At 38.7% G+C, this 72089-nt stretch overlaps 2 protein-coding genes, 1 long non-coding RNA gene and 1 pseudogene across 11 annotated transcripts; 3 read left to right on the top strand and 1 right to left on the bottom strand.

Annotated features, from left to right (window-relative positions):
• The first annotated feature begins 33560 nt into the window (after nucleotides 1–33560).
• On the top strand, nucleotides 33561–37959 carry LOC113355952. 9 transcript variants are annotated; one of them, XR_003362676.1, is made up of 10 exons: nucleotides 33561–33823; nucleotides 34148–34494; nucleotides 34760–34856; nucleotides 35656–35704; nucleotides 35832–35921; nucleotides 36009–36147; nucleotides 36292–36340; nucleotides 36664–36824; nucleotides 36923–37039; nucleotides 37467–37959. It is a non-coding gene; the product is annotated as an uncharacterized LOC113355952 (long non-coding RNA). The 9 variants fall into 9 exon arrangements; XR_003362674.1 differs by having other exon boundaries at nucleotides 34629–34856; XR_003362673.1 differs by having other exon boundaries at nucleotides 34355–34856.
• Nucleotides 37960–38832: 873 nt separating this feature from the next.
• Nucleotides 38833–45229, top strand: LOC113355951 (trafficking protein particle complex subunit 5-like). The gene is made up of 8 exons (XM_026598939.1): nucleotides 38833–39141; nucleotides 39270–39358; nucleotides 39462–39525; nucleotides 42563–42640; nucleotides 43884–43960; nucleotides 44060–44126; nucleotides 44218–44325; nucleotides 44520–45229. The coding sequence occupies exons 1-8, from the start codon at nucleotides 39070–39072 to the stop codon at nucleotides 44547–44549; spliced, it is 585 nt and encodes a 194-aa protein (XP_026454724.1). The 5' UTR covers nucleotides 38833–39069; the 3' UTR covers nucleotides 44550–45229.
• Nucleotides 45230–46348: 1119 nt separating this feature from the next.
• LOC113355950 lies at nucleotides 46349–51457 on the top strand (annotated as a pseudogene).
• An 18730-nt stretch (nucleotides 51458–70187) lies between these two features.
• Nucleotides 70188–71401, bottom strand: LOC113355949 (probable CCR4-associated factor 1 homolog 7). Its single transcript, XM_026598938.1, has 2 exons — nucleotides 71206–71401; nucleotides 70188–71087 (listed from the first exon to the last, which is right to left on the bottom strand). The coding sequence occupies exon 2, from the start codon at nucleotides 71067–71069 to the stop codon at nucleotides 70245–70247; it is 825 nt and encodes a 274-aa protein (XP_026454723.1). The 5' UTR covers nucleotides 71070–71087; nucleotides 71206–71401; the 3' UTR covers nucleotides 70188–70244.
• Between the last annotated feature and the right edge of the window lie 688 nt (nucleotides 71402–72089).

The following is a 72089-nucleotide window of genomic DNA, read 5'->3' as shown; positions in this document are numbered from 1 at the left end:
GATTTGTATCTCAGAAGGAAGGGTGGTCGTTGATTGTTGCAACCCTTCGTTTGGCATCCAGCGGCATGGCTTTGTCATGGTTTAGGCACGGCCAAGCTAGGATTTTGGCATAGTCTTAGGCGCGGCCAAATTAGGGTTTTGGCATAGTTTAGGCACGGCCAAAATTAGGGCTTGGTGTTGGGCCAAAAGTTGCCATGCGTTTGGTGCCGAACTTGGACGGCTGAGATTTGTATCTCAAAAGGAAGGGTGGTCGTTGATTGTTTCAACCCTTCATTTGGCAGCAAGCGGCATTGAGGCATGGACGACATGGATTTAGTGCGGAGATGTGGTTGGCATGGCATGCCATTGGCACGATGGTGCAGTTGGCATGGTCGGCATGCCTTTGGCGCGGAGATGTGCCTGGCATGGCATGCCATTAGCACGGTGGTGCGGCTGGCATGGTTGGCATGCCTTTGGCGCAGAGATGTGGCTGGCATGGCATATCATTGGCACGGTGGTTCGGCTGGCATGGTCGGCATGCCTTTTGGGGCGGAGATGTGGCTGGCATGGCATGACATTGACACGATGATGCGGCTGGCATGGTTGGCATGCCTTAGGTGCGGAGATGTGGCTGGCATGGCATGCCATTGGCACGGTGGTGCGGCTGGCATGGTCGGCATGGTCGGCATTCCTTTGGCGCGGAGATGTGGCTGGCATGGCATTCCATTGGCACGGTGGTGCGGCTGGCATGGTCAGCATTCCTTTGAGCGCGGAGATGTGGCTGCCATGGCATGCCATTGGCACGGTGGTGCGGCTGGCATGGTTGGCATGCCCTTGGCGCAGAGATGTGGCTGGAACGGTAGGCCATTGGCACTGTGGTGCGGCTGGCATGGTCGTCATGCCTTTGGCGCGGATATATGGCTGGCATAGCATGCCATTGGCACGTTTGGCTAGCATGCGTGGCTGGCATGTGTAGAGATGATGCCAGTTAGTATCGAGGTCCCTGCCGTGGAGCATGGCATATACATAAAAAAGGTACCCCGGTAACTTTACGCAAACATGTTGAATGTTTCAATAAATGTTCTAGTGGCGACATTATTACTCAATTGTGACGTCACTGTTTGACTAAGGTTTTACGATTTTAACCCTAATCTAAAAACCACCATCAACATTAAGTCCCCTGCTTAGCTCGGAACAGGGGCTTTGTTCGAGGTAAGCATAAGATGGTGAATGACAAGGACAAAATCGAAACGGCAAGTCATGAAGAGATGGTCAGGAAGATCCGTCTAACCTTTTTCGGGAGGTAAGGAGAATTCGTGATTCTTGTGTTGGTGGCTTTTCGTAGATTCTGCTCGTGGTACTGCTAGATAGGTTGTGGAGTTGTATAGGTGGTTGCTGGCTTGGCCTGGAAAGCCGTTGGCATTGGTTGGCTTGGAATGAGAGTCTCAGGTATTGTGCGTTTTGGGATGGAGCCGCAGGCATTGGATCGGCTTGAGATGAAGCCATTAGGATTGTATCGACTTGGGATGGAGCCGTTAGCATTGGATCGGCTTTGGATGGGCGTTGGCTTTGCACGGTGCTGGCTTGGCGTGGCGCGGGATGTTGGCTCTGCGTGACGCGGACTGTTGGCGTCTCTTGCTGGCCCGGTTGCTTCTTTCCATGCGTTTCTCGGGTAGGAAATCCTTTCCTTATTCATATCCCAAAGTATCACGTCCGTATGAAAGGTGTTAGCTCTCCTCTTCATGTTATACTTGCGGTTTCGCTTTCACGTTCCGAGGCTGGAAGTAGAGCAGTAGCGATAACGCAGGTCGGCATGTTCCAAACACGTACTTCCACGTTTTTTTTTATCAAAACCTAATTGACTCGCATAGACAAATATCTTTTCCAGCCGATATCGCGCTTTAATTCATGACTGGTAGAAAGTTTTCCTTTTTCGGATTTCATCGCTCTGCTGAATATAAGAGGAGATCTTGAATCCTTCGTTCGTACAGGTCGTCTTGAAATCACGTCTATCCTCTTTACAGGTATCGTCTCGTGCTTTCTCCTGATTCTCCACTCTGTTTTCTTGTTCATGTAGATTGCTGGTGCAGATAGGGTGAGACCTTATCCTATCTTTTGATTTTGTGATAGATAATGGGATCTTCCAGTGACAACCGTACCTATGACTCTTCTGAGAGAAACTTTGGGATCGACGAAAACTGGTTTTCTTCTCATGACGAGACATTGGGCAGAATTAATTCTCTGTTTCGTGAAGCTGGCGAAATTATTCAGGGCATGCCTTTCACCTATTTATGTGGAGTGCGGATGCATGCTCGGGCTTTCATGACTCTGGTGGACATGGAGGAAAAGCGGGGAGATGGTGAAGCATCCCAGCGCGTTGAGATACCTCAGGGCAACGAAACTTCTTCACAGCCCAACGTTGGGGCTGAACAACTCGCCTCTCGGTTGAAGTGGCGGAAGACTAAGTCTGTGAAACTTCTAGGGGAGAGCCAGCTTAATTTCCCTGCCCGAGATGGTGTCATAATCTTTTCTGATGTGGATGAACCGGGACACCCTCGAAAGCCCGCTGAAAAAGCTTTCGAGGAAGACGCCGTTGTGGTTGACGAAACTGAAGCAGCTTTTGGACTGGACGCCGAAACTGCTGTCAGGGACGTTGGAAAACCTGTGGCGGCATATGCTGAGACGGTTGTCGAAGTGGGTGTTGGACATGAAGCGGAAACTGTTGCTGAGGCGGTTTCTGGGTGGGATGTTGGAGTTGCTGTCACGGAGGCGGCTTCCGAATGGAACGTTTGTTGTCCAAAAGATTGTTGGGGATAGTGCTTGAAAGGGCTCTGACAGAGGCGTTGGCAATCCGGGCGTCTGCTTTCGATGAATAGTTTCCCTTTTTGCCGATTCTCTTTGGCGTGTAGCCGCTTTGATGTTTCACAGACTCATTTTTATCTTCTTTGTATTCATGGCGAAGTTAGGGTTTCGCCAAATAACATCCCTCTTATTTAGCTTCTTTGAATAAAACCTCTTTTTTGAAAAATCCTTCATCTAAATAAGTTGTCTGATATTCCAAATCTTTCCTGCCGTCTGATGATTCCTTGTATATTCTTACCTTCAAATTTTCGAGTAAAGTATTTTTTGCAGGGCTTCGGCTTTTCTGGTCATGATTTGATGGGTAATGGTTTCCTGATGATTCAGGATTTATTTAGTGTTTTTCCTTTAAGATTCAGAAGACTCGTTAGAAAGGAAAGGTATGCTTTTTGAATAGGAATCGAAACCCCCAATTGAGAAAGCAAATGGTGCATTCATCTTGGAGGAAATACAAATATTGAGTGCAAAAAAAACGCTGGAGGAGAAAGTAGCACAGCGCTTTAGGTATTGAAGGGCTTGAGCCATCGTGAGTGAATCGTCACGCCTTCCAATTTATCAGCATTGATGAGTTTGCAGTAACCACCTAAGAGGACGTCTGCCACCAGATATGGCTCATCTTCCCTTTCTTCGGGCGAACCGGTTCGAACAGTCATCCTTACTGTTATGTTCCCGACTTGAAATGAGGTCGCCTTGACTAACACGTCTCCAATTTAAAACGAGTTTGAGTGTTGTGTAACCGTTTGACTCTTGGTCCCATCATCTTTGACTGCAGCTTCCAAATTCTTAGTGAAGCGTTTAAAGGTCCCAACACCCCACTCACATCTCTTAAATGTGTCCGTGTTGATAATCGGATCGAGTCCCCATGACATGTTAAGAGAAGAAGTGACTGGTTGCAAACAAGGTTGTTTGACCATACTTACTTGCGTTTGGGATCTATGAGCGAGCGCGGACGGGCTTTCCTCGGGTGATCGAGTTCCATTGGTAAGTTGTTGATACGGCAGCAGGTTGGACGGCTTGTTGGAAAATATTTCGGGCGTTGACACTGGCAGAGGGGATGCTCCCAATTTGTCTTTGTTGTCGAATACCCAAGAACGCCCCAGGATCATGTCATAACTTGAAAGTTCTTTGACAATGTGGAATTTGCCACGCGTTATAGCATCTCCCATCTTGATTTCGAGGTTAATGTAGTCGTATGCGTTCATCGCTTCTCCTTCTGAATTCTTGACCATGGATGAAGAGTGGGTAGCCTCTTGCTTCAAAATTCCTGCAGATCTCAGAGTCTTGATGATAATGATATTGAAGTCAGAGGCTGCATCGATCAAAGTTTTGTCGAGCCCAGTGCCCCTTAGATAGGTCGTGGTTAGCAGTCCCCAGTTGTGTTTTTCAGCGTTATCCCCTAAAAAAGCCGAGGCTTCTGGCGTATCTTTCATAACCGGAAAAAGTTTTTTGCCCGACACAATACGATTGAGGGCCGTGAAGACGTCTTGACGCTGCGTCTTGGAAAGGTAGAGAATTTCGCACACATGTTGCATCATGAATTGTACAGTTTCGTGTACAGAGTCCCCAGAGATTCCGCAGTTTCTGACTGGAAGGGGATCTTTATGCACTCCCTCATTCCCAGCTGAAGTTCCCCTGCCTCTACCTTCTCCTTGAAGATATGATTTAGTCTGTTACAGTCGCTGGTCAGGTGGTTAACAAACCGGTGATAGCGGCAGTATTTGGGGTGCTCCATCTCTGCCTCGGTCGGTGGGCGTCTGGGGGGTGGTAGTCTGATGACATCATCCTGGACCCATGCCTCTAAGAGTTTGATCACTTCCTCGATCGGGAACGGAAAATCCAGGACGTTTTCTCTAGCTTCATGAAGACGCATGGGAGTCTTAGCGGCGGCCCTCTGTGGCGGAGCCTCCCGTTGTGCTGGTGCCGCGCGCTTAGGTTGTTGATCTGCCACTGGGGCCTTCCTTTTCCCTCATTTTTCCACTACTCTCACAGAGGAGGAACCAGTGTTGTATTGCTTGTTGACGAGACGTCTACTTCCTCGAGTTTCGCGTACGTCCTCGCCTCTAATTGGCCTGGTTATTTCTAACAACGCTGGTGCCGTCGTGGCCGATCTTTTGGAAGCCTCATGGAGTTCGGAGAACGTATGGAACCGCAGGTTCTCTAGTAAGGCGTGATAGATGGGAGCCATACCGTTGATGCAGGAATTCACCAATTGTTGTTCGGTCACGTTTGGTTCGTGGAAGTCTAGCGCTTAAACCCTAAATCTCTTGACAAAATCATTTGTATGTTCGTTATCTTGTTGGAACATCCTTCCGAGATCCGAGAAGGTAACCTGCTCAGACACGAAGAAGTACTTTTTGTAGAAAGCCTTAACCATGTCACCCTAGTTGGGGATGTTGTTTGGTGTGATGTTGTTGTACCACGTGTATGCTTTTCCGGTAAGCGACTTCGAAAACTCCCTCAGACGGAGGACGTGGTTGTATTCGTGTTCGCCTAGGGACTCCAGGAATCGAGAGATATGTTCACGTGCATTCCCGGTGTCGTAGTATAAGGTGAATTGAGGAGAAGCGTATCCTCTTGGAAGAGGAATTCTTTGTATTTCAGACGTATAAGGGGGTTGATGCTGATGCATGTCTACATCATCACTTTTGATTCGATTCTGAAGAAGTTTCTCTAAATCTTCTCGCATGACGAAATTGGATGGTTGATTTCTCTTCAATTGGGTTCTGGCGTGAGTTTCTTCGTCTACAAAGGTATGCCCTGTTGAGGTGCCGGCTCCAGGGGTATTGGAGGTGTTCCTCATCGACTCTGGATGGCGCGGCTCCTGTGGTAGCCGCTCCATTAGGGTCTTGAGAAGGACAATTAATTCTTTCTGAGTCAAAGCCATATCCGTTTGGGCTCTAGAAAGAACCTCCTGTCTTTCTATCAAATCAGCAATGGTGATGTAGGGGTGGCTTCCTCTGGATCCTCCGATTTCTCGTCCTGGTGGTGGAGTAACTGTAGTCCTAGTGATGGTCGGTGGTGTCATACTCGACGAAACATTAGGGGCGGCAGCAGAAGCTCTGGCCCTGGTGACTGGTGGTGTAACACCTGAAGGAGCACTTTCTATGTTACTGGGGTTGGTAGGCGGCGTAGAAGCGTCAGGGGTGGAAGCATCTTTGTCCCTGGTGATTGGCGGTGTAATACCTGAAGGAGCGCTTTCCGTGTTGCTGGGATTAGTAGGTGGCGTGTTAATGCCGCTGGTAGGAGTGTAAGCAACATGGACGGCTTCTGCGCTTGTGTTCTCAGGGTTCGTTGCTGACCCGGATCTAAGTTCTACCATATTGAGTTTGGAACTGAAAGATGAAATTGAAAGCTAGAAGTTGATATTGCAACCGAGAGATTGATCTCCTACTGTGGTCGCCAATTGTTTCTGGGTGAAAACAATTTCTACTGATTTCGGTAATTTCGAGTGTGTGGGTGAGAAACGAGTCTTAACCTTAAACAATGTAATGCAAGGGAGTACTTTGATTCGAGAGATCAATCTCTAAAAATCCGGCCTAAACCAAGAAATGGTCGTTCCATACTTGCTTCGGTCACAAAGTGGAAGAGAAGGGTTGGTCTAGGGATGGAAGCAAAGAGAATGTTGAGACCAGAATAGTTGATTCGGGAAGAGTAGTTGTTTGACGATTTGTATCAGAAAATGGAAAGCTAACAAGTGATTTCTGAGTGTTGTATTCTCCTGACCAAAACTTCTCTTTTGGTGGAAATAGGTGAGACCTATTTATACAAGTCGCAACGAAACGTACCTTGGTCTCGTAAGAAGTGGAAACGGTTGAGTAAATGGAAGAAAGCGGTAACGGGTAATGCCTGGAATTGATGTTTCCATAATGAAGGATACGTTTCATTATTACTCCTTGTATTTACTAACTGCCTCACTCTTATGACACTTTCTTGTAACGGGCGTAGTGTACGCCGCACGTCGTAAACCGCGAGACCAATACCCTGATGAGTATCCCCCATTTTGTGGCATGTTTTGATGTCTCGAGTGTTTTCATGGAAAACGTGTAGCATGTTGCTATTGTTTGGAAATTTAAGATTGAGAGGCTTGCCGGTTCGGTGGTGACTTTCGACGGCCGAGATTTCGCATGTTGAGAGGAATGTTAGCCGTTGATTGTAGTTACCTTCCGTTGGTAGCCAGTGCGTGGCCACGGTGCTGGCATGGCTTGCGCATGCTCTTGACGAGGCTAATTAGGGTTTGGTGCCATGAACAAAGAATTGACATAGTTAAGTATGTGTCGTGGCCAAAGAGTTGGTAGCGTAGCCAAAAGTTGCCACAAGTCATTTGGTGGAAAGTTTGTAGGGCTAAGATCTGCATCTCAGGAGGAAGGATAGCCGTTGATTGTTGCAACCTTCCATATGGCAGCCAACGGCTTGGAGGCATGGCCTGTCATGGCTTTGGGGTGGCCACATTAGGCCTTTGGCACCGTGGCCAAGAGTTGGCACTTTAGCCAAGAGATTGCCACAAGTCGTTTGGTGGCAAGTTTGTACGGCTGAGATCTGCATCTCATGAGTAAGTATAGCCGTCGATTGACGCAACCTTCTGTTTGGCAGCCAACAGCATGGAGGCATGGCCGACATGGCTTTGGCGTGGCCAAATTAGGGTTTTGGCACTATGGCCAAGAGTTGGCATCGTAGCCAAGAGATTGCCACAAGTCGTTTGGTGGCAAGTTTGTACGGATGAGATCTTCATCTCAGGAGGAAGGATAGCCGTTGATTGTTGCAACCTTCCGTTTGGCAGCCAGCGGCATGGAGGCATGGATGGCATGGCTTTGGCGTGGCCAAACTAGGGTTTTGGCACCGTGGACAAGAGTTGGCACCGTATCCAAGAGATATCCACAAGTCGTTTGGTGGCAAGTTTGTACGGCTGAGATCTGCATCTCAAGAGGAAGGATAGCCGTTGATTGTTGCAACCTTCCATTTGCCAGCCAGCGGCATGGAGGCATGGACGACATGGCTTTGGCGCGGCCAAATTAGGGCTTTGGCACCGTGGCCAAGAGTTGGCACCGTAGCGTATAGATTGCCACAAGTCGTTTGGTGGCAAGTTTGTACGGCTGAGATCTGCATCTTAGGAGGAAGGATAGTCGTTGATTGTTACAACCTTCCGTTTGGCAGCCAGCGGAATGGAGGCATGGCCAGCATGGCTTTGGCGTGTCCAAATTAGGGCTTTGGCACCGTGGCCAAGATTTGGCACCGTAGCCAAGAGATTTCCACAAGCCGTTTGGTGGCAAGTTTGTACTGCTGAGATTTGCATCTCAGGAGGAAGGATAGTCGTTGATTCTTGCAACCTTCCGTTTGGCAGCCAGCGGCATGGAGGCATGGCCGACATGGATTTGGCATGGTTTAGGCGCGTCCAAGTTAGGATTTCGGCATAGTCTTAGGCGCGGCCAAATTAGGGTTTTGGCATAGTTTAGGCGCGGCCAAAATTAGGTCTTGGCATTGGGCCAAAAGTTTCCACGCGTTTGGTGGCGAACTTGGATGGATGAGATTTGTATCTCAGAAGTAAGGGTGGTCGTTGATTGTTGCATCCCTTCGTTTGGCAGCCAGCGGCATGTAGGAATGGCCGGCATGGCTTTGGCATGGTTTAGGCGCGGCCAAGCTAGGATTTTGGCATAGTCTTAGGTGTTGCCAAATTAGGGTCTTGGTATAATTTAGGCGCGACCAAAATTAGGGCTTGGCATTGGGCCAAAAGTTTCCACGCGTTTGGTGGCGAACTTGGATGGCTGAGTTTTGTATCTCAGAAGGAAGGGTGGTCGTTGATTGTTGCAACCCTTCGTTTGGCAGCCAGCCGTATGGAGGTGTGGTTGGCATGGCATTCCATTGGCACGATGGTGCGGTTGGCATGGTCGGCATGCCTTTGGCGCGGAGATGTGGCTGGCATGGCATGCCATTAGTTCGGTGGTGCGGCTTGCATGGTGGGCATGCCTTTGGCGCGGAGATGTGGCTGGCATGGCATGCCATTGGCATGGCGGTGCGGCTGGCATGGTCGGCATGCCTTCGGGCACGGAGATGTGGCTGGCATGGCACGCCATTGGCACGGCGGTGCGGCTGGCATGGTCGGCATGCCTTTGGGCGCGGAGATGTGGCTTGCATAGCATGCCATTGGCACGATGGTGCGGCTGGCATGGTTGGCATGCCTTTGGCGCGGAGATGTGGCTGGCGTGGCATGCCATTGGCACGGTGGTGCGGCTGGCATAGTCGGCATGCCTCTGGGCGCGGAGATGTGGCTGGCATGGCATGCCATTGGCACGGTGGTGCTGCTGGCATGCTTGGCATGCATTTGGCGCGGAGATGTGGCTGGCACGGAAGGCCATCGGCACGGTGGTGCGGATGGCATGGTTGGAATGCCTTCGGCGCGAAGATGTGGCTGGCATAGCATGCCATTGGCACGTTTGGCTAGCATGTGTGACTGGCATGTGTTGAGATGATGCTAGTCAGTACCGAGGGCCCTGCCGTGGAGCATGGCATATACATAAAAAAGGTACCCCTGTAATTTTATGCAGACATTTTGAATGTTTCGATAAATGTACTAGTGGCGACATTATTACTCAAGTGTGACGTCACTGTTTGACTAAGGTTTTACGATTTTAACCCTAAGCTAAAAACCACCATCAACAGGTGCAAGCTACAACTAAAACACACAAAAAAAAGAATATTAATGTACAAAAAATATTAAATTTAGAGAACTGCATTATATACAATCCTTAAATTATATCTAACTAATATAAAGGAAAGAGGGATTTTGGATGGTAATAGTTGGTATAACCCTGATATTACTAATATGACCTTCAATATTAAATATCATTATACATATGTATTTAAAGATAAAAAGGTACACTAAATCAATATTTACGTATTCGAAGGAATTTTCATTTTTTTGCAAATAGATCAACGGATTTAGAAAGTTAATATCTTTCGGAATGTACACCGGATATTGTAAATTAATATATTTTGAAAAGCTCTTTGAACAATCTACGTAATAAGTATAAACAAGAATATTATATTTATATTGTGTGAAAAATTTTCCTTTATTATCAAATTTGGTGTTGTTAAAAAAGTCAAATTCAAGCATGTGCATCGACATATGTGTTGATTGTAAACACATAAAGCAAAAATATGATTATAAGAAAAATGACACTGACTTAAGATGCAAACAGAATCTCAATATTGACCTTTAATTAAATAGTTCTGAATATTAACAATGGAAAATTATAATTTTGCAATTGATACAACTAAGTGTACATGTTCTCCTTATTTCCGAGTTTGGATGTTTTCGCTATTTCTTTTTAGACTTGGAATATCATGGGTAATTTTTTTGTAATGATTTTGTTTTGATGTCTTGTCTCAGTATACATATCTCTCATTTTTGGAATTAATAAAAAAAAATAACATTGTGCTCTTGATAATAATATATATAAAATTATGTTACATTTTTCAAAGTTGTACCTTTAAAGAGTATACATCTGAGACATCTCAAAAAGCTCTGGTGATCTGCCCGACTACTTTGAAGAAAGAACCTTAGAGAAAAACAACAACCGCGTCTCTCCTAACAAGGGAAAAGTATAACCTGCATAGAGAAATACGCGACTTGCATAAACACACAATGAAAAGTATGACTCATGAACTATTTACCAATAAAAATTTGTGTATTGATAGTAGCAGCAGTCCAACATCAAATTAAGTGAACAACATAATTAAATAGGTCAAAACCAAATTCTTTTCTACAGAAACATTAATCAATTAAAAAAACATTCATCGTAATTTTAGACATAATTGGCATTTCCTTCCCATACAATATTGAACACTTTTGGAAAGTTAATAAAATGTTTAAATGGCGAAAATTAAAACTCGAGACAAAAACTCTGCTTCTAGCTTCGTTTCCAATTCAGTATGAAGTTTTATTCTCGTCAGTGAATTATCTTCAGGAAACTCAATTAACTCGAACTCTGTAATAAATTTCTAAAACAACTTTGCAAACTTTAGATGTGCTGCCCCTAGGATTGGGAACTCTCCATATGATCTCTCTTTAACATTCAAAACAACATTGAAGTCTCCCATCACAAAAATATTATACACTGCTTCATCCACTTTTACAATATTTAGATGCTTTATTAATTCTTCATAAAACTCTTGTTTTAATACTTACCATTTTGGTTACCGGAGAATAAACATTGATTACACGAATTTTACTCTTGAGGATCGAGCTTTCAAATATAGCAGAAAGAAAACCGACACCTTAAAGCTTTTAACGAACTCTAACCGGCGTTTGTCATAAATTATGATGCTACCTTCTTTTTAATAGGTGACTGATGAGTGCCAAATATTGTATATATCTATCCCTTTTTGTTGGCATTTAACTCATCTTTTATGCATTAATTCTACATTTTATCCCATATTCTGTATTTTCATTGTTTTCGAGAATAAATATTTTTATTAATTAATTTTGCATTTTTAGGTAATAAATAAAGTCTGGATGACTTGCGGAGCAAAAAGAGCAGAAAAGTAGTGAAAAGCCGGGAGAAATCACGCAAGGAAGCCGCGAAGAATGGTGCGCACAACCTCATTTTCTACACACAAAAACGCCTCCGTTCTCAGCCATCAGATCAGTTCTCAGAAGCATCCGATGGTCGCTCCTTCATAGAGCATCAAAATCTGAAGTCTCTTCCAAGCACCACAGCGCTGAAATTCCAAGCCTTCAGATTAGATGGTAGTTGAATCCAACGGTTGCTCCCTTGCTGTTCATCGAAGTTTGATATCTCCGCCTTACACTACAGTACCTAACTCCATCAAGTACCGTTCGTTTCGTTGTATCCCTTCATCCGACGGTCGCTCCTCGCTTGCCTCCGCATCACCGTCCGATCTACCTACCAGCTCCACATCCCACGGCTCATCCTCGCTGTTCATCCAATTTGATGAAGCCGCCTAACACCCTAGCAACCGAACCTATACCAGCTAACCAAACACCCCCCTTCTTCCCAAAACAGTCGAGCCCCCCTTCCTTCTCCTCTGCAGAAAATCCACCGTACACCACCACCTTCTCCACCTCTGCCACCAACTCACTGCCACCACCACACCTCCACCATCATCACCCCTATCTTTCTCCATCATTACCCCCTTGTTCTAGCCTCCTATTATATAGTTTTCTCCCCTAATTTCTCTCTAAAAACCTAGGGAAGAAATCAATAAAATAGGACGAGTTGGAAAGATGCAATTGAGGCATGGGACGGAGCAGGTGAACAAGGAAAATAATGGGTCGACGATTGAAGTGTCAAATCACATGTTTGGTGAGTAAATTTCGGATTTTCAAAACCCTAATTTCAAAATTAGGGTTCACAAAAATTGGGTATTTTGTATGTTATAAATAGAGAGTGTGTAGAGCAATTTAAGGGTGTTCTTGGGCTAGCCGAGATTCCCCCAAAATTGGGTTAGTTTAGGTTTAATTTCAGTTCTCAAATTTCAGTTAAATTTCAATTTAGGGTTTCAATTTTAATTCCCTGTTATGTTTCAATTTTAATTTCCTGTTAGTGTTAAATGTTAATTCCATGTTAATGTCTACTCTTAATTCCTTTTGAATTTCAATTTCACTGTCTTTATCAATTTCACTGTCTAGGTTTGTTCATTTTAGGTTAATTTTCAAATGTTATGTTAGTATCCATGTTATGTTAGCATCCTGTTTAATTTTCACTGATTTTCAAATGTTATGTTAGTACCCTGTTAGGTTAATGTTGTTCACTGTTAGTGCCATGTTTGTGTAATGTTAATGTTTAGTTCATTGCTGTTAGTTTAATGGAAGGCTAGGCTAGAAACCTTTGAAGCACTGAATTGATTGAGTAATGGAAGAAATCAGTGCTCATAGCAAGCTGATTATCTTGCCATTCCATTTTTGTATGCTTAGGTTGCACTGATTTGATTGAGCATTGGGAGAAACTAGTGCTCACTAGTGACAATGAGCAAGCTAGTTCTCTTCCCACTCTAGATGAATGCCTTAGCTTTGCTTTGTTACTTCTTCTCCACATCCCTGCCCTTGGCCTTAGGCCTTGGTTCATCTTGCACTGTTTTATGCTTGTAGTTGTTGTGTTCTTTCCCTTTGCTATATTGCCTTGTTTTGCTTGTTGAGTCATTGTCTTGTTAAACTTTCTTCACTGTTTTCTTCATTGTCATCTTTGCTTGCTGTTATCTTGTTGTTTAATGCATTGCTTGTGCAGCTGTCTAGTTTTCTTTTGCTGTTTAGTTTTTCCATTGCTTTTGCCCTGTTGTTGCTTCCCTACCCTGCTACTCAGTGTTTGTGCAGCTGCCTTCTTTGCACTGCTGCTGCTGTTGCTGCTTTTCTCCAGTTTGCTGCTGCAGTACTGCTGCTTTCTTTCTTTCCTTCGCCTTGCAAACTGCTAGTGCTGCTGTGCACTTGCCTCTGCCCTGCAGTACTGCTGCTGTTGCTGCTGTCAAGCTGCTGCTGCTGTTGCTGCTGTCAAGTTGCCTCTGCTGTTGTTGCTGCCAAGCCTGCAGCCAAGCAAAAGCCCATCAGTCCAGTTCAAAGCTCAAGTTCAGTTCCTCAAAGGCCCAAAGGCCCAGATCCTTGACTGAAACCAAAGCCCAAGGTTTAGTTCATTGAGGCCCAGTTCAGCCCAAGCCTAAGTTTAAGGCCAAAGCCTAGTGTACTGATAGGCTAAAGCTAAAGCCCAATTCAATCAATTGTGGGCTTAACCCAAAAGCCTGAACTCACTGTAAGGCCAAAGCCCAGTTACACTTCAAAGACCAACTGAGCCCAAACTCAATTCATTTTATTGTTAAAAACAAACCCATTAAGCCCAATTCACTCAAAGGGTATTCAAAGCCCAACAATAGCAAATTTAGAGCCCAAATAGCTAGAACACTACAAAACACTCCCAATCTCTGTGGATCGACCCGTACTTGCACATTTGCCACTTTCGACACCGTGCACTTGCGGTATTACTGTACGCCCGCGTTTTTCTGCGCTTAATTTTATACGCTTTCCCGGGCCCACCAAGTTTTTGGCGCCGCTGCCGGGGATTGGTGCTGTGTTTTATCTGTGTTTTTCTTAGCTATTTTTGTATTTCATTTCATAGCATTTGCATCTGCATCTGCTTCACTTCATTTGCTGTTGGACCTGCTGGTCTGAACCTGTTTTTCCTCTGCTGGGACGCCACCAAGGAAAAGAACCAAAGCCCAACTGGGTTTTTGCAACAATATCAGAGCAGCTGGGCTGTGCTTAAAAGGTAACCCATTTAAGAGAACCCGAATTGTGGGCTTCCAATTTTTAATTGTGGGCATGTAATATTAAAGCCAATTTTTGGGCTTCTCTTATTTTCTGTTGGGTTTGTAATAATTTATTTGTGGGCTTGTTTGTTTAATTTGTGGGCTTGTTTAAATTCTTTCATTGGACTTGTATTTTGGACTCTGGGTTTAAACCCAGCTGAGCTTGTAACCGATTGTGGGCTTGTTTCCACTCAAGAGTGGACCTCGAAACCAAAGTTTTAAAAACAAACGTCGGGCCTTAACCAACTGGGCCAAATTAAACTTTCAAAATTAAAACTTAGTGTTTCGTGGGCCGCAGCCTTCCTTCCATTCCATTAGAGGACAAACAGTGGGCTTGCTCCCATTCAAAAACCAAATTTTATTTTCTTTTTAAAAAAAAAAAAAAAAAAAAAAAAAAGTTTTATTTTTCTCCCATTTAAGTCCAATTTTAGTGTTTTGAAACTTTCCATGTCTCTACACTTTTCTTTTGGGTTGATCCTCAACTCTTTAGACTTTTGGTGTATGGTGATTTTTTTGTATATAATCCAGTAGATAAAATTTCTTAAAAACCCTTTTGTTCCTTTTGATATATTTTGCTAATCCAATATGATCTCGGCTGAAATATGTTGGATTTTTGCCTTGAATAACGGAGTTTTAATTCTGCTTTCGCCAAATCGGGTATTCTCTCTCCTTTTACTCTACTCAGCATGTCCCTTTCCATATGTTGCATTTTAATTCTTTCCATATTTTGAAACATTGAGGACAATGTTTAGTTTAGGTTTGGGGGTATAGAGTAGATACCATGATAATTTGCCATAATTGAAAACGAACTCCTTCTTCTTTTTGAAAAAATTGAAAAATTCAAAAAAATTGAAAATTCAAAATTCAAAAAAAAAAATTAAAAAAAAAAAATCATAAAAATGGAGCTCATTTACCTTGAAATGTTGACTCTTGTGCAAATATGTATTTTTATTAGGAGTCTTAGTCTAGATATTTAGGCACCCTAATTCTAGCACAATTCACATAGTGATAAGAAATTTGCACGCGCACGATCTACCAATACATGTATGGCCTCGATCTTCAAGGTGTTTGATAGGAAGTTACGATTGCCAATCACTTTAGAATACTGAACGAAACTTGACTAGCTTGTTCTTTGGTTGGTTGGGATAGAAGGTGGAGGTTACATTAAGAAAACAACCATCGAATTTAACTGGGTGCATCAAAAAGGGCTACCTCTTGCAAAGTGTCATGTAATCTTTTGTTTCCTTTTGTATATGTATCAAAGTGTCTTTGTTCAAAAAAAAAAAAAAAAAAAAAAAAAAAAAAAAAAAAAAAAAAAAAAAACGATGTATATATTCAGAAAAAAAAAAAATAAAATAATACAAAAATAAAAAAAAATAAAAAATAAAAATATATATCAAGTATTTTCAATTCCATCCTCTCTTGTTCCAAAAATAAAAGAGAGTAGTCAATGTAAATAAGAGTCATGTAAAGAGTCATCTTTTGTTGTTTCATTGTAATAAGCAAGGAGGGTGTATGCCATTGATGTACAACGCGAGTAATTGTGAAATACCTCCAACTCATTCACAATTCTCGTAAAGTCCGGACAGCTAGCTAGATTTCGACCTCAGTTCTTAGCCTGAGAAACTATCTCTTGGTGATTAGTAGTCATAACTTCAGATCTTTCTTTACACATGTGTAGATACACTTTACACTCTTATCACATGTCTTTTTTGTTATCAGTGCTAGGATTGTGCCTCGATAGCTAGATTGACATCTCCATTTTGCTGTGAGCTTAAACTGTTTTGCACATGTCACATTTGATGGAATCTGAGCTTATATTTTGACCTAGAACTTTGTAGGTACGTTCTAAGCAAACCTTCACGAGACTTCAACTCGTCCACTAGGGACACTTAGTGGTTTAAAAGGCTTAGTGCATACGCTAAATGCATTCGAGAGACCAGCGACAGTGGTATAGTTAGGATTTCCTTAGTTTGTTTTACTTGAGGACAAGTAAAATTCAGGTTTGGGGGTATTTGATGAGTGCCAAATATTGTATATATCTATCCCTTTTTGTTGGCATTTAACTCATCTTTTATGCATTAATTCTACATTTTATCCCATATTCTGTATTTTCATTGTTTTCGAGAATAAATATTTTTATTAATTAATTTTGCATTTTAGGTAATAAATAAAGTCTGGATGACTTGCGGAGCAAAAAGAGCAGAAAAGTAGTGAAAAGCCGGGAGAAATCACGCAAGGAAGCCGCGAAGAATGGTGCGCACAACCTCATTTTCTACACACAAAAACGCCTCCGTTCTCAGCCATCAGATCAGTTCTCAGAAGCATCCGATGGTCGCTCCTTCATAGAGCATCAAAATCTGAAGTCTCTTCCAAGCACCACAGCGCTGAAATTCCAAGCCTTCAGATTAGATGGTAGTTGAATCCAACGGTTGCTCCCTTGCTGTTCATCGAAGTTTGATATCTCCGCCTTACACTACAGTACCTAACTCCATCAAGTACCGTTCGTTTCGTTGTATCCCTTCATCCGACGGTCGCTCCTCGCTTGCCTCCGCATCACCGTCCGATCTACCTACCAGCTCCACATCCCACGGCTCATCCTCGCTGTTCATCCAATTTGATGAAGCCGCCTAACACCCTAGCAACCGAACCTATACCAGCTAACCAAACACCCCCCTTCTTCCCAAAACAGTCGAGCCCCCCTTCCTTCTCCTCTGCAGAAAATCCACCGTACACCACCACCTTCTCCACCTCTGCCACCAACTCACTGCCACCACCACACCTCCACCATCATCACCCCTATCTTTCTCCATCATTACCCCCTTGTTCTAGCCTCCTATTATATAGTTTTCTCCCCTAATTTCTCTCTAAAAACCTAGGGAAGAAATCAATAAAATAGGACGAGTTGGAAAGATGCAATTGAGGCATGGGACGGAGCAGGTGAACAAGGAAAATAATGGGTCGACGATTGAAGTGTCAAATCACATGTTTGGTGAGTAAATTTCGGATTTTCAAAACCCTAATTTCAAAATTAGGGTTCACAAAAATTGGGTATTTTGTATGTTATAAATAGAGAGTGTGTAGAGCAATTTAAGGGTGTTCTTGGGCTAGCCGAGATTCCCCCAAAATTGGGTTAGTTTAGGTTTAATTTCAGTTCTTAAATTTCAGTTAAATTTCAATTTAGGGTTTCAATTTTAATTCCCTGTTATGTTTCAATTTTAATTTCCTGTTAGTGTTAAATGTTAATTCCATGTTAATGTCTACTCTTAATTCCTTTTGAATTTCAATTTCACTGTCTTTATCAATTTCACTGTCTAGGTTTGTTCATTTTAGGTTAATTTTCAAATGTTATGTTAGTATCCATGTTATGTTAGCATCCTGTTTAATTTTCACTGATTTTCAAATGTTATGTTAGTACCCGTCCTGTTAGGTTAATGTTGTTCACTGTTAGTGCCATGTTTGTGTAATGTTAATGTTTAGTTCATTGCTGTTAGTTTAATGGAAGGCTAGGCTAGAAACCTTTGAAGCACTGAATTGATTGAGTAATGGAAGAAATCAGTGCTCATAGCAAGCTGATTATCTTGCCATTCCATTTTTGTATGCTTAGGTTGCACTGATTTGATTGAGCATTGGGAGAAACTAGTGCTCTTAGTGACAATGAGCAAGCTAGTTCTTTCCCACTCTAGAAGAATGCCTTAGTTTTGCTCCATTTCAGTTTCATTATCATCCCTGCCCTTGGCTTAGGCCTTGGTTCATCTTGCACTGTTTTATGCTTGTAGTTGCTGTGTTCTTTCCCTTTGCTATATTGCCTTGTTTTGCTTGTTGAGTCATTGTCTTGTTAAACTTTCTTCACTGTTTTCTTCATTGTCATCTTTGCTTGCTGTTATCTTGTTGTTTAATGCATTGCTTGTGCAGCTGTCTAGTTTTCTTTTGCTGTTTAGTTTTTCCATTGCTTTTGCCCTGTTGTTGCTTCCCTACCCTGCTACTCAGTGTTTGTGCAGCTGCCTTCTTTGCACTGCTGCTGCTGTTGCTGCTGTTTTCTCCAGTTTGCTGCTGCAGTACTGCTGCTTTCTTTCTTTCCTGCCTTGCAAACTGCTAGTGCTGCTGTGCACTTGCCTCTGCCCTGCAGTACTGCTGCTGTTGCTGCTGTCAAGCTGCTGCTGCTGTTGCTGCTGTCAAGTTGCCTCTGCTGTTGTTGCTGCCAAGCCTGCAGCCAAGCAAAAGCCCATCAGTCCAGTTCAAAGCTCAAGTTCAGTTCCTCAAAGGCCCAAAGGCCCAGATCCTTGACTGAAACCAAATCCCAAGGTTTAGTTCATTGAGGCCCAGTTCAGCCCAAGCCTAAGTTTAAGGCCAAAGCCTAGTGTACTGATAGGCTAGAGCTAAAGCCCAATTCAATCAATTGTGGGCTTAACCCAAAAGCCTGAACTCACTGTAAGGCCAAAGCCCAGTTACACTTCAAAGACCAACTGAGCCCAAACTCAATTCATTTTATTGTTAAAAACAAACCCATTAAGCCCAATTCACTCAAAGGGTATTCAAAGCCCAACAATAGCAAATTTAGAGCCCAAATAGCTAGAACACTACAAACACTCCCAATCTCTGTGGATCGACCCGTACTTGCACATTTGCCACTTTCGACACCGTGCACTTGCGGTATTACTGTACGCCCGCGTTTTTCTGCGCTTAATTTATACGCTTTCCCGGGCCCACCAAGTTTTTGGCGCCGCTGCCGGGGATTGGTGCTGTGTTTTATCTGTGTTTTTCTTAGCTATTTTTGTATTTCATTTCATAGCATTTGCATCTGCATCTGCTTCACTTCATTTGCTGTTGGACCTGCTGTTCTGAACCTGTTTTTCCTCTGCTGGGACGCCACCAAGGAAAAGAACCAAAGCCCAACTGGGTTTTTGCAACAATATCAGAGCAGCTGGGCTGTGCTTAAAAGGTAACCCATTTAAGAGAACCCGAATTGTGGGCTTCCAATTTTTAATTGTGGGCATGTAATATTAAAGCCAATTTTTGGGCTTCTCTTATTTTCTGTTGGGTTTGTAATAATTTATTTGTGGGCTTGTTTGTTTAATTTGTGGGCTTGTTTAAATTCTTTCATTGGACTTGTATTTTGGCTGGGTTTAAACCCAGCTGAGCTTGTAACCGATTGTGGGCTTGTTTCCACTCAAGAGTGGACCTCGAAACCAAAGTTTTAAAACAAACGTCGGGCCTTAACCAACTGGGCCAAATTAAACTTTCAAAATTAAAACTTAGTGTTTCGTGGGCCGCAGCCTTCCTTCCATTCCATTAGAGGACAAACAGTGGGCTTGCTCCCATTCAAAAACCAAATTTTATTTTCTTTTTAAAAAAAAAAAAAAAGTTTTATTTTTCTCCCATTTAAGTCCAATTTTAGTGTTTTGAAACTTTCCATGTCTCTACACTTTTTCTTTTGGGTTGATCCTCAACTCTTTAGACTTTTGGTGTATGGTGATTTTTTTTGTATATAATCCAGTAGATAAAATTTCTTAAAAACCCTTTTGTTCCTTTTGTATATATTTTGCTAATCCAATATGATCTCGGCTGAAATATGTTGGATTTTTGCCTTGAATAACGGAGTTTTAATTCTGCTTTCGCCAAAATCGGGTATTCTCTCTCCTTTTACTCTACTCAGCATGTCCCTTTCCATATGTTGCATTTTAATTCTTTCCATATTTTGAAACATTGAGGACAATGTTTAGTTTAGGTTTGGGGGTATAGAGTAGATACCATGATAATTTGCCATAATTGAAAACGAACTCCTTCTTCTTTTTGAAAAAATTGAAAAATTTCAAAAAAAATTGAAAATTCAAAATTCAAAAAAAAATTAAAAAAAAAAATCATAAAAATGGAGCTCATTTACCTTGAAATGTTGACTCTTGTGCAAATATGTATTTTTATTAGGAGTCTTAGTCTAGATATTTAGGCACCCTAATTCTAGCACAATTCACATAGTGATAAGAAATTTGCACGCGCACGATCTACCAATACATGTATGGCCTCGATCTTCAAGGTGTTTGATAGGAAGTTACGATTGCCAATCACTTTAGAATACTGAACGAAACTTGACTAGCTTGTTCTTTGGTTGGTTGGGATAGAAGGTGGAGGTTACATTAAGAAAGACAACCATCGAATTTAACTGGGTGCATCAAAAAGGGCTACCTCTTGCAAAGTGTCATGTAATCTTTTGTTTCCTTTTGTATAGTATCAAAAGTGTTTCTTTGTTCAAAAAAAAAAAAAAAAAAAAAAAAAAAAAAAAAACGATGTATATTCAGAAAAAAAAAAATAATAATAATACAAACAATAAAAAAAAAAAAAAAAAAAAAAAAAAAATATATATCAAGTATTTTTCAATTCCATCCTCTCTTGTTCCAAAAATAAAAGAGAGTAGTCAATGTAAATAAGAGTCATGTAAAGAGTCATCTTTTGTTGTTTCATTGTAATAAGCAAGGAGGGTGTATGCCATTGATGTACAACGCGAGTAATTGTGAAATACCTCCAACTCATTCACAATTCTCGTAAAGTCCGGACAGCTAGCTAGATTTCGACCTCAGTTCTTAGCCTGAGAAACTATCTCTTGGTGATTAGTAGTCATAACTTCAGATCTTTCTTTACACATGTGTAGATACACTTTACACTCTTATCACATGTCTTTATTTGTTATCAGTGCTAGGATTGTGCCATCGATAGCTAGATTGACATCTCCATTTTGCTGTGAGCTTAAACTGTTTTGCACATGTCACATTTGATGGAATCTGAGCTTATATTTTGACCTAGAACTTTGTAGGTACGTTCTAAGCAAACCTTCACGAGACTTCAACTCGTCCACTAGGGACACTTAGTGGTTTAAAAGGCTTAGTGCATACGCTAAATGCATTCGAGAGACCAGCGACAGTGGTATAGTTAGGATTTCCTTAGTTCTGTTTTACTTGAGGACAAGTAAAATTCAGGTTTGGGGGTATTTGATGAGTGCCAAATATTGTATATATCTATCCCTTTTTGTTGGCATTTAACTCATCTTTTATGCATTAATTCTACATTTTATCCCATATTCTGTATTTTCATTGTTTTCGAGAATAAATATTTTTATTAATTAATTTTGCATTTTTAGGTAATAAATAAAGTCTGGATGACTTGCGGAGCAAAAAGAGAAAAGTAGTGAAAAGCCGGGAGAAATCACGCAAGGAAGCCGCGAAGAATGGTGCGCACAACCTCATTTTCTACACACAAAACGCCTCCGTTCTCAGCCATCAGATCAGTTCTCAGAAGCATCCGATGGTCGCTCCTTCATAGAGCATCAAAATCTGAAGTCTCTGCCAAGCACCACAGCGCTGAAATTCCAAGCCTTCAGATTAGATGGTAGTTGAATCCAACGGTTGCTCCCTTGCTGTTCATCGAAGTTTGATATCTCCGCCTTACACTACAGTACCTAACTCCATCAAGTACCGTTCGTTTCGTTGTATCCCTTCATCCGACGGTCGCTCCTCGCTTGCCTCCGCATCACCGTCCGATCTACCTACCAGCTCCACATCCCACGGCTCATCCTCGCTGTTCATCCAATTTGATGAAGCCGCCTAACACCCTAGCAACCGAATCTATACCAGCTAACCAAACACCCCCCTTCTTCCCAAAACAGTCGAGCCCCCCTTCCTTCTCCTCTGCAGAAAATCCACCGTACACTACCACCTTCTCCACCTCTGCCACCAACTCACTGCCACCACCACACCTCCACCATCATCACCCCTATCTTTCTCCATCATTACCCCCTTGTTCTAGCCTCCTATTATATAGTTTTCTCCCCTAATTTCTCTCTAAAAACCTAGGGAAGAAATCAATAAAATAGGACGAGTTGGAAAGATGCAATTGAGGCATGGGACGGAGCAGGTGAACAAGGAAAATAATGGGTCGACGATTGAAGTGTCAAATCACATGTTTGGTGAGTAAATTTCGGATTTTCAAAACCCTAATTTCAAAATTAGGGTTCACAAAAATTGGGTATTTTGTATGTTATAAATAGAGAGTGTGTAGAGCAATTTAAGGGTGTTCTTGGGCTAGCCGAGATTCCCCCAAAATTGGGTTAGTTTAGGTTTAATTTCAGTTCTTAAATTTCAGTTAAATTTCAATTTAGGGTTTCAATTTTAATTCCCTGTTATGTTTCAATTTTAATTTCCTGTTAGTGTTAAATGTTAATTCCATGTTAATGTCTACTCTTAATTCCTTTTGAATTTCAATTTCACTGTCTTTATCAATTTCACTGTCTAGGTTTGTTCATTTTAGGTTAATTTTCAAATGTTATGTTAGTATCCATGTTATGTTAGCATCCTGTTTAATTTTCACTGATTTTCAAATGTTATGTTAGTACCCTGTTAGGTTAATGTTGTTCACTGTTAGTGCCATGTTTGTGTAATGTTAATGTTTAGTTCATTGTTGTTAGTTTAATGGAAGGCTAGGCTAGAAACCTTTGAAGCACTGAATTGATTGAGTAATGGAAGAAATCAGTGCTCATAGCAAGCTGATTATCTTGCCATTCCATTTTTGTATGCTTAGGTTGCACTGATTTGATTGAGCATTGGGAGAAACTAGTGCTCTCTAGTGACAATGAGCAAGCTAGTTCTCTTCCCACTCTAGAAGAATGCCTTAGTTTTGCTCCATTTCAGTTTCATTATCATCCCTGCCCTTGGCTTAGGCCTTGGTTCATCTTGCACTGTTTTATGCTTGTAGTTGCTGTGTTCTTTCCCTTTGCTATATTGCCTTGTTTTGCTTGTTGAGTCATTGTCTTGTTAAACTTTCTTCACTGTTTTCTTCATTGTCATCTTTGCTTGCTGTTATCTTGTTGTTTAATGCATTGCTTGTGCAGCTGTCTAGTTTTCTTTTGCTGTTTAGTTTTTCCATTGCTTTTGCCCTGTTGTTGCTTCCCTACCCTGCTACTCAGTGTTTGTGCAGCTGCCTTCTTTGCACTGCTGCTGCTGTTGCTGCTGTTTTCTCCAGTTTGCTGCTGCAGTACTACTGCTTTCTTTCTTTCCTGCCTTGCAAACTGCTAGTGCTGCTGTGCACTTGCCTCTGCCCTGCAGTACTGCTGCTGTTGATGTTGCTGCTGTCAAGCTGCTGCTGCTGTTGCTGCTGTCAAGTTGCCTCTGCTGTTGTTGCTGCCAAGCCTGCAGCCAAGCAAAAGCCCATCAGTCCAGTTCAAAGCTCAAGTTCAGTTCCTCAAAGGCCCAAAGGCCCAGATCCTTGACTGAAACCAAAGCCCAAGGTTTAGTTCATTGAGGCCCAGTTCAGCCCAAGCCTAAGTTTAAGGCCAAAGCCTAGTGTACTGATAGGCTAGAGCTAAAGCCCAATTCAATCAATTGTGGGCTTAACCCAAAAGCCTGAACTCACTGTAAGGCCAAAGCCCAGTTACACTTCAAAGACCAACTGAGCCCAAACTCAATTCATTTTATTGTTAAAAACAAACCCATTAAGCCCAATTCACTCAAAGGGTATTCAAAGCCCAACAATAGCAAATTTAGAGCCCAAATAGCTAGAACACTACAAAACACTCCCAATCTCTGTGGATCGACCCGTACTTGCACATTTGCCACTTTCGACACCGTGCACTTGCGGTATTACTGTAGGCCCGCGTTTTTCTGCGCTTAATTTTATACGCTTTCCCGGGCCCACCAGTGACTGACTCTTAGTCGCTCTTAATTTTCTTGGTATTCCATGCGTTATCGGCTACTTTAGTTATTGGATAACAAAAATATCTATGTTACGCTCGATAATAACTTGGCTTAAGATTCGTATATTTGTATTGGTAGCGTGGTGTATATTCCATGTTACAATGTTGAACCTCCTAGAACTAAGTCTTAAATGTTTTTGTAGCAATGGTAGCGTGTCGTTGGATGATGTATTGGAGAATAAAATTAAATATGGTCAGTTTATATAACTGCAACAGCTGATCCTATACTTTTACTAAAGCAACTACAAAGTATGTGTTTAAGGTAAATATCCTTTGATTTATACAAAAAAAAAAACATTTTCTTAGTAAAGTATTAATAGACAAAATAGATGCACCATTTTGTCACTCGTTTGTCCTCTTGGCAAACAACATAACTTTTCTTTAGAAGTTTCTTATAATCTGCAAGAAGCCAAAATATGAGTACAATGATTAATCGTGTAACGCTAGGAGGTCGATATGTTAAAAAAGTGAACTCTCGAACACCAATAACCCATCAATCGTCAGCTTAATAGGCACATTTAAGGCCAGAAATCTCAATGTCATTCCTAAATTATGATCAGAGAGAAAAGACAACAACGGTCGAATCATGTGAAGGGAAACATATCACAATAATAATTTTATCATCATGCTTAATCTCCTATCCCTTATATTTCACTTCACGACTTATGAGACTGAAGCACTGCGAGAGAAAGTATCTATGGGCGTTTAGAAGCTTGTATGGGAATGCAACAAGGGACTCAATGAGTTAAGAATTGAACAACATAAAGAAGTAAATCACTCGTTTATTATGCATGTTCATGGAATGAATCCCTTGATGGTGGATTACAGTGTTATCAACATGCCATCCAATCAACAAAGAGCATATTAACTCCAATAATCATCAAATAAAAGACAATTTAATATGTGGCATAAAAATACCCGCTCTCATTAAAATATCACTATATAGCGTTACAATAATAAACAAAGATACATATGAAGTTAAACATTTGGAGCATACCATTGGGCCTTGCCATCTTTTACATCATTTGGTTTTCACGCATCTTAAGTTTCTCATCTCGTTCTTTCATTTGTCTCTCTCATTTCACATCTTAATCCATCATTCATCTCCCAATATATTTCTCTCACTCTTTTATTCACCTCTCCGAAATAGATCATGTCGAATGGTATCTTTAAGCTCTTACACATTTTTGTATTCTTGTAGGTACTAACCATCCTCATCCAACCTAACTTGTTCCCTCATTTTTGCCTATGCCCACGTGCATCAGAATTCTGTTTGGTTAAATGACCTGATCTTCTATGAGTAAGAAGTTCAAAAAAATTACTAGTGATGTTATCAAACCATGATAACACATACTTACTATGTAGCCTTCTGAAATTGGGTCAAACACTTTTAGTTTTGGGTTCCTGGACACTCTGCCATGTTGCTGGTATAATTGGTACTCTACCATGTTTCCCAGGTGACATCTTTGGACACTTCTAGATTAATATTTGTTTATCATAATTCCATTTACATATAAGTCTTACACAAATATGTTAAAATTAACAGTTTATCTTTCCAAGTAAAACTTTATATAAAAAATAATATTTTTTTGTAGTCTCAATGATATTCTTATATAGAGGTTCTACTGTAATTATTGATAGATTATATTAAGCAGGAATTTAAGGGATTCAACTTGAACGAGATAACTCCACAAAAAGATAAAATAACAATAAATGAGTTTAAATTAGGTTTAAGAGAGAAAATGAGAGATAACCACATGTGGACTATTGTCAGATATTCTTCATTTTTGAAATCTATGATCCATAATTACATTGACTTTGATGGGAATGATCGTAGAGTTGATTTGACTCTTTTGGACGAGGTCACCGAAGGTCATAAAGTTCATGACAATTACATGCCATGATACTCCAAGTTTGCTAATCTCATCTAATTCGGGAAGAAATTGTTCAACCGGCTTGGAAGAAGAAGAAGAACATCGTGAAAGATCTAATAACGAGTCTTAAAATTTTGTAAGTATTGTGTATCTCTTATTATTTTAAGATTAAATTATTATATATAAGTTTACTAATATTTTGTTGTTTAACTAAAAATATAAGGATAACTTAAAGACCCTTGTGAAGATGATGTGTTGCGTGAGAGATAGAAATGATCCTTTATCGATATAAGAGCAAACTAAGCTCATTGACTTTGCTAGGAATTTTGATTATAAAAATGCGACCGAGATGTTCCACCGAGAAATTGCTGAACTAAAGAAGCCTCGTAGTCGTGGAAATGGAATTCAACAAGGTGATGGTGTTAAACGAGGGTCGGGTGGTGGTCGTGGTCGTGAATGATTTCTAGTTTGTTTCTTTATGTGTTAGACAAGTATCTTGAGGTAAATGGTTGAAAAATGTTTCTTAATAGTTGGTTGGACAATGTTTCGGTTTTTTTGGACAAAGGTTGGATTTGTAGTTGTTGAATGAAAGGTTTGTTTAGTTATGTTATGTTTCAATAATTTAGTCGTCGGGGTTTTAATACTTGTAAAGTGACGACAAACCAGGGTCGTCACCTTTGTTTTTGTTGCAGATTGACGACCCTGGAAGCAGAAACTTTGTACTTACCAGGGTCATTATGTTAAGAACATTACGACCCAAACGACCGTGTTCTAGTCATCATTTTCTTAAGCCATTATAATGACGACTAAAGGAAGATTAATATGACCATTTCCCGTATGGAAAAATGCTAACACTCGTCATGTTAAGAGTGTTACGACCTAGACGATCATGATTTAGTCATCATATTCTTAAACAATTATTGTGCGAAAAAAATGTAGATGGATATGACTATTTCCTGTGTTAAAAAATATTAATAATCGTCAGGTTAAGAATGATACGGCCTAGACGACCATCTCTTAGTCGTCATCTTTTTAAACCATTATCGTACCGACTAAAGGTGGATGGATATGACTATTTCCTGTACGAAAAAATTCTAGTAGTCATCAGGTTAAGAACGTTACAACCTAGACGACCATCTGTTAATCGTCAGCTTTTTAAACCACTATACTGCTGACTAAAGGTAGATGGATATGACCATTTCCTGTGTTACCACAAGATATTAGTTGTCAAATAATAAAATTACTATCATTACGACCATAACTAGTCGGCATTGTAAGGAAAAGAGTATCATGACGACGAGTTTAAAATTCAAATTTTTTGCAAGCATAACTATATTGATTTCCTATCCCAACGTCTAGATTTGGACGCTATCCTATAAAATACTAGTTTTCTCTACAAAACAACACACACCTAGTTTCATATACTCTACAAAGCTCAATTTATCATTTACTCTTTCTAACTCTCTTTATCTATAATACAAAACAGAAAGGGTTTTTGATCTTGGACAGTCACATAATATTTTGAGAGACAAAAGTTGCATCCGACCATCCCAGTCTCATCCCATCCAAAGACATCCGACGGATGTAAAATTTGTAACCTCCTTTAATTATAAATATACATTGATTAGATTTACTCATCATTATGATCCTAAAAAAACATTAAATGTGAAAAAAAAAAAACATCATTTATATCTCTTGACACATTTATACTTAATATTATTGTCGATAATAAATTAGTCACCCTTCATCAAACTGTAAAGAAGGAACAACATTAGAATCTTTATTAACATAAGAAGAAGAAAGATATATTTTTTCGTTTGGAACCAGCTAAATATGATAAGGTATCATCAAGAGAAAATTTGAGCAATAATGTGTATGCATGTTAATTATAATAGAGTCTAATAAATGTGTAAACTAAGCGTACTTCTGAAATAAAGGTGCACAAAGATTACAGTTGAGTACCTTTTTCTGTTCCAGTGTCGATTTTTATTTGACAAACTCATGTATTCAATGTTTAGTAGAAACTTTTGAAGAACTTTTGGGTGTCATAATTACCGTGCAAGCATCCTAGAGTAGATAGGTTCATATTAAATCCAAAGGGTTTTGTTAGTACTAAAATTTTAAACCTTTCCAAGTTCCATATTTTTACCTGTTTTATAAAATCACAATTGATGAGAGTAAAAATTCATTTGAATTATATGTAGTAAATAAAACACAAATTATGTCCTTATCAAAGCTACAATTAGGGTCTTCAAAGGAGGATACATATGGTGATTTTTTTTTCCTGAAAGTGCACCATCAATAATTAAGAGACTTGGAGTAACAAATACTTATACATTTATCACAGATCAGATCAAGGCAGTACCGAATTTATAATTATCTGAATGACAAATATCTAAGATTTTCATAACTACAAGTTCTCATGGGTGAAAATAAGTCTTATCATAGTTTATATTATTTATTTACATCATTATGACCAAAAATTATATCGTCTCATGCGTGCTATTATGGCACGGGTTATTTCTAGTAACTCTACATACAAGCATGGCATCATTTTATTCAAGTGAAGATTTGGCCATAACCAACTGCCTGTGTATAGTGATAGTCTTAGTGCAATTTACTTGACAAAAAATCAAATTCATCATGTTAGAACCAAATATATAGACGTGTGATTTCATTTTTCAGAGAAATTCTTGAAGAACAAGACATTCTACTTGTGAAGATCGATACAAAGACAATCCAACTGATATGTTGATGTTTGAGGGTGAAAACAGTTTCTGCTGATTTTGGTAATTTCGAGTGTGTGGGTGAGAAACGAGTCTAAACCTTAAACAATGTACTGCAAGTGAGTACTTTGATTCGAGAGATCAATCTTTACAAATCCAGCCTAAACCAAGAAATGGCCATTCCAGACTTGATTCGGTCACAAAGTGAAGGAGAAGGTTGGTCTTAGAGAGTGAAGCGAAGAGAGTGTTGAGACCAGAATAGTTGATTCTGGAAGAGAAGTTGTTTGATGACTTGTATCAGAAAGTGGAAAGCTAACAGATGGGAAAGCTAACAAGTGATTTCTGAGTGTTGTATTCTCCCTTCCAAAAACTTGTTCTTTGGTGGAAATAGGTGAGACTTATTTATACAAGTCGCAACGAAACGTACATTGGTCTCGTTAGAAGTGGAAATGGTTGAGTAAATGGAAGAAAGCGGTAACGGGTAACGCCTGGAATTGATGTTTCCATAACGAAGGAAACGTTTCACCGTTACTTCTTGTATTTACTAACTGCCTCACTCTTATGACACTTTCTTGTAACGGGCGTGGTGTACGTCGCACGCTATAAACTTTCATACCAATACCCTGATGAGCATCCCCCAGTTTGTGACATGTTTTGATGTCTCGAGTGTTTTGTGTAGAATGTTGTTATTGTTTGGCAAGTTGAGCTTGGGAGGATTTCCGGCTCGGTGTTGACCTTCGACGGTCGAGGTTTTGCATCTTGAGAGGAAGGTTAGCCGTTGATTGTGGTTACCTTCAGTTGGTATCTAGTAGCGTGGCCACGGTGCTGGCATGGCTTGCGCATGCTCTTGGCGTGGATAATTAGGGTTTGGTGCCGTGACCAAAGAATTGGCATAGCTAAGTGTGTGTCGTGTCCAAAGAGTTGGCAGCATAGCCAAGAGATTGCCACAAGTCGTTTGGTGGCAAGCTTGTAGGGCTGAGATTTGCATCTCATAAGGAGGGGTGTCCATTGATTGTTGCAACTCTCCGTTTGGCGGCCACCGGCATGGAGGCATGTCCAGCACGGCTCGTGCATGCTCTTGGCGCGGCCCAAAGTAGGGTTTGGCACAAACCGTGGAACTTTGGCATCGCATCCAAGAGGTTTGGCGTTATACTTCTTGTATTTACTAACCGCCTCACTCTTATGACACTTTCTTGTAACGGGCGTAGTGTACGCCGCACGTTGTAAACCGCCAGACCAATACCCTGATGAGCATCCCCCAGTTTGTGACATGTTTTGATGTCTCGAGTGTTTTATGTAGCATGTTGCTATTGTTTGGAAAGTTGATCTTGGGAGGCTTGCCGTCTCGGTGGTGACCTTCGACGGTCGAGATTTTGCATCTTGAGAGGAAGGTTAGTCGTTGATTGTGGTTACCTTCTGTTGGTAGCCAGTGGAGTGGCCGCGGTGCTGGCATGGCTTGCGAATACTCTTGGCATGAATAATTAGAGTTTGGTGTCGTGACCAAAAAATTGACATAGCTAAGTGTGTGCCATGGCCAAAGAGTTGACAGCGTAGCCAAGAGATTGCCACAAGTCGTTTGGTGGCAAGCTTGTACAGCTGAGATTTGAATCTCAGAAGGAGGGGCGGCCGTTGATTGTTACGACCCTCCGTTTGGCGGCCAGCGCCATGGAGGCATTGCCAGCACAGCTCGTGCATGCTCTTGGCGCGGCCCAAAGTAGGGTTTGGCACAAACCGTGGAACTTTGGCATCGCAGCCAAGAGGTTTCCACGAATCGTTTGGTTTGGTGGAAATCTTGTACGACTGAGATTTGCGTCTCAGAAGGAGGGGTATCCGTTGATTGTTGCAACCCTCCGTTTGGCGGCCAGCGACATGGAGGCATGGCCAGCACAGCTCGTGCATGCTCTTGGCGCGACCCAAACTAGGGTTTGGCACAAACCGTGAAACTTTGGCGTCGCAACCAAGAGGTTGCCACAAATCGTTTGGTTTGGTGGCAAGCTTGTATGGCTGAGATTTGCGTCTCAGAAGGAGGGGTAGCCGTTGATTGTTGCAACCCTCCGTTTGGCAGCCAGCGGCATTGAGGCTTGTCTGGCATGACTTTGGCATGGTTTAGGCGCGGCCAAGCTAGGATTTTGGCATAGTTTTAGGCGCGGCCAAAATTAGGGTTTTGGCATAGTTTAGGTGCGGCCAAAATTAGGGCTTGGCATTGGGACAAAAGTTGCCACGCGTTTGGTGGCGAACTTGGACGGCTGAGATTTGCATCTCAGAAGGAAGGGTGGTCGTTGATTGTTGCAACCCTTCATTTGGCAACCAGCGGCATGGAGGCATAGCCGGCATGGCTTTGGCATGGTTTAGACGTGGCCAAGCTAGGATTTTGGCATAATTTTAGGCGCGGCCAAAATTAGGGTTTTGGCATAGTTTAGGCGCGGCCAAAATTAGGGCTTGGCATTGGGCCAAAAGTTTCCACGCGTTTGGTGGAGAACTTGGACGGCTGAGATTTGCATCTCAGAAGGAAGGGTAGATGTTGATTTTGCAACCCTTCGTTTGGTAGCTAGCAACATGGAGGCATGGCCGGCATGGGTTTGGTGCGGAGGTGTAGCTGGCATGGCATGCCATTGGCACTATGGTGCGGCTGGCATGGTTGGTATTCCTTTGGCGCGGAGATGTGACTGGCATGGCATGTCATTGGCACAGTAGTGCGGCTGGCATGGTTGGCATGCCTTTGGCGCGGAGATGTGGCTGGCATGGCATGCCATTGGCACGGTGGTGCGGCTGGGATGGTTGGCATGCCTTTGGCGCGGAGACGTGGCTGACATGGCATGCCATTGGCACGGTGGTGCGACTGGCATGGTTGGCATTCCTTTGGCGCGGAGATATGTCTATTAGGGTTTAGCGTGTCGAAACCCTAGTTTAAAATATGTGGCACGCGTGATTGGCACGTTTGGCTTGCATGCGCGGCTGGCATGTGTAGAGATGATGCCAGTCAGTACCGAGGGCTCTGTCGTGGAGCATGGCATTTACATAAAAAAAAAAAGTATCCTGGTAATTTTACGCAGACATGTTGAATGGTTTAATAAATGTGCTAGTGGCGTCATTATTACTCAAGTGTGACGTCACTGTTTGACTAAGATTTTACGATTTTAACCCTAAACTAAAAACCACCATCAACAGTTGACTAAAGTATAATCTGGGGTCAAGTATCGACATTGCTCGAATTTGATCCATATCCTTCTTGTTTGGTAAGAGACCCTCTTGGGGTCGGGATTCTTAGGAACCTGATGGAGGCCTTCTATCAAGGTCATTTCAGTGAAGTACAATCGAGTTTGATTCCTATTGAGGATACGTAGACAGCCAGTGATGGTGCAATCGACGTTGGAAGATGGAGGTGATTTTATCTATAAGTTGTCTCATGCATGAATGCGTGATCAGAGGTGAAGAATTATTGGTAGTTCAGTCAAGGATTAGATTAGGAAATCTAGTCGGTTTAGGAAACCAATACTTGTGTTTTAAGTATGTCAACTTAAAAGGTTTGTCTCTTAGAATTAAATTAGGAAATCCTATACTTGTATGCAAAGTAATCTATTGATATATATATATATATATATATATATATATATATATAACCTAGTAGACACACATCAGCTCTTCTTCTCTTCTAAAGGCTTTGCATATTGCTCACTCCTCTACAGTGAGATATAAATTGCTTATTCCTTCCTGAGGATTCAACCTCGTTAAATACTTGTTCTTCTTGTGTGTGTGTAATATTCCTTCCCAAGGATTCAACCTCGTTAAATACTTGTTCTTCTTGTGTGTGTGTATGTGTGTGTGTGTGTGCGCGTGTGCGTGTGTGTGTGTGTGTGTGATTGTGTTCTTGGCAATATTTGAGTATCATTGTAATTGTACAGACTTAACGCTTTCGCGGTTTTGCCGCAACAATTCCTTTTTGTGTGTTATATACTGCTCGGTATACAAAATGGATGTTGATTGTCCTCCCGGTGTTACAAATTCGCAGTAGATGATGTTGGACTTTTAGAGTTCATTCTGATGAGCACCCAAGTTGCTATTGTTAATCAAGGCATCACCTATACCATTGTGTTGTAGTTTCAAGTTTGCTTGGCCTTCTTTACTACACACATTTGCACAATTGTCGATTGAGAACCTCATACACAAGGATTTCTCGTACTGAAGATCATTCCATATGTTATATATTGTTATCCATCATGTGATGCTTTCTATAAAGTTTGACAAGATAATAGTGTGTTTGGATGCACGCTCAGAAGTTACTTCTTGAAATCTAGAAGTCAAAAAATAAGAAGTCAGATTGGGTGTAGGCTTTTAAAACGATTTCTAGAAGCAAAAATGTTAACTTTTTATGGATCAAAATAGTTCTGCTTCTGACTTCTACTTCTAGAGAAGCAGAACCAAACGTGATATAAGTCTTGTGGAACCTTAAATTAAAATATAAAAAATCCCTATGTAAACCAATAGCACAATTAAAAAGACTGATATAATATCGTACCAACAAGTTTCGAAATCACAACACAAACCAATAGCACAACGAAAAAAACTGATATGATATGGTACCAACAAGTTTTGTACTCTGGTCATTTGAATCGTTTGGGGGTGAGCATTTGGCCCGTAATCTGTGGATTTAACTTGGACCAACCGTTCTTTTGCGGATGGATGCCCGGATCGTTCATTAATGAGTTGGATGCGGATGGAATTTTCGAAACCCAATGGATTACGGATTGGTCTCGGATGCAACCTTGAAAATCCGTTGGACATCCATATCCGCTAAATTAAGGACTTTAATACTATGGATCATTTAGGAATTCTTAAGGTGTTTGTTTGGGGTGTTGTACATGACTTTTTTATATTTGTAAATCAATGCTTATACAATAGGAGGGTTTGATAACTCACGCAACGGCGGAGATATATTCATTTTTCCAACTGGTGGCTGGGATCCCCATCCGAGTATAATCTTAGTTCCACCAATCCAACGGTCATACATTCTCTTTGTTGCAACTAATGGGTAATCAATTCCTCCACCACCTCTATGGATTGAATACCATTATTATTGTTTTCTTCTTTTCTTATGTAACGCCTACTCACGATCCTCCACTCAAAACCAAGGGAATGAAAATCCCTGATCTTATGTTTATTAAATTAAATTGCTTATCCATGAAATTTATGGTTGGTTGCTCAACATATAATCTTTCAGACTATCCCTTCACTCGAAAAGTAGGTTTCTCTCAGTTTCGTGTGTTTTCGTCGACTCATTGGCTTTGAATCTGTTGAGCCATTGATTTCAATCAAGAGGCATCGGCCAAAATCCTTAGGTACAGTTGTGTTTGTGATTTAGGTATAAATAGCGTAATTGTTTTATTTGTTTGATACTTGGGTTTCGCTGTTTGCTATGAATTGTGTAAATTGGTTATGCCTGATCTCTTGAAATTTTTAATTTTTGTTATGAATTTGGTCAACTGGTCATATATAGACTCTTGGTTTCTCCCCATCTTTTAATGGACTCTTTGATATAGTCTCTCTTTATCTTTTCCCAAATATGAATTATAAGTATGAAGATCTGTTTAATCAAGATTGGTTATCCGAAAACTTCATGCTGTTCCATTCCTAATTGTTGTGTGTGTGTTTTTTTCTTGCAGAAACATTATGAATAAAGAGGGGAAATACCCGGCAATGCATTTTTGTTTTACAATTAGTTTTTAATTGAGTCTTATTTCTTACTTAATATACAGATAAACAGATCAACATGGTCATGGTGACTCTTAATATACGGACCCTAAAGTATAACTTTTCGTTATTCTGTCAAACAACTTTTGACTGATGGCATCATTGTTGTATTTGTGCAGGATGGTCCTATACAGACATGAGTATTAACATTAGGGTATATTTAGCTAGGCACGAGAATATGAAAGGCTAAGATTGCCATCCTCCTTTCAGTATTATCTGATTTCCACAACTCGGATGGGTAGGCGTGATCTTGCCATATGTAAGGAACTTTTCTCCGCCTCTGTGTATTGATTAACATTCATTTTTCAATTTTTTTCTTGCGCAACGAACCCTATGAATGATTAACATTCATTTTTCAATTTCTTTCTTGCGCAACGATGTTCAAACCCAAAGCTAGAAGAAATTTCCAATGAAACCCTATGAATGATCAAACTTCCAACCTGTTTTTGATTTATTTGGAACTTAAATAAAACTCTCATCTACGCATTTCATGGCATCTCTCAATTTATTGAAAACACCATCAGTTCCACCAATCACACGGCTGCTATATTTGGTCACTCTGGCTCCGCCATTGAAACGAATGTCATCTGCTTATTAGTTGACATAATTCTGCAATCACAGGTAGGCTCTTACCCTGGACCTCCCATAGATATTTCTATATATTCGATCAACCACCCACCTGTTTGTATAAATGCTTAATATATGTAGCATGTTTGCTTACTGCGCCCATTGTTATTATCACATAAAATGAAATAGGCCTAGGTCATTGCAGCTTTTCGTAAGTTTATGAATGCCGAGGTGATGAGTTTATTACAGCAATAATACACTTTGATAAAGATTATAGTGGCTAAGTGGTACTTGCAAATCGACCTGTATTGACGATAACAACCATAATATACTTGCAAACAACTGATCTCTTTTTGATTGGATTTACCCACTCACTAGGTAACTAAAACAGTTGTTGATGATTAGAAAACTTTTTATATCCATTTTCCTGAGTAAGTAGGTTTTTAATGGCGGGTTTGCTACGTACCCAAGTCGGAATCTCCATGATGGTTTGATATCATAATATTGTGAGGAAATGTGATGGTTGTATTGTGTGTTTTTTTCCACATTGCATTTAATATGTGTTTTATTGAGCCTCCCAGATGCTATCATTAGTTTGAACTTTTAGAACTAGGGAGTCACATATTTTCCCAAACTTGGGGGTAGCGCATTTCATTTTATGAGTAACACATACTTATAGACCTTGAAAATCAAAACGTCTATTTCTCTGTATCTGGAAAGGGAAATTTTTCAAAGGACAACTTGACATTATGATTATAGGGTTTAATGTATTTTACGTAGCCCAAAATTTTTCATACTCTCCTGTGATACATGAATTTTTTGTTTTCTGACCTTTGAAAACTTTCTGATGCAGATATAGTTGGTTTCTTAAAAACAGTCACCAACATCCAGGTGCTTCAAAGGTCCGGTGGGCAATCATGCCGAATGTGCGAGATCACGATTGAAAATCTCGCGTGAACGCACTTTGACTTTACAAATAATGAATCCTTTAGTGCCAGTGCATAATCAAGTTCTTTTTTCCTGCCACAGGGGCACAACTATGAAAATTGTTTTACGGGGGTCTGCCGCCAACCAAGTAGGGAATGACCCAATTGATTGCGACTCCACCCCCAGTCCAGTGTTGGTTGCCATCCGCTCCACTTTTGTTAAGAACTACCAAGGTATCCTAAGGGACATGTTAATTAACTAATCCTAATTTTTTTTCAGGCTGTTTACCTACTTCATTATAAACAAAATCTCTAACTCTAAAGCATGCCAATTCTGGACGAATCACCTTATCTTCGACAAATGCCACCAAAGTCTACGCGGATGCAGACATACCCGAAGTCGTTAAAATGCGAGAAAGGTTATCAAATACCTCCTTAATATCATCTCCGTTTTCTACTAATATGATATGCAGGTGCAGGTGCCCCTATGCTAGACCACCCCGCCATATTACAGTACCGACTAAGAAAGGAAAATTACTTATACATTTCAATCCTGACAACAGGAAAACGATATAGCAGCTGCTCTCTGCCAAATGGGATCCTTCCTGCCAGGTAGTTTTCCCATTCCCAGAATATCTAAGTTCAGACAAGTAAATTGAAAACGGTGCGAACTGTTTCAATTTCATATTGTCTATGTTGTTTTAATCATTAGTTTGTTACGACTTCAGATTAGTAACCGATTTGTGATTTCACACTCTACTCCGTTGCTTTTAATATTGATATCTTACTGCATGAATGAATTTGAATCTCCCAATTCAGCGGACAGCACACATACACGCCGTATATTAAATTAGGTTTAAAAGAAAGCTATATTCCGATGTGTGCATACTTATATAAACCAATACTTCATTTTCGTTTTATGTCGATTTATGCAGGCCACTAACATCCTCATATGTAACGCCATTGCCACCCATGTGCTGATTAAAAATGGTTGGCAATATCTTGCCTGCCATCGATGTAGCAAGAAGGTTATGGGTGATGATGGAGACCTTTGGTGCACTAAATGTGAAGCCAAAGTTGAACTGCCCATCTCAAGGTAATCACCCAGAACATAATTTTCAATCATTCTGACATGTCGAAAGCTATCCATAACTTAACCAACGCACGGGTCGATGGTTCCTTTTCGCATCACAGGTTCATGGTCCGCTTTGAGGTAGAGGACCACACTGGCACCACAGTCTTTGTGGCTCTGGATAGTGATGTCCAAAATTGGTCCGTGCTACCGCAGCTGAGCTCACAGGAGCGTCAGAGGTAAACCGGTCCCTAGACTTTGGGTTTGACGATATATTTTGGGCATGACATTAGCTGGCAAGCTTGCATTCTTTGCAGCTGAGTTTTGGTCCACCCATGTGTGCATACTTATATATCATAAAAACCATAAAAATCCGTTTTTTATTTTCGTTTATAAAGATATTTGAAAGATTTGTGTAGTCTTTCATCTGAAAAATGAATTTAAGAAAACACAGTAAATCAAGTCTTAAGCGGTAATTTTTGAAAAATTTAAAGAGTTCAGTATAGAGGTTAGTAGAGAAATTTAATTGAATACCTGGGGAGATTGATATGTATAGACCCAAGTTTACAAAAGCCGCCAACTCCGTGATCACAAATATATAATTATGTCTTATTATTTCCCATTCATCCATCAAACTAATGTTACATTCAATTCTTAACATCACAGGATAATGCAAATCTGTGGTAATATCTGGATTCTCGCAGATACTTCAGCGGTCTGTTGATTTCCCAATTACTATCAATTCCTTCAAGATGAAGCAGAAAACCTCGCCTAACCAGCCTGGCCAAGGTGTTTTTGCGACTGTGAAAGTTGAAGGGGATTCAAATACTGTTGATGGACCGCACACAAAGAAACCTCGCCTTGACGAAACAACTGGAATGGAGGATAATAAGGATGAAGCTGCTGAATGAGATGGGCCTCGCCACCGGAATATAATTGAATCTTTACTCAGTATTGTTATTTGTTTTCTGATTTTTTTGTTTGAATCCCATGTTTCGCAGTTTACTTACAGTCTTGATGATAGTTATGCTCTATTATCAGGTTCCGCATTTCAGCGCTAGGTCTTTTGTTATAAAAGTTTCAGAACCTTAATTGTCCTCACAGCAAGACGGTACATTATATAATGATGGCTTAATACTGCATCTCTTGCACTGCAATATAACTCTCTGGGTTAGTGAATTTTTTTGGCACAATTTTCCATCCAAAATATTTATACTCTTTTCATTCAAAATGTACAAACTACAAGAGAATTGAGGAGACATACAATTCGCAGCTTGCAATTGCTCTCCTCCCGTTGTAAAATCTCGGCTGCCACCTAACTATATGCTAAATATGTATGGACTCCCCTATGAATTTTGATTGACCGCTCAAAGTTTTATAGAATCAAATTAAAATGAAAACATTTTCAGATTAAAATGAGATCAATTTAATTAAAATGAAAACATTTTCAGATTAAAATGAGATCAATTTAATACCAACAACTCCATCGTTATCACCCACACTACCGATGACTAGGCCATCTAGAAGTTGAACACATAAAATTTCACTAAAGAAAACACACAATTATATGACTTGGGCGATACAAACCAGAGGATAAAAGAAAGAAGAAGCCATACGTGGTGCGATAGAAAAGCATCCTAGAATATAACGGTATGAAATAGCTCGTGCAGGTACGACACGGGTGATTCCCTAATACATATATATAGGATGCGTATGTTTTATAAGGAATCATTTGTGACAGCTTTATTTTCTTTATTATAAATTTTAATTAAAATAAATTCATCGGATTATCCGTATCCAATCCCTCCATCGGTGCATCATTGAATGCATATCAGTTGAATGTTGGATTGGATGTGACAAATTTGAAATCCGTAATATAATGGATCGGAGGTGGATGAGGTGAAAACCAGTCCATACCCGGATGCTCGCCCCCAGTCAATCGTGTAAATTCCAGAAAGGGTATAACAGTAAGCTTGTCTTTCTTGGACATCCCCCAAGCCCAACCCAAAAATCAAGTCGTTCTCTTTCTTTCTCCTCTCAAGTCATATCATAATACAGTATTATTCCTTCCCCAGATTAAAATCAGCTGAGGATCGAGTTCATCCAAACTTTTGTGCCGAAAATACAAAACCTTTCGCCCCAACTTTTTGTAATTCTGGAGAAATTTTATCGCCCCAATATTTATTTTTTGTTGTTGTGATTCTGAAGAAATTTTGTCGCCCCAATTTTTTGTGATTCTGAAGCTGATTCGAGACTAGAGAAGAAGAAGATGATCGGAGTAGGGAAGATGAAGCAGTATACAAACGTTCTCGACAAACCACTCAGCAAAGGAAAACAAGAGGTTTTTGTTGAATTTTTTTCAGATTTCTTAAACCCAAAATGAATCTTATTTGGGGATCTAATTACATTTAATTCTGAAAACTAGATCGGTAAATTAATGATGAATTATCTGTTTGTTTGGTGATTCAGGTTAGTTTGAGTGCATTTGCATTCTTGTTTTCGGAGCTAGTACAGTATAATCAGACTCAAGTCGATAACATTGCCGAGTTAGAACGAAGGTTAGAATCATCTAATAGTCGCTTGATATCTAAATTTTGCACTGTACAGACAGATTTCTTATTGTAACAGAGGTAATTACATTGTTTTCGGGTAACACTGCAGGCTAGAGGATGCAGGGTATGCCGTTGGAGCAAGAGTTCTTGAACTTCTTTGCCACAGAGATAAGGTACTTTGATCATTTTTATATAGCAGTGTGTAATTGATGCTGCTTCAACTTGTTAAAATTATCACTAGTGATGAAAACATTATAGTACTAAGAAAAGAAAAGATTACTCATTCAACTATATAATTTAGAAAATTCTTCGAGTGCCTATTCACTTTCACTGAAAAGATAAATAGTTCAGCTCTACCATAAATAGCTCTAGATTTAAACTATTATCAATCAATGTAAACTGAAATATCTTCGAGTGTGTTATCCAGTCTTGGTACGTGGGGTTAAGAGATTAATATGAGAGATTTAGTTGCCCCTCTGTGTAAGTACAAAACCTGCCGCCCCCATTAGAAACAACTATAGTTATCTTGGAGTATGTTGTACATTGAGTGGCTGTGGGAGATGGCATCGGCTGCCAGTGTAGATCGTGGTGCCGCGCCTGATATATATGGATACGCGGGATTATTACCTTATCACATGTACATCTTTATATGCTTCTTGGTTAGACGGAAAATAGTGAGTCTCGGTGCCAGTGTTGTGCGCTCTTAATCTTGATCCTCTTTGTTTATGAGCTTTTATGTATTAGACAAGCTTGATTAATAATCTTTCTGCCGTATCTGCCACAAACTAGCTGATGCGTGAGTGATCGAGCATCTGTGGGGACATTGCATTTCCAGTATTGTTGATGTTTGCTCGTTCTTTATTGTTTACTTGTACCAAAGATGCTAACAATTTGAACAGTGGAAAAGTTGGAGATATATCCTTTGCGCTTCTGGTTAAGCTTCATGATGAATATTGTCTAAGCTCAACACGAAGCACGCACAGATACTGTGTCAGATTTCTTATTAAACTTCATGCTTCTTAGGAGAGTGGATGCTGAGATGAACTGCTTCGTTAAGCCTTTCTTCTGTTTCCTTTTGCAAGTCTTTTATTCTAGAAACTTTCTTTTCACATATACAACTGGTCTTGACTGGAAATACGTACCCTCGATAACTTTTGGAGCATTATAAATCACCTTGAATAATGTTGCCTGGACTCAATTGGACTCGTATATTCTGTCTTCTTTTATCTTCCACTTGAGCTATCTAGGCTTCACATATCTAATACGAAGCTTTTGATGTTTGCTAAGCCCTCCTAGACTCATCATAGTGCCTGATCTTGTGGAACGCCTCTATATATAGATGGCAATTCTAGCAAATACTGGATAGATCATGGTCCATATCGAATTATTTGATTTAATTTCATTACTTAATCATTCCTGAGAAAATGATCAAGTCTAACGATTCACTTTCTCAGCCTTTATTTCCATTTGATTACCTCGCTTCCCTGACAACGTTGTAGTTCAGAATGGCTCACATCAAGTAGGATGTAAGGAAAATCTTTAATAATGTGGACTGTAGTTTTTTCAAATCCTTTGTGTATGTGGCTAGCTCTCTGCATACCATACATGATTTACATGCATAGCTATGGCTATTACAAATCAAACATGCAGACCTTGACGCCTGCATTGCTTACCTCGTACGATTCAAAGCACATATGGGATTTGATCATATGTTTATAAGCTCCCGTTATTTCAGTACACAAACTGGGATAGGTTCCAATTGTGTGGTAGTTCATGAAGGCCTCAGGTGCCAAGAAGTTACATAAATTTCAAGTGTTCAGTAAAATGCCCATGCTACTCCAAAATTTGCAATATTGGCAGAAATCCCGATTATTATTTTGCAACTGGTGCAGGTTAGAGTCCCATAAAGGCTTGAATCTTACTTGCTAGATACCAGTACGTATGACCCACTGTTCATGAGCACGCATAGGTCTTATGAAAAATATCATATTCTATTGCTAGAACTCGCATAGGTCACTACTGTTCTTTAGGATGAGTAGAAAGGTTCGCTTAGGATTTGAGTCACCACTGTTCTTAGGCACACGTAGGGCTTTGAAAGTCTCAAATCATCTTGCTAGAACTTGCGTAGGACTAGGAACCGCGTAGGACTAGGGTCATTTATCACCAGTAGAAACGTTGGCATTTATGAGGAGCATCCTCGTCTGTGCTTAGTAAGCTTGTTTCCTGAAGTTACTTTGCAACATTACGCTACATGAGGTCAAAGAGATACTCCGGATATAGAAATATACACATTGATCATTTAACTTGGCACGTGAAAGTAAATAGAAAGCTGAACTATTACAGAATAGAAATATCTTCTATAATGCTACATCCCCTTACTTCCATTTTTGCATGTTTATTCATTCCGTAAATCTTATTTGAAAGGAATTGTATTTTAACTTATTATGTCTTCATTACATTTCAAAGACGAGTTTTCCGTATGAGTGCCTGTCCAAGTAAATAAATATCTTCTCTAGGGCTTTGAAACACTAGCTGAACGCTACATTTTGCACCTGATATAGAAAAGGTAATTTCTTTTGGTGGCGCTGGTGGTGACATGGTAGGGTTTGTAGTGGCATTAGGAATACTGAGTATCTGCAATCCACTAAGGAGTGTTTTGGGGTGATGTTTGTTTTGTGATTACTTGTATTCGCATCGATTTAATGCTCTAAATTTTATTAATAATTTAAGAATATGATGAAAAGTCATTAAACAGTTTTTCAGTAGGCAAGTACATACATTTGTATTGAATAGATGCACTAATTAGATCTTAAAAATATATGAAAAGATTCAATAATTCTTATCGACTGATGGGTTGATGGTGTTGCAATGGTGGGTTGGCGAGTGCATATTTTTATTATTGAACTGATGCACTAAAAATATACTGATGCTGATGGTGGTATAGTGTGTTGGGTAGTGGTGTGACAGTGTTGGGACGATTAGTGCACGTCTTTGCATCGTGTATGTTATACAAATCTGATGGACAGTAATATAAAATACTTTATTTGATCGTCGGGAATTTACCCTTTATTTGATAGATGTTTACAGATCCATCAGTTTACCCTTTATTTGAACATTCAGCATGTTGAAAATGCGGATTTGCTGCCAATCAACTTTATATTGTGGCTTCTGTTGGTAAAATCTAAAGTGCTAGTAGTTTTTGTCTGACAGGGAAACAGAAGGGAGACGAGATTATTGGGGATTCTGTCTTTCGTACATAGTACAGTATGGAAGGTCTTATTTGGGAAGGTAAGCACACTGTTTCATCAGCTTAAAGCGTTCTACCATATCAAGTGATTTTTGCTATTTAAACATGATTGTTCGAGTTTCTTGCACTTCTGGATTCACGATAATATTGAGCTCTCTATAAGAATTCTCGGACGGTTTAGGTTTGAGTTATTTTGGAAATAGTGACATCTTCCTTTGATGGCCGTCTGAGTAACTTTGTCAATAAGAAACTTCTTATTAGAGAATGTATTCCTGATAAACTGACAAATCAGCCTTATATGCTGAACATTTCGTGACCAAACTGAGTGATATAGATGTTTGCTGGATTTTCACTATAGTTGTCTAGGAATTGAACCGGTAAATATTATGCTCATCCAGGAAATATATTCTGCATTCTTTGCCTTGGTTTAGATTCTGGTCATTGTTTCATTGGCTCTAAATGTCTTTGTCTATATGATGTTATCTATATGATGACAAGGTTATGTTCAACATGCTTGTAGACAGAACTGTTCGTTAGACGTTAAACCTACAGAGTCCAGCTAAAGTTTATACATAGTAGGGTCACTATGGATTATGTAAAATAAACATCAGTCCTATGGTGTATTAGGCGCTAGGCGAGGCGAGGCGCCAGGCCCCTCGCTTAGCGCTTAGGCGCGCCGGGGAAAAAATAAAAAAACAGCAAAAATACACAGAATTTGGTGCCTTGGGCGTTTTTTTTTTCTTTTCTAGGCGCCCCTTAGGCGACTCGTGCGCCTAGGAAAGCGCCTTTTACAACATAGCATCAGTCTATTGAGTGGTCAACTGTTTAGATAGTGCAAAATGTGACTCATTACCTCCGAAGGAACTTGCTTTAGCTCCAGTGCGAACTGAGTTACATCTACAGAAGAAACATAATGTTTGATCTTGCATCAGACACAACTAACGTGCTCAGAATCTCGCTCTATTGGTGGATCAACTCTTTAGATAGTGCAAAATGTGGCACATTACCTTGGAAGGAACTTGCTTGCTTTAGCTCCAGTACGAACTGTCTTAGATCTCCAGAAGAACATAATGTTTGTTCTTGCATCAATTAACGTGCTCACAACCTCACCAACAAGGTTATAAAATTTGTTGGGCCAAATGTTTGAGACAAGCCAAAGTAGAACGGTTTATTTTTGAGGGTACTGTTTAAACTTTAAAGCAAGAAATATTCTAAAGATTTGAAATTTTGAACCACATTCACGAGTCTAACAATAACTGTTTTGTGATTGCTGTTTCTTTTTAGGTAGCTGACTCACTTGAGAAAGGGACTGAACACGAAGACGAGTACATGATCAGTGAGAAAGAGCTTCTTGTGAATCGGTAATTATATGATCCTTGAGCTCCCCTAGAATGCGACTCTTGAATTAAGTGGAAATCATATATTAGCACCCGTTAATACATCAGATATCTTTCTTGAAGGTTTATATCTGTTCCCAAAGATATGGGAACATTTAATTGTGGTGCATTTGTCGCGGGCATTGTAAGGGTGAGTTTGTTGTGCAACACCAGATTCCATTGTGTAATATCAACCAACAAATCGCTGTTGTGGTACCTAAAGAAACATTTTGTTTTTGAAGGGTGTCCTGGACAGTGCAGGCTTTCCAGCTGTGGTAACTGCTCATTTTGTGCCAATGGAAGGCCAACAACGACCGAGGACCACTATTTTGATAAAGTTCGCCGAGGAGGTAACCATATACACAGTTTTTTTCCTATCTTACCGTTTATCTTCGTCTTCAGTCATGCTATGTGAAACAAATCTCCTAATTTTGTAAGCTGAGTCCTACCTGTTGAGCCCTATAAGTATAATGGGTGAAGACATCTGATCTTATGGATACAGTTGTGTGTGGAAGTGAGCTGATCCTGCTTTTTCACATTTCAGGTTCTCAGAAGAGAAGCTAGGTTGGGCTGAGTTTCAGCGGTTCGCAAGGGTGATTGGATCAGACAATATATCCCCCTGCGACATCATCTGAATTAGCTCGAAAGCTGTCCACATTTGAACATGGGTAGCAATCAATGCATTCCAAGAACCAATATTCTACTTTGTTTATTTTAATGAACCAGCATGTATATCAAAACTAGGAAATCATGGATGCATCCCCTGTTGTCAGACAATTGAGGATCTGATCCTTATCCCACGGTGACTGATAGACATCACCTACACACCTGGACTCTGTTTTCCTAGCATATTTTGCTAACAAGTCAGTATTGTTTCTACTTACATGTGACACTTTTAACATACTCAAAAAACAAAAGAAGCGTGTTAGTGTCTTCCAACATATTGTGGAATGGATTTGTAATTGCATTGTCTGGTGATACTGCTGGCATATTACTGCAGTTAATTTGTCATGTGTGAATTGGGGCTTATGATTCTGGCTTATTGGAGTACCGTCTGAATTAGAATCTGTGGATCAATGGGTCTTCGTTAAGCTTTCCTTCTGAGTTTGGGATATCTGTGATTATGTGCATCGAGTTGCATTAACATCGTTATCAGTTTTTTTTGTGAATGTTTGTGTTGTAGTCCTCAGATTTCTTTGGGTTTGCAGACCCTAATTGCAATGTTCAATCAATTTCTGATGATTTTGATTTGGATATATTTGTAAGAACCAAAATGAAATTTGTGCTGGTGACCCTAAGTAATTGTAAATGGCTGACAACAACCAACAGAAGACATGCGTCTTAGGTGGAGGTAACAAAGATTTACTGCAATAATTGCTAAAATATGATGTTTGATCATTAAGATTGATGGATAGGCATTTTGCGGAATCCCTGAGATAGGCAACCTATAAAGCTTTCTCAATGGCTTCGATGCACTCCAACACGGAAGCCTCATTTGACATTGTTGCTATTAGGGATTCATAAGCAGCCTTGTCATTTTTGTTTTGACAATAGAGTCATACTTACAATCCTAGTATGCAAGTGTGGTGCTATGAGAATGAAGTTCATAACATTTTCATCTGAAGAGTTCAGTTTTGTGAGTCTTAATCTTCATGCATAACTGTATAGATGTATTTCTTTGGCTCTTTGCCGAAATCATAGCATACTGGATTGCTAATGCTTCGGCTGATTCTGATCAAATTGCATTAATCAAACCATTTTTGACATGCATAATGCCGATACCAAATAAAAAAACAGAAACATGAAAAAACGTGTTTGGTATAGATATAATGCTAGAAAACGTTTTTTTTCTGTATAACAAAAAGATTTTCTTCTCAAATGAAACAGAGAGTGCACTGAGAGTTAGAGTGAAAGAAACGACTGTGAGAGCTAGGGTTTTCTGTATGCAGGTAATATGATCTCTTCCAACGTCTTTTTGACTCAAATAGAGATGTTGTCAAGTTTCACCGGGGATTTTCTTAAATTTGATGTGTAAAATTACATGGGTTTTGTTCAATTTCGTCTTATTAGTCCAATGTGGCTATGTAATTGCACTGTTTGATGATGCTGCTGGCGTATTACTGCAATTCATTTTCCATTTCTGAATCGAGGCTTGTGATTCTGGTCTACTGGAGTAATGCCTGAATGAGAATCTGAGGATCAAAGGGACTTCTTAAAGCTTTCCTTCTGAGTTTGGGATATATGTGATTATGTGTAATGAGTCGCATTAAGTTCGGGCATCAAATTTAATAGACAGGGAACCAGAATTACGATGGTCTCAGTCATTGCCATGTATTTTTGATTCAATGTTATATTGTTCCAGATGTATGTTGCTTATCGTCAAACCTATATACGAACTGTTGTCCCGCCTTGCTGGGTATTGACTGGATCCTTTTTTTTTCCCTGGAATATGCAGATATCATTAACTGGAACAAATGCAGTAATTGGAAGAGTTTTGGTGGTTCACGAGCTTGAGGATGACCTTGGAAAGGGTAAATTCTGACTTCATTAGCTTCTGCTTGATAGGAAATATTTTGGTCTTGCTTTTGTACAAGTGTATTGCAGCAAAAAAAAAAAACTGCTGTTACCCGTGCTTCCTTTGTTGCTTAACCAAATTCATCTGATTTTAATTGCACTTTCCAACTGTAGTAGGCCATGAGCTCAGCCTTAGCATAGGAAATGCAGGTGGAAGATTAGCGTCTTAACTATGTGTCTTGATTATTTTAGATTCATCATAACAACATTGTACTGACGCACTTATTAATAAGCTTCCTATCTCAACATATCATTCTATCCCGTTAATTGTGCCCTCAAGCTAATGACTTGTTGATGGGATTAACAAAATTAGATTCTTAGAATCAAACATAAACGCAGAAACTCTACCTTGGTGGTTAGAGCAAAGAAAAGATATTAGCAACCTCACAAATTCTTTTTCAACATTCTGGTTGAATTTTATCGAATTATTTTCTTTTGAAAAATCCTTTCACTTTTCGCTATTATGTAGTCTACGAGTATCCAGTGCAATTAAACACATCGTCTGTTATAATACAATCTTGGCTGTTAACTGGAGTTCTGACTACTATTTGACTCTATTCACATTCAGTTTATGTAACTTTGGTTCTCATATGAAGCATGATTGCGGGTATGCAGGTGTTGTTGGTTTGACTCCAGTTTAAGCCCATTATTTGGGATCATTCTGGTTGGTGAATATTTGGTTTCTATGTTTTCCTCATGGTCCACTAGTTGAGAATTAAGTTGTTTTTGAATTCACTTCAGTAAAGGTTGAGGTTGCGCAAATGTTTGAAAATCACAAATTATAGTGGACATGTTCATGTAAGTTACTCATTGTAATGAAATAATAAGTGACCACAAACCCATCCCTTATTTACTGGTAAACTTTTTCTTTATTTGCTCTCTCTTACCAGTGACACCAAGTTTCTGTAAATATGTAATATATGAAATCACAAGCTGATTATTGAAATATCTGGTGGAGACAAGGAGTTCAAGGAAACCATAAGAGTTATCAAAGATGCTGAGATGTTAATTACTCTATACTAGTGTCTCGTGACTGTAACATGTTTGATCCTTTGTATTTGTGAAATTTATAATGTTTGATTTTATCGCTGAAGTCGCTTGTGTTTAATAGAAATGTGTAGGGAGCTAAAGTGAGTGTTTTCATCTACCCAGGCAACATATAAGAGGTATTTTAGCGATACCTTTTTGTATTTTCTTTATTTAGGCTTCATACGATACTTGTTTCTGTTGATGGAGTTACATGATCTGTAGCTGTACTATATTGATCGGGACCACAATGTAGTTTCACTAAGTAATTTTTTTGACTGATTATAGTTAACCATGTTAGTACTGTTAATTTTAAGTTTAGAAAAACAAAATGTTAATATTACAAAGGTTATAAGGTGGTTATTGTAGTTATGTCGTTAGTGACAAATATTTCCCTTCCTTAATCTGAACAGGTTTAAGATCTGTCATTCACGGCCCAGTTTTTTCCTTTTTGTCACTCACAGAGTCGCTAAAGAACCATAACGGATCACCGTCACTCCCTCTCTCTCTCTCAAGGACTGAGGAAGAAGAAAGATGGATCAAGGTTCATCATGTGGATCAAATAGTAATTGTAAGTCATGGATTATGTACGGACTAGTTACAGGTGCTGCAATTGCAGCAGCAGCAATTGGAGCTGCCTTTTCAATTCGAGGATCTGGGAAATTCAGGAGTCGTGTAATTGGTATTATACCTGCTCGTTATGCTTCCTCTAGATTCGAAGGGAAACCTTTAGTTCATATTCTTGGGAAACCCATGATTCAGGTATTATTGCCCACACTATGTCTCTAACAATTACTGTCTCAAACTTTTAAATTCCTTTGATTATGGCATTGTGATCTGATATTGCTTCCATAAATGACTGAGCATGTGCTTATCAATTGGGTTTCTATTTACTTATAATTAGAATTAAAACCTGGGTTGTCTATATGTGGGTTTGGATTCAAATGCAGTAATCTAGTTCAGATTAAGTTAGGGAGAAAGAATTCAAGCTGTAACTTAATATATGTTGTTTTAGAAGTGTTGAATCATAGGTCAGTTCTTCATATCCTCCTTCGTTAGAAATGAACTTATGAACATGATATATGTTGTTGTTCGGATATAATTAACAGCATTATATGATAATGGGGAAGAAACTTTAAGATCCAATTGATATTTGGATACAGCGGTGCGCATATCTGAATGTACCGAAAAATGGTACTTGCTCGAGGATTTGAAAAGCTGTGTCACAGCAGCTTCACTTTGTTTTTAATTTCCTAGAATCGACACTGGAACTCTAGTCAGACATGCATGGACACTGCCACGGTTGTTCTAGCCATATAACTTTGATATCTGCAATTTGATTTCCTTAAAACTTAGAAGCTGAAGAAGAAGAAGAAACATGGCTGTTTTTTGCTTTGATATAAGGCTGGATGTAGCTATTGTTTCTCCTAAGAAATAAGGCTGGATGCAGCTATTGTTTCTCCTAAGAAGAATGTACATAACATTAACCTAACTCTAACCCCCATTCCATGTCCCTGTATGTAACATTTTCTGCTCGGCTTACTGAAGAGCTTGCATCGATACCCGGTACCTAGACGCATATCAGTATCATTGTTATAGTTGAAAAGAAGTCCAATTTACATGACCCATAAGAATAGCAGTATTTCGTAAGATACAAAAGGATGTACAAATATAACTCGTTTATGAGTTTCTGCTCATTCTATGATTTAGAATATAATGGTTCTGTCATATAAAGAGGATACCAAATTAGTAATCTGGTTACTGATGATTTTCTTCTTGCTGATCGACAGAGAACATGGGAGAGCGCAAAACTAGCCTCGACACTGGACCATGTTGGTGCGTATTTCAATGCTCTTTCAAATTTCTATGAATTTCAATTTTTAGTGTTAGTATACTGATATGATTTCTTTCCGATGTCTGTATGACTATCTTTTAAAGAGGTCAAAAGTTCTTGTTAACGAGTTTCTTGGTCATGTGGCCGGAAAGAGAAATAGATGTGTGCTCGTTAATTGATTAGCTTGAAATTAACATATTTTATGACTTGTACCTAACTCTATAAAGTTTCTTAATGCACTAGTCGTGGCAACGGATGATGAGAAGGTTGCAGAATGCTGTCGAGGATTTGGTGCTGATGTGATAATAACATCAGAATCTTGTAGAAATGGTAGAGAAGGCTTTTTGCTACATGCTATGATTGTTGTTCTCTTAATATCTTCAGTTGTCTTACCAACTTATTTTTTTCCTGATTCGTAGGTACCGAGCGATGCAATGAAGCATTGGTGAAGCTTGAGAAGAAATATGATATCATCGTCAATATTCAGGGGGATGAACCTCTTATTGAACCAGAAATCATAGATGGAATTGTTAAAGCTCTGCAGGTAGTGATTTGAGATCTTTCTGAACTTATGCACAGTTTTCCATGTTCCTTTATTTGATTGATTAATTGCTATTTGTTCTTTTGGTCCATAGGGAGCTTCTGATGCTGTTTTCAGCACTGCCGTGACATCTTTGAAGCCTGAAGATTCAACCGATCCAAACCGGGTGAAATGTATTGTTGACAACCATGCTATGCAATCTATTTTTCGAGGGGACTAATCCCATTTAATAAGTAAGCAGTTTGGACGATTTCAGTTTCATGCTAATAGAGTTCCCTAATTTCTTAAGAAAAACTTGATGTACTTATCAACCAATTTATACAGGTCAGGAAAAGTCAATCCAAACTTCCCTTATCTACTTCATCTTGGTATCCAGGTATTCATGAGTTTTGGAGCACATATTTTGTGCTGCTGAAATTCGCCTGTTTAAAGATATACTGTATTCTGTGTTGTGTGTGGACTATCTAAGTTCCTGGTGGGTTGAATTTTTTTTTTTTTGATCAATGATGATCCTACATTCATCTGGCCAGAGCTATGACTCGAAGTTTTTGAAGATATATTCAGAGCTTGCACCTACTCCGCTGCAACTTGAAGAAGATTTAGAGCAACTTAAGGTCCTTGAAAATGGTTATAAAATGAAGGTATTATTAGACATCCTGTTTCCTACGTCCTCTATTAGTGTATGTATTAGCAGTGTTTTTTCCTCTCTTGGATTGTGCTGCTTAGTTTGGTTCATCAACGAAACTGAAAATAGAGGTTGCCCACAGAAGTTGAAATTAGGAAAATGACTGTCACCAAAATCTCAATTCTATAGGCTAACTTTGGGTTCTTTGCTCTATTGCAGGTGATCAAGGTTGACCACGATGCTCATGGGGTGGACACTCCTGAAGATGTAGGGAAACTAGAAGCTCTCATGCGCGAAAGAAATTTAGTGTAATCAACTGTTGAGCACTAGATCATTCCCTTTGTTATTCATCGCCCGAGCTCGCATGTTAACTTAGAAATTTACAATCGAGTGCTCAAATGGGTGGTCATTTTGTTCAATCGCATGCCGGTGAGATTGTATCATTAGAATTTGAAGGGTGGGTGAAAGTATTATTGCATCTAAAGGGTTTATTGCTGTGGATGGAACTAGTCTGACTGTTTGCAAGGATTTTGAAGCTGAAGGATGTTTTAATTTCATGTTGGTTGCTTATACTCAGCAAAATGTTGTTATTCCTTTAAAGGAAGTTGGGCAATAAGTTAATCCTTCGCCAAATTCCGGCTTTGGTACTTGTTTTTACTCTCCTTGAGTTCCCATTGATCATGGTTGTCAATTTTCTTTGGTTTATAGTTTGTCCTATACTGTTGAATCAGGAATCAGTGAAACCGTAGATAACAGAATAATGTTCATTAATATGCTTCGTAGAGCACTGAATGGCCGGTTACTAGAGAATTAAGCATATGAATGTAATGTTTTGAATCTGCTCGTTGAAATATAGATAAGACAGGTCCTCCTTTTCGGCAAGCGCTTGTTTCAACATGTCAATTGTGTACAAAATCCACATACTTCAACACGTCTCTAGTTTCAGCACGTCTGGAAGAAGCTTGTTGCCTGAGTTCATATAATCAGCAAATCTATTTCATGGGTCACTGACATCGGTTATCGGGCAACCGCCAGCCTAGTCCTCTGCCAGAGTCCCACTTTCCTGTAGTATCGAGTAATCTTTGTTGTTTGTAGCTGATGCCATCGAAATTGCTTCCGTAGCATGGTGGCAGTGCCTTCCCTTCGTAAGGGAAAGGTAGTGAGTTCAAACCTCACCAGGAGCTAGTTTTTCTTTTTTTTTTTTTTTTTTCAGCAAAATTGTTGGCCTGAAAAGTCTTTAGAGTAACATTCACCATCTCACCAGGAGCTAGTTTCTAGGATTTTAGTTTTTTTTTTTTAGAAAAAAAGAGTTTTATTTGCTTCCAAATTCCAACATTAACGTTTTTTTCTTTACTTATTTTCCAGCAAAATTGTTGGCCTGAAAAATCTATTGAGCAACACTCAACGTATCTATTGTCACACCCGCAAATGCACCTTACTTCTGGCACGGATGTAAACCGGGAAAAACGTAGTTCAGTTAATCAAGCTTCACTTATGATTACAATTTTGCAACGGAAGTCTTTAGGCCTTAATTTCATTCTTTTTTCTTCTCAAATGCTTATCATAAAGCATTCAAACATTGACATACATTCACTAATACAATCAGTCAACCAAGAACACTTGGGATATGACATAATTGACCCATTTATTGCATCAAATGAAAGATATAAAAAGTTTTCCACTTAGGGACTTACAAAGACTTGTTCCTCTTGAAACAAGCTTCAACCTTACGAAAACTCTCTTAAATTGAGTCCTATAATGTCTTATTTAAGCCTACTGAATTTCCTATGCCTTTGCACTATTCTTTATATAAAAACAGAGTTTTTTCGAGTGACGCGGTTAACCGGAGCTTCTGGTTGATTTTGGCCCCACCGTTCTAAATTTCAACCAATAGAATTTGAGTATACTATTTTTGACCAAAATATATTTTCCAACCAATCACATTCTAGAAAAATATATTGCCTAAAAAAACATAATATAAAATTACCAAATACAACAAATCCTTATATTAAAAAATAAAAAATAAAAATTGTAATAATTCACGATCGAACTATTATTCATCATGATTTCATCGCATAACATAAAAACAATCATAACGATAAAAATCCAATGTCTAATGTCCAATTACACTTCTTAAAATTCATTTAATTCTAATTACAATTCCAGAACTAATAATTAAATTAATTTTAATTAAATTTTACTACTATGATTGAGATGAAAATTAAAACTGCTCTTCCAATCTAGACAATGATTGAAAGTCAAAATAAAAATACCTCGATTTGTGGATGGTTACCGATGATCAAAGTGTACTTTTCTGGCCGCAGAAACATTGACAAATCCTGTCAAATAGTTAAAATACAAAATCATTAAATGAAAAAAAAAACATTATGCAAAACTTTAAAAGTTTAACCCTAAGCACCAGCGGCAACAACAACAACAAAAAATTGTGTGGAAAACAACAAAATAAGTTTCAACTTTCAAAAATAATTCCAAATATTATCATTTTTCTTAAAATTATTAATTCCAAAAATAAATATTTTCTTAATATTATTCATTCCAAAAATAAATAAAATGATAACTATTCCTAGACGTGCAGGATATGCTTAATATTTTTTTATCGACAAATATATATACTATCAAAAATTAAATGGGGATAACCAAAACCTTAAAGTTTATAGATTTTCATTATTATTTGTGTTTCTATTCCATAAAAACAAAATATTAAAAAGGAAAATTAGATCTATATACAATATTTTGTAACTTTTTTATTGTTCGGAAAAAATGCAAGGATTAAATGTTTTTACAAAGATACAAAAACTTTCGATATTAGGTATTGATTTATATTATTTCCAAACAAAGATTTAATTTTATTTTACTAGATTTTTGGGTCTGGTGTCTCTCAATATAAAGTATTTGATGCAAAAGCCAAACCCTATTGTCCACGGTGCTTCTCTTCCTCAATAGTTGTTCTTCATGTGACTTATGATTATATTTTCTGATCTATTTTGACTTTTTGTTTTGTCTAGCTATTTTGGATTTTATTCTTGCAGGTACCTTCACTCATCGTATAAACTTTTCTTGATCATGCACCTGTTGTAATCGGGCATACTTCAAGCAATATCAAGGTATAAACTCATTAATTCTTGATTTTCTTGATTTTTTTTTGTTTGATGCAATTCCTGCAAATATTGTAGTTTTTGCTCATGCGACTTATGATTTCATTTTCTGGTATATTTTGGCCTTTTGTTTTGCTCTATTTTGGCTTTTTGTTTTGCAGATACCCTCAATCATTCACCAATTGTAATTTTTTTTTTGCTTGATCATGCACCTGTTGTAGTAGGGCATACTTCAAGCATTATCAAGGTATAAACACAATTCTTGATTATTTTTCCAATGCAATTCCTGCAAATATTTGTAGTTTTTGTTCATGCGACCTATAATTTTATTTTTTGCTCTATTTTGGCTTTTGTTTTGCATTATTTTGTTTTTTTGTTTTGCAAGTACTCTCAATCATTCACCAATTGTAAACATTTTTTGCTCTATCATGCACTTGTTGTAGTCGGGCATACTTCAAGCAATATCAAGGTATTACACGCTTCAAGAATTGTGGCTGGCAAGATAATTATCATTCTTGATATTTTTTTTGTTTGATGCAATTCCTGCAAATATTATTGTGGTTGTGATATCAATTACTCCATGATTGTTTTTTGGTTCTGCAGGTCTTATTGATGCATCAACACGAGTTTTGGAACTCTTATCATTGTTTATTGATTTATGACGTCACTGCTTCATCTGTTGTGATTTAGGAACAAAGAAAGTTCGTTCAACTTTCACTGGTCGTTATAGTGTATGTTTATTTTTAACGATTTTTTTTTTATTGTTGTTTGACTAAAATCAAGGCAACAAAAGTAAACAGACTTGAACACGAGGGTGTTTTTCCCTCTTTTTTTATGTATTATATCGTTCTATGTTTTTTTATTTTCAATTTGGCAAGGGTGTCTTTCACAGGGTGAACAGATTTGATGAAGAACATGAGGAAGACTATGCATTTTAATATTGTCTGCATTTTTTTTTTGTATCTTTTGAAACTTGCTATATATATGACGCAGATCTTGATTCATGCATGGTTATAAGTTTATTTCATTTCTCTTCAAAATCAACCAGTAGGATTTTCTTTTTATTTTGACTTTTATCTATGTTTTATCATAATCTAATTAGCGGGAGTGAAACCGTCCTTTTTTGGTATTCCTAAGAGTTTGCTTTTTGTTTTGCAGTTACTGATAATTTGACCAGTATTCAATACATGCATGATCTGAAGGACCAAGTTTGTGGTTTAAGTTGGTGACCATATGCTGATAGGTTTTGGTTAGTAATCCAGAACCGTGCATGCCTCATTGTCTTTAAATTTCTTTATCTGGTATATGCTTATCTAAAAATTTAAGTTCTTTATATATGTAGTAGTTTTTTATTTTCTTCTGCTGATTTATTTGTGTCCATTTGTATATTCCTAAAAGATTGTATGGTATTATAATCAAGGTTTTCAAGTTGTTATTGTTGTTCACGGTTATAAACTTTTTGGTGTTGACACGCTTAAGTCATCCATGGTATTGTTTGCTGACTTGCCGGCCACAATTTTTGAAGCTACTTTTTTGAAGGTAGTTGCTGAATCATTAATTTCACTGCTGCTAATATTGCGTGTTTACAGGGTTTGTTAGGAACTAATCTATGATACAAGATTCTGGACATGATGGTATAAAGGATTTTTTTTTCTTTTTACAGCGGAATTTTGTCAGTTGGCGCTTCTAAACCGATAATTTCAAAATCCCAAATGAATAGTAAATTATATAGAATACATTGAGGAAAAAGGTAAAAATATTTAGAATGGTTGTGCATGTGGTAGTTCCATGATTTCTTTAGCTTTATAAGTATAAGTATGATGACTCTTTTACACTTTCCTGAGACAGAAAGGGCACGACTAGGATCTTCCTATAATCTGAGATGTTGCAGAGAATTTTCACTAATAATTAACATTTTGGTTTTATACGTCGTCATAATTGAAAATTGATTTACTTCTTTAGACTATTTTTTACCTTTTAACATTTAATCCTTGATGCATGCATTACGGAACATCCAATTTTGTCATCCATCCACATCCACTTATGGTATCACGTTCGTTTTGCTTCGCAAAAATATTTAAATCATGAACAAAGCGTTATTCCCTCCGTCTCTAAAAGATAGGCAGGTTTGTGTATAATATATAGGGGAGAATCCTGAAGTAGAGAACAAGCAACCGATAAAGATAACTTGACTAAGGGAGAATCCTGAAGTTACATATTCTTTGGTCTGTAAGAGAAGAAATAATTTCTCCCATATTCAATGAGATGCTTCTATTAGTTGATAACATAATATTATTTTTTTTTGCTTGATCTTCCAAGACTCCCAATTCACTTTTGACCTCTTTAGTTTTGATCGACATGATGCTCCTACATTTGATCTCTTTGTACCTGATCAAATCAATTATGCTGCTGAAGATTTTTGTTGCCCCTAAGCAGTGTATAATTTTAAGAGATTAAAAGAAAAAGCTTATCTTTAATTAAGTATAAAATTCATTGCATGTTTACAAATTGTTGTCCCCCAGAAAATGTATAATTTAAAGAGAAAGAAATTATATGAGAGATAAGCTCGAGAGTTATAATCCAATGGCCAAAGACGTTGCACAGTCACAAAATGAAGATAGCGGAAAGCTAAAACAAAGTTTCAGTACAATAATTGATCCCAAAAAAAAAAGTTTCCGTACAACCACCAAAAAACAAAGCAAACAACCCTTATTCATTAGCCACCATTTTGACTGTGTAATTGTCTTTCATTGGATCTTAAACGATAGAAATTACACATTATTTTCGTGCTCTATTTTCATTGACATGCTTAGAATTTCAAGAAATATAAATTAGAATGATGATACCTGGCTAGGGTCTGCTGGTGATATTGTAACGAGCAATAATTGGATGTGCTCTATTTTCTTTTGCATATTTAGCAAGAACATGAGCAACATTATTACATTCACGGGGTACATAAGTACATTCTAAACCCCTAACTACCTGCAACATCCTACTAATTTATGTGCACAGGTTAGTCTGTACTTACCCGATACAATATACCAAAAAAATAATAAACTGAAGACGATTATGGTGATATGTTTACAAAAAAATAATTTAGTCCACCTTCTTAAAACGGGGGGTTATCAAGGGGGGAAATCTGAAGACGCTTTGACATTGTTTGATGATTTGTTGGACAAGACGTTTTGATGTACTATTTTTCGGATTCCATTTGGAAAGTGGATCAAACGGATTCATGGTCATGGAAGTCAATAATTATGATATATAATCTTTCGCAAGATAAAAGGGAAACGAAGGAAGTCAATAGTATGATACTTTATACCAAGACAAGAAAAAATGTTTTACATCCAAAATAGCGATGATTCCTTACACAAACAAAGATAACCGTTTTAAGGCCATGACAAAGAGGATGTGGAAGAATTCTAAGAAGAATTTTGTCTTCATTACGTTGTCTACCTTGGGCTTAATATTTGTTTTAGTATTTGTTCGTTCATTTTATTTTCTTGCACACCAACTAAGATATTAGCTTATTTGTTTTTCTATGTGTAAGAAGAATATCACGCTTATAGCTTACTGATTTTTTACCCTTTCTTTTGTTACCCTTTCTTTCATAATAAATATATAACAAGCATCCACCATTCCATAAGCAAGAACCATACCCTGCATCGCACGGGTGAGAAACTAGTTTATACAGTAGCTACAATGGACAAATATCGTGCACAACACTTGCACACGCATGGGACAGCCATCTGTCCCATATGGCAGTTTCATAACCGCCAATAATTGTACTAACTGGACAGTTTCTTCTCTAACTCGATCCATCCTTCAACACCTGTTACCAAGCAGTTATGAATACTCCCTCATAGTTATAAACTCCTTTTATAACCGTTCTCCCTTGTCTCACACCTTATGCATGCTTATGAAACCAATAACCAACTCATAACAGTCACCTGAGCCATAATGCACAATCCTTGTTGCGTATTACTGAACTTGGCCTTCCGTCAATACTCAGCCAACATGGCACTGTAAACTTCTTGGCCTAAACCAATGTACAACCAACATTGAACTACAATCATCTTGGCCATTTTCTTAGCTCATTCTGGTTATTCATGCCTCATATGCTTCACTTAGCCAACTTGCTCGACAATAGCAATGCTTACTTTTGAATTACTAGCTTGTTTGCACTTCCCAAGCTTTGGACGGACTTGAACTAATGCATAGGCTAACTCTTAGCCTATTCCACACTCTTGCATCATCCTTGAATTTGGGCCAACTCAATTCCATGGATATGCATCAATGCCAACATCGCATATTGCATTTGTCACTTTGGCCTTGTCTTGCCTTCCTTAATGAAGCTTCATTGTGTCGGTCAATAAGCTTCATCACTTAGCCAATGGCTACAGTGTAACGTCATCTTTGCGCATCACTGACCCTGCAGGGTCGTGCTTTCTTATTGCTTAATATTTTATGCAGTGTAGTGCCATCTTGGTCGTTCACTGACTAGGTCGGCTATGTTATAATGCGCCATCTTGGTCGTTCACTAGCCTGACTTGTCATATCTATCCAGTACGTACCTGACTATCGTCGTAGCCTCACCAGGAGATAGTTTTTTTGCTTGATGTGCATCCTATCATAGATGTTATTTACTTCCAACACTAATGTTTTTTTATTTTCTCTTCATTGTAAAATTATTGCTCTAAAAAAAATGAGCAACCTTTGCAATACCAAGTGCATGAGTGTCGATATATCCAAGAACAATTCTTTGAAGGTTAGAATAACAATGTCAACCATGTAAATCACATGAACACCCATATAATAAAGTTCACATGAATTATCTTTTCTTATTCGGAAGGCCAAATGTTCACAGAATCTCAATATTGTTTGTTTTCCCAAGTGATGATTGATTTTCCCTTTTCTTAAAGAGATGCAAATCACTTCATTTCTTTGCAAATGTGGGAGAACCAAACATACTTTTTTTTTGAAAGTTAATTAGATTCTGCACAAGTTATGGATACATAGGATTGCCAAAGTGTTGGTTACCCTTATCTCTTGATTGCAACCAGTGATATTGATATTACCCAACATATTGTTGGTCTCGGGTAATGAAAAAGGAAACGTAACTGAACTAGAAAACTGAAAATCTAAAGTAATGGCAGATTTGAGAAAGTATGGCATTTGAATCCATTGTTGTTTATGGATTTCTTTTTTCCTTTCTTCTTTAGCCAAAGCATCTGCTACTCCATTGCACCTTATGTTTTTGAATGAAATACCCAAAAGTTTTCACAATATTGAAGTATCTTCTTTGCTTCTTCTACTATAGGCTGATTTCTGCAAAAAAAAAAATATTACTTGGTTTGTTCTGAGCATGTAGAATTACTCCTTGACAGTCACCTTCCACCCAAAAAAGACTTCATGTGCATACTTTTTTCCCAATAATCTTCTTCCAACAGACTCAGAGCTTGATCTGCTTATTCGGCATTGGGGGCATTGATGGTCCCAGCTCTAGCTTGGACAGCTAAAGGAAACAGAATCAATCCAAGATGCATCAAATTTAATGTAGCTAAAGGCATGATCCATCATTGTTCAGTAGTAGCAATTTTTTGTCTTTGAACATTAGAGTCAGTGTTAACTCTATTTTGTGAGTTACAGTCTAGAGGAGACCAGAATTGTGTGTCTTTGAACTGCTAAAGCAAGTTCCAAACTTGTGGTTGATTTGAGCTGAAAGATTCTAAGACATCTTTTCTTCCAGATTAGCCAACATTTAGTAGTCATGATTTCTATATCACCGTTTTTACAAATTCATGCACTCCAGTTAGAGTACATAGAAGCAAAAGAGAAGTCTATATTATTACTGTGATTCAAACCTGCAAGGGGAGGTAGCAACCAAACAGATTTTGCATATGGACAGCAAAAAAACAGATGTTTTAAGGATTCACATGGATGTTCACAAAAGAAACATTTCATATCTATATCAGTCATATATTACCCTAATTTCTTCCTAACATGCAGTGCGTTAGAATGCATTTCCACACAAAAAGAAAAAAAATCTCTGTGAGACATTTAGTTTCCAAAAAGACTTCCAAAAAGAAACAAGTCTAGATGTTGTGGTAGCTAGGGAAGGATTCTGAAGTTTTTGGTACATGGACTTTACAATGAGGTTCTCGTCTTTGGTTCGTAACCATCTTAACCTATTATGTTTCCTCATGCCATTCCTATCTGTATATATTTTAATGTTTAGAATTTTCTGAATAATATTTACTCGGAAGGTATTCCTAACTTACCTTTCATTCCACTTATGCGTATATGAGTCTAGAAACTCAGATACAAGTGTTAAAGAATTTAGTTGGTTACCACAAAAAGAAAGGAGATTACTTTCCATACCTGGTATCCAGTCATTTGTCCATATATAAATTAATTTACCGTCACCTACCTCCTAGCAGTTGAACTTGTGAACCAAAGAAACTCTTTGCAAAATACACTTTCAGATCCAAGATGCATTGTAGTGTTTCTTGGAGTGGAAAATGGTTGTGTTTATGTAATATTTATCTTTTAAAACTGAATCCATTATGGTTCCCTAATGAGTTTCCAGTCTCCATGCAAGCCTGGAAATCATTGCCTTGTTCATCTTATTTGCTTCCTTAAAGCCAAAGCCTCCTAGTTCTATGGGTTCACAAAGGAAATCATAATATTTCGGATACCAGCCTTTTGTGTTATTATGTTTTCCCCACCAAAATTTTCTTTGAATTGCGTTTACTTTATGAGTTATTTTCTTATAAAGTGCAACACAACCCATCTGATAAATGGAAATACTAGAAAGCACGGATTTGATTAGAACCATCTTACTGGATTGCGACAAGGTTAGGCCCTACCAAATCTCAACTCTATTTTCCATTTGTTGAGCTATTTTATCGAAAGTTTTTATTTTGTATCTATCAATAAAAAGTGGAGCACCTAAATATGAATCAAAGATACTAATTTTCCTAATTTTTAAGAGTCTTATCATAATTCTTTGTAACCTAGAGTGGATTTTGTTACTAAAAAATAATCCAGTTTTAGAAAAATTAATTAGCTGTCCAGAAACATTGCTAAATTGACTAATTATGTTTAGGAGATTTTTGCAATTTACAAGATTAGCTCTAGTAAAAAGCAAGCAATCGGCAGCGAAAACAAGATCTGAAACTGGTTTGTTATGTTTTGAGATTTTGATTCCTACGATGTGTGTGGTTTTCTCCTTAGCAATTAAGAGTCGTGAAGAAATTTCCATACAGATTAGGAAAAGGTAAGAAGACAGCGGATATTCTTGACGTAATCCCCTTTAATGGAGTAAGGAACTCACCTAGATTATCGTTTAGCAGTACTGCAATAGATGTAGTAGAAAAATACTGGTATATTAGACTACACCGCTCCTTCCTGAAACCAGAAGCCGACAGAGTATGGATCAAGAAATCCCAATTTACTCTATCAAAAGCCTTTGACATGTCAATTTTTACTCCAATATCTCCATTTTTAGTTTTCATTTTCTTTAGAGAATTAATCACTTCACGGGCCACTACTATATTGTCTGTTATTTGGCTTGAAGACAAGAAAGTTGACTGATAGGGAAAAATCAATCTTTCTAAAAACTTTTTCCGTCTATTTGCGAGTAATTTGGATAAAAACTTAGTATTGCTTAAACCGATTGATGGTCTATAATCATTTGGGGTTTTTGGCCGCTTTATTTTGGGAATTAAGAATAAAAATATCTCATTTAGTTTTGGATTGGTTTTAAAAACCTGGCGTTTTTAGGGGCCACTCAAAAGGATTTAGGGGCCAACAATAAAACAAAAAAGGTCACCCAAAGGGAAAATGTAGCCAGCCCTTATCTCGCGTAATTCGTAATGGCGAAATTACCCTTATATATTCGGAGGATATGATAAAATTGTTACCCTCCGAATGCAATCGGAAGCCAAAATCGTTCCCATACTTCCGATTATACGAGGTGCAGTATTTCTTGGTTCGTGTTTTGGATTCAGCATTAATCGGGAGTTAAATATATTACAAAACCTACCGATTATAAGTTGCCGCAAATTCAAATTTTGAAAGCTACCATAATCGGTAGATATGCTAAATCCAATACCTACCGATTATTGGTTTCTCCACATTCAACTTTCGTCAAATTAGCCGTTGGAGTTTTTGGGAAAAAAAAAAAGATCCGTTGGACCCTAAACCTATATAAAGAAACTCATATCTATCACCCCAATTGCACCAAACTCTTTCCTCTCTTCAGTTTTAATTTTCATAACAAAAAACATGGATATTGCTTTTGCCGAAGAAGAAGATTTTGCTATTTATAGAGCGTGGTTTGTGGTAACTACTCATGATCGTGTTCACAAGCTCCACAAATCGGAATCCGAAGAGCAGATATGGAACCGTATCTTAATGGTATTTGAGGCCTTAGATGGTAATCGAATTCGAAGATCATCCAATGACATTAAGATGAGAAAGAATGCGCTAGATAAGGAGATTGACAAACTTGAAGATGAGGAACGGTTTGTTAGGAACGCTTTTCCTTGGTGGACGTATGAAAAACGAGTAACTATCTCTGTAACTCCAATTCACATTAACAAAAGTTAGTACTAACTTGTTACTCATTCGTAATTTCAGAGAAATCTTGCGGATCGCCGGTATGTGGACCTCTACGGGAAACGATTTGAACATGAAGGATGCTACAAAATCAAGAGGGACAATTTCTATGGTCACTGGAAGTTATGATCTGTTTTAATACTTTTATGGTCAATTAGGAGTATGGATTTAGGTGCTTTTGACGAAATTGTAAGGTTAAGGCCGTTTGAACTTTATGTAATGGATGTAATCGGAGTATTATTAATATAAAAACTAGCCGATTATACGAAATCGGTAGATTATTTTGTTAAACAACCTACCGATTGTAATATTCTGTTATTTTATGAGTCAACTTTCTTTCCGATTATGGTGTTGTTTGGTTCCAGGAAACAGTTTTTTTTGAACTTGTAATATTCGGAGGATAATGTTTTTGTAAAGTTCCGAATGTACGATGGCCCAAAAATCAGAATTTGGAAAAACTTATACTTTTCAAATTTTGTCTTTGAAATAATCGGACGTTAAATTAGTTACCAAAACTTCCGAATATGGGATGTCTAACCTTCAATATTGGCCCTTGGAACCACCTGGAGCCATGGCGTGGTTTGTTTTGAACTTGTGATATTCGGAGGATAGGTTTTTTATAAAGTTCCGAATGGACGATGGCCCAAAAATAAGAATTTGGAAAAACTTATACTTTTCAAATTTTGTCTTTGAAATAATCGGACGTTAAATTAGTTACCAAAACTTCCGAATATGGGATGTCTAACCTTCAATATTGGCCCTTGGAACCACCTGGAGCCATGGCGTGGTTTGTTTTGAACTTGTGATATTCGTAGGATAGGTTTTTTATAAAGTTCTGAATGTACGATGGCCCAAAAATCAGAATTTGGAAAAACTTATACTTTTCAAATTTCGTCTTTGAAATAATCGGATGTTAAATTAGTTACCAAAACTTCCGAATATGGGATGTCTAACCTTCAATATTGGCCCTTGGAACCACCTGGAGCCATGGCGTGGTTTGTTTTGAACTTGTGATATTCGGAGGATAGGTTTTTTATAAAGTTCCGAATGTACGATGGCCCAAAAATCAGAATTTGGAAAAACTTATACTTTTCAAATTTTGTCTTTGAAATAATCGGAAGTTAAATTAGTTACCAAAACTTCCGAATATGGGATGTCTAACCTTCAATATTGGCCCTTGGAACCACCTGGAGCCATGGCGTGGTTTGTTTTGAACTTGTGATATTCGGAGGATAGGTTTTTTATAAAGTTCCGAATGTACGATGGCCCAAAAATCAGAATTTGGAAAAACTTATACTTTTCAAATTTTGTCTTTGAAATAATCGGAAGTTAAATTAGTTACCAAAACTTCCGAATATGGGATGTCTAACCTTCAATATTGGCCCTTGGAACCACCTGGAGCCATGGCGTGGTTTGTTTTGAACTTGTGATATTCGGAGGATAGGTTTTTTATAAAGTTCCGAATGTACGATGGCCCAAAAATCAGAATTTGGAAAAACTTATACTTTTCAAATTTTGTCTTTGAAATAATCGGAAGTTAAATTAGTTACCAAAACTTCCGAATATACCACACAAATCATTGTCATTTGAACTTGTCTAACTTAGTTACCCAAACAAATTTCCGAATGTACAACAAAAATCATTGTCATTTATCTGCTCTCTTCTTTACTTTACGACCGTGACTACCTCCCAGTCCTGCACGACCACGGGTTTGAGCACCTTCAGTTGAGCTTCAGTTGGAGCAGCTTCAGCGCTCGATGAAGCTCGAGTTCTTTTACCCGTCTTTGATACTGCCACCTTGGGCTGATGCCTCTTCGTGACTTTCTCCCCAAACTGGGCAGCATAATCTTCGTTATCCATATTATCAACTAGATCTCTAGCCTCTTTGATCTTCTCAGCTGGCATGGGATCTCCGCTCTTCAGCATGCAGTTAACATTTTGGAAACACGCTTGAACCTATTCACCTGTTTTTTATACGTAATGACATAACATCAAACGGTAATTACCTAAGATTTATAGGAATAATATAAAATGAACAAAAATATAAGAACACGCACCAGTCTATCATAACCAGCTGGTTTGTCTTTGATGATACAATTATAACTTGAACCCGCCGCAGTAGTGTTGGATTTGATTTCACGGATAACCAAAGGATGTGATACCTTGTTATACCAACTCATATAGTCTGGAGAATTTCATCACCTCGGTGGTTCGTCTACCAGTGTCGATAATGAAGTCATTCCTCTTATCCCAGTTATCAAGAACAGTAGGTGGGCCTGTGTGAACAATCGTGAGATTATCACCACTAGAAGAGCACAACTCCAACTCCAATTTGTAGTAATCCCCCATTTTCTCCAGAGGTTGTGTTGTATATACCCGTGTTGTCGCATCACCCTAGAGGGGTTATACATCACATATCCTGTGGGGTGCCACAATGGTCCAAAATAAAGGGACAAGTCCGACCGAACATTTATATGCCCACTGGCTCGATCTTCCTTGTATGGATCAAAGCATACGTCCGAGGCCTTCAATTGGTCCAAAATCTCCCTCATGCGAATCAACTGCTGCTCTTTGTCCTAGAACGGTTGTCTTCAAATATATACTTTGTTCCTCTAGGAGTACCTTTGCACCACCCCGGGTTCTCTCCGGCCAACTTCAGGATAGGGAAGTGGTCATAGATCCATGCCTATATACATAAGAAAACCAAGTTTTAGTAAATAGATTGTGTATATTCGGTAGTAATTTCCAAACATAATTTCCGATTATATAATCGGAAACAAAACTGAGTACCTATCCACCGAATACCAACATTCGGAAATAGATATGGATCATTTCCTACCGAATATGCGTCATTTGGAGTTCAGTAACCTATAGTTTTTCTGGCCTGTATATTCGGTAGTAATATCAAAAAATATTTCCGATTATATATAATCGGAAATAAAACTAAGTACCTAGCCACCGAATAACAAACATTCGGAAAATAAGATGGATCATTCCTACCGAATATGCGTCTTTGGAGTTCAGTAACCTATAGTTTTTCTGGCCTGTATATTCGGTAGTAATATCAAAAAATATTTCCGATTATATATAATCGGAAAAAAAACTAAGTACCTAGCCACCGAATAACAACATTCGGAAAATAAGATGGATCATTCCTACCGAATATGCGTCATTTGGAGTTCAGTAACCTATAGTTTTTCTGGCCTGTATATTCGGTCTAATATCAAAAAATATTTCCGATTATATAATCGGAAAAAAACTAAGTACCTAGCCACCGAATAACAACATTCGGAAAAAAGATGGATCAATTCCTACCGAATATGCGTCCTTTGGAGTTATGAATATGCGTATCATATGCATCATATGTATTGTCTACCGAATAACTATAGAGTGAGTTATAGAGTTAAAAAAAAACCTGCAATAGAGCCACGTTCCCGGCAACTTGGCAGGTTCCTAGCCTCGACCTTTCTCAACTCTTCCATCAAGAATGCTAGGCATGCCGTGCCCCAAGAATAGTCACCGACTTCATGGAGAGGATCCAAAAGTTGTATAAGGTTGGCGTCGATCCGGTTGCCAGAAGTATTGGGGAATATGACACATCCCAATACACAAAGGAGATATGCGTGGCAGCGTGGTTCACTTGCTCATCAGTTAACGTTCCATTCTTTTCCTTCTCCAAGGTGCCTCGAACATATTCATCAAAGCTGTAATGTTGATCTGTCTTGTTCTATAACTGCATGCCTCCTAAACTCTGTGTTGTTGTCTCTTCATCCCAACCTAAGCACTTGTTAGTTAGAGAATAAAGTTGTGCCCAACTTAACTGCTTTGTGTAGTTAAACTTCACAGCTGTGCCTTGGTCGGGAAGGTTAAGAATCTGCACAACATCATCCGGGGTGATCGTCATCTCCCCAAACGGCATATGGAAAGTATCGGTCTCAGGATACATTCTCTCCACGAACGCCGATATGGCCACACGATCATGTTCCAACAATGAATTCTCGGCGGCATTAGCTAACCCCGAGTTGGCAACAATTGTCTTGAACCTTTCACATTCACCGGATAAAGGCCACGCAAGCATTTTTGTTGGTGCGGCGGTAGGTTTGAGTAGACGGACCGCATCTTGATGATCCTATTAAAGTACATAAAAAAATCCTTAATACAAGTATTACGATATAACACATAGACAATACATTAATAAAAAATAGTAATTTTATTACCTCGGTTTCATATATTTCTCTGGCCCATGAGTCTTTGTATCCAAATAGCAATTTTCCTCCATCCGCTGGTAGTCCAAGGATTGTGCCTGCTGGAATACCCTTCTTCTTCAAGTGCTGAGGGACAAGATGTGATGCTTTCTTAGCAATATCCTTCCTTACAACATCTTTTCCTTTTTTGTCTTTTTGGGTACCACTTGGTTGTCCTTCTTCTTCTACTCTTGCCACTGGATCAACTGGTTCAACACTTGGTCATGCACTTTGTTGAGCGGCTTGTTCAACACTTGGTCGCACCCCTTGTTCACTGCCTTGTTGTTCAACAGTTGGTTGCACTCCTTGTTGACTGCTTTGTTCTTGTTCGCTTTGTTGAGCACCTGAATTATCTTTGGCACTCCTTTCCCTCCTAGCACTAGCTGTCACTTTCTTCCTCCCTTCTCGACTTTGTCTAAACAACAAAGAAAGGAACAATATTTACAAACTATACAATCGGAAGACAAAGTATGGAAATATAACCCGAATGTACACATTCGGACATAAGAAGACACATATTTTTCCCGAATACAAAACAATCGGAAGCTAACTAAACATATTTGCAACCGAATATACATCAATTGGAGTTCGGAAGCTGTAAATTTTTCATCCTACACAATCGGAAGAAAAAGTGCACCTCTATAACCCGAATGTACAAATTCGGAAGTAAAAAGACACATATTTTTTCCGAATGCAAAACAATCGGAATATAACTAAACACGTTTACAACCGAATATTCATCAACTGGAGTTCAGAAACTCTAAAATTTTATCCTACACAATCGGAGGTATAAAACATTATATTGTCTTCCGAATAAATACTGGCCCCAAAATGGGATTTTTCCTATATCATAAATTTTGAGATTTTTTCAATATATACATTCGGTAGTGAGTGTTCTTCCGAATACTTTGTGTCTACTTAAATATATTCGGTAGCCAAAAAATTCATTAAACTACCGATTATTAGCAGTTTGTATCCAGGAAGATATGGCCACCAATATTCGGCAGATAATCATCAAATCTTTCTCCCGAATACTGTCGATGTTCTTGAAAAATGAAGAACACGACTACATTCGGAAGTAAATGAGCATGCATATCGTCCGAATCTGGATAAATAACCGAAAACCCTAGAAATTTTTTTTCTCGATTCGACGAATTAAAGCGAAATAAACCCCAAAAATGATAGATTCTTACCTAATTGGGGCCATTTGAAGTTGACGAAGTGTTTGAGTCTCGGAATCGCCACCACCGACTACATTGCCGGGTACTTGTTCTTCGCGTTCTTCGCGTTCTTCTTCATTTGCAGCAAGAATTTCTTTATTTCTTGCTAAAATTCCAATGTTTGGATCGATACTCCGAGCAACATTTTTGGTTCTAGGTCCGTGGGTTTCATTTCTCTTATCCATTGTTTTATTATCGAATCGACGATGTTTTGATTTTACGATTCGCGGCGATGTTTCGGTTGAACGAGGAAATTTTTTTTTTCTTCCACAATCGGAAGATAATATGAAACTGGAAGAACAAGAGTTGATATGAGTAGAATTGTTTTTGATTTGGTTTTTATACAGTTTTACCAGAAGGGCATTTATGTAACTTCAATATCATATAGGGTACCCCTTAACTAGAGTCTTTGACTGGGTATAAATTGATGGCCCCTAAATCCTTTGGGATGGCCCCTATAACGCCAGGTTTAAAAACTTCTTGAATGATTGAAACGATTGAAAAGTATAATATTACTTTTTTCTAAGGAATGCTGGAAAGGCTGATTTTATGTTCTCACACCACAAACATCAATTTCTGCTCCAAAATACAGAAAGGACTCTCTTCCATCACATGTATTAGCCAATTCATAGGGTTCTAATCTATGGTATGTTTGTATTTCTTTTCTGAAAATTCATCAACTTTATTTGGATCATTTACTGACGGTTTCTTGATCCTCTATCCTCGTTCACTAAATATTGTTGTCTCACTTGTTTGATCTCTAGTAGTAGACAGAGGCTTGAAGATGCAGGAACCTTCATATGGAAGATGGGACCAAGTCATCAGGAAAGGAAGATGACCAACTAAATATATGGAAGCAGCAATATGACACAGCTGGATGTAGCCATTATTGGTTTCACTGTGCTTTTTTATGTCGTTACACAGCTTAAAGTTTAGAATTTAGATTTAGCAAAAATAAGTTAGTGTCATTACTGCATGGTTATTCCCAGTGGAGACTCGACCAACATTCAGCCTAGGAGCAGGAGGGCAGGGTTTAATCCAAAATGAATGAGCCTGGTGCCTAGCAATTGTACAAACCTAGTTATACGGTAATCAATGAATTATGAGCAGTGCACAATACTCGTAAATTAAAGAGCAACATTCAGCCTAGGAGCAGGAGGGCAGGGTTTAATCCAAAATGAATGAGCTGCGCCTGGTGCGTAGCATTTGCACAAACCTAGTTATACAAACAATGAATTATGAGAAGTGCAGAATGCTTGTAAATTCGACCAACGTTCAGCCTAGGAGCAGGAGGGCAAGGTTTAATCCAAAATGAATGAGCTGCGCCTGGTACTTAGCAATTGCACAAACCTAGTTATTATGCAGTAAACAATGAATTATGAGCAATGCAGAATACTTATAAATTAAAGAGCAACATTCAGCCTAGGAGCAGGAGGGCAGGGTTTAATCCAAAATGAATGAGCTGTGCCTGGTGCGTAGCAATTGCGCAAACCTAGTTATACAGTAAACAATGAATTATGAGAAGTGCAGAATGCTTATAAATTTGACCAACATTCAGCCTAGGAGCAGGAGGGCAAGGTTTAATCCAAAATGAATGAGCTGCGCCTGGTACTTAGCAATTGCACAAACCTAGTTATTATACAGTAAACACTACAGTAAACAATCAATTATGAGCAGTGCAGAATACTTGTAAATTAAAGAGCAACATTCAGCCTAGGAGCAGGAGGGCAGGGTCTAATCCAAAATGAATGAGCTGTGCCTGGTGCGTAGCAATTGCGCAAACCTAGTTATACAGTAAACAATGAATTATGAGCAGTGCAGAATGCTTGTAAATTCGACCAATATTCAGCCTAGGAGCAGGAGGGCAAGGTTTAATCCAAAATGAATGAGCTGCGCCTGGTACTTACCAATTGCACAAACCTAGTTATTATACAGTAAACAATGAACTACGAGCAGTGCAGAATACTTGTAAATTCGACCAACATTCAGCCTAGGAGCAGGAGGGCAGGGTTTAATCCAAAATGAATGAGCTGCGCCTGGTGCTTAGCAATTGTACAAACCTAGTTATTATACAGTAAACACTTCATTAAACAATGAACCATGAGCAGTGCAGAATACTTGTAAATTCGACCAACGTTCAGCCTAGGAGCAGGAGGGCAAGGCTTAATCCAAAATGAATGAGCTGTGCCTGGTACTTAGCAATTGCACTAACCTAGGTATATACAGTAAAACTACAATGAACAATGAATTATGAGCAGAGCAGAATACTTGTAAATCAAGGCAATAGACTGGCATATTCATCAAGAGCAAACATTACTAAACAGAAGAGAAAAAGAAAAACTAAAAAACCAACCAATTCGCCAAAAACAAATACGCAGAATATAAGCCATCACAAACAACACCAAAAATCTAATCAACCAAAACGTTTTTTTTTTCCTTTTATTTAATAATTCTGAACTTTTTTCTTTCAATTAGTATTTTGGCCATTTTCAACACCAAGACCATACAACACACCTGAGTATTTCTCAGTTGATCCACTAAAGTATTGCTGTTTCAGTTTCCTGAATGTACAAGCAGTGAGCAAACTATCAGAACCAGCTTGATGACAAACCCCAACTCTTTCCACACGAAGCAATTCCGCAAGCTTGTTCAACCCACCGTGAAGGCTGTTACAGTACTTCATCAAATGTTTGATATCATAAATCTCTGGGAAAAACACTTTGATAAGCTCGAAAAACTCAGTCTGTGAATCAGGCAATGTCCTACAAGTAAGCAGCTTCAACAAGTACCCGAAATCATAACCACTGTGAAACGTAACCCAATGAACATTATCATTCAACACAACCCCAGATGTCATCAACAACTCACTGAAACGAAGAGCATCAATCCCCTTTTCACTATTCTTACCAAAATCAATCCCACATTGCCGCAACAATTCAATGGAATCTTGAGCAAACACATCATCATTCACATTAAACTCCTTAAAATTGAATTGCCAAACACAGTACTTATTATCGTTCCCTGTTGGTAAATTCCCATCTTCATCAGAAAAAGTAAGCCCTAATTGAATCAATTTCAACATATCAACATTTGCTTTAAGTGTTTGATAATGATATTCAGAACTAGTTTTGAAATTACCAACTGGACGCAAAACAATCCCTGGAAACTCAGTATCCATAGCTATATATGGAAAATCATCAACTATTTTACGAATATATTCAAACTCAGATTCCAGATTATCACTCCATACATCTCTGATTTCAATCGAATCGTCTTTTAATACATCAGACATTTCTTAAAATACACAGATCTGCAAGTATCATAACAAAAATCCCGAAAAGAAAATCTAAAAAAAAATCCTGAAAAAAAGGAGGAAGAAAGAACAAGATCAAGATCGGAACCTGAAGAATTAAGATCTGAGACCGAACCTGAGATATGATTCTGAATCAACAGATAGATCTGAGTTCTAGGGTTTTATTCATTTGGGGATTCTTTTTTTTTTTTCTTTTCTTTGAATTTTTTTTAGGGATTTTTTTTCCTCCGAGAGGGGGATTATATGAAAAAAGAAAGAAAAGATTAGGGTTTTGTCGAGAACGAGGAAGCTCTGTCTGAGGTGGCCCACAATTATTAGAGAGAGAAAGAAAGCCAAAGCTGACTTGGTTTTTTCTTTTCTTTCCTTTCATTTCATTTCTTTCTCAGTAGTGTCCGCACATCGCCAATATGTTTTGGTGTGATAGATGCACCTAAGTTTTCTACTTCGGTTTGCACCGAGCTCTAAAAGGGATGGTGGGGTCCTTTACATCTGGAGTTAGCAGGGGCCACTGCTATTAGTGCTCGGTGTGCACCAAATCCGGGTATCTATCATTCTCGTTTGGTTTATAATCTTGGGATAATCTGGTTGGTCCTGGTCCTGCGGAATGAGCTTTTTGGCATTTGTCCTAATATGTACATGAAATCAGTCTATTTTCTTCAAACGGGGATGTATCATTTTAACGTATTTAATCATTGTGATATGAACATCTATCGTGTTATAATTTGGGACAATTTGGTTGGTGGCGTGGTTCCAGATTTAGCAGAATGAACATTGTCCTGATAAAAATTAGCGTATCCAGTCATTTGTAACATCGACATCTATCATTTTATAACATTGGGATAATTTAGTTGTCTGGTTATTTTGAGTTTAGTATAATGAGATTTTTGGTAGATACCCTCGCAAAAATTAGCGTATTCAATAACTTGTAACATGAATATTGTATCATGTTATAATCTGAGGATAATTTAGTTGGTTTGGGTCTAGCATAATTAACTTTTT

The sequence above is a fragment of the Papaver somniferum genome, chromosome 3 (genome assembly GCF_003573695.1).
Source record: "Papaver somniferum cultivar HN1 chromosome 3, ASM357369v1, whole genome shotgun sequence".
NCBI classification, from domain to species: Eukaryota; Viridiplantae; Streptophyta; class Magnoliopsida; order Ranunculales; family Papaveraceae; genus Papaver; species Papaver somniferum.
This window is presented reverse-complemented; position numbering and strand designations above follow the sequence as displayed.

Excerpts from the sequence above, each read along its gene's own strand:
- LOC113355951 (XM_026598939.1), top strand. The coding sequence starts at position 39,070 with ATGATCGGAGTAGGGAAGATGAAGCAGTATACAAACGTTCTCGACAAA. Across the intron at positions 43,961-44,059 it reads AAAGAGCTTCTTGTGAATCG|GTTTATATCTGTTCCCAAAG; the intron begins GTAATTATATGA and ends TCTTTCTTGAAG. Across the intron at positions 44,326-44,519 it reads TGATAAAGTTCGCCGAGGAG|GTTCTCAGAAGAGAAGCTAG; the intron begins GTAACCATATAC and ends TTCACATTTCAG.
- LOC113355949 (XM_026598938.1), bottom strand. The coding sequence starts at position 71,069 with ATGTCTGATGTATTAAAAGACGATTCGATTGAAATCAGAGATGTATGG.